Raw genomic sequence first — 72,089 nt, forward strand, 5'->3', positions numbered from 1 at the left:
TTAAAATTATAAAAGTAGAAAGATGTGATAAAATGCAAAGTTTTGAGTAGATAAGTAAAAAAATTCGATAAGTAAATAAAAAATTTTTTAAACGATTTTTGAGTTTTTATAAGTAAGTGTATTTCTAGCCTAATTGTTCAAAATTATTTTCTATAGGTAGTTAGTTTAAATATTTATTATTTCAAAAGTAGTCGAAGCTACGCACAAAACAAATTTATTTATTTATGAATTTTATTTGGTTCAAGCAGCTGATTAAAAGTTTTTAGTCAGCATTAAAGTTAGTAGTTTGATTTGACAAACTTACAAAAAAACATTTTAAGCATTATACTACAAATTTTAAAGTTTATTTTGTAAACTTAAAGTTTCAAATATTTTTTACTTAGTACATATAATACTTTATCATAACAAGACTATAAAATTTAAAAAAATATATAAATTATGCTTTATAACATAATTTTCTATTTACAAAATCTATTCGAACACATGTTTTTAAGCTTTAAAATTAATAGGCAAAACACGTAAAACCAAAACATTTATAAAATTAATTTTCTCAGTTTTATAGTTTAAGTACTTGATAAACTTTAAAGGTGTTATGTTTTTTTTTTGTTCAAAAATAACATTTATAAAACGAATTTGTTTGTTTAATAGTTTAACTTTTAAATTAAATTTAAAGGTATAATAAAACTTTTTTTTTAAGTACTAATTACTCACCACAACCCCGACATCGTTGAAAGTAAGAATTGGTTCAATGTACTTGTCATTTTTAACGGTAACTTTCCCGGTTTCTTGATCCAAGTTGAGGTATTTAACCAGATTCATGTACTCGGTCTTGTTTTTGGTTTCCCAGCAATACCAAACTTTACCCGCCAAACCCGTGTCAGCATCATTGGTCTGTGTTGAATTTTACTTTGTTTTGAAAACAAACTAAAAGTCTAGAGACTGAAAATAAGTTAAACAAAAAGCTGTATAAATCACAATTAAAACTTATACGTTTTCAGTATTAATGTAATCGCTATTAAAAATTAGTTTCTATAAGATATCTTCACTTTAAGATTTTTTTACTTTATCTTACTATACTCACAGTAGCTATAAGATAATATCGACAAATCCAAGTACATTAAATATTTTTATGAATCTAGCATCACACTAAAGTACAAAAACTGACATTTATTTCAACTACAGTTTTGTTTTCCACCATGTACTGCCAATGAGTAGTTCCATTTTTCGATGGGTTGGTGAACACGGGGTGATTGTCATTGTAATCGTCCACGTGAATTATGAACCGCTGGATGGAGTAATACTTGTCTGAGTCCACTCCGTTGGACGCTTTTATCAAAAGCTGGTAAAAAAAATTGAGATGTATTTTTTAAAAGTTTTTAGCAATTGTTAATAAAATGAGAAATTAAGTAACTCTTTTATTGTTGTTTTTGTTAGTAGTTAGACTTAAACAACTATTTTTTAAATGAGGTCCTTTACACAAGTAAGCTTTGATAAGTTAAAAAAAAAGTAAGTAAAACGTAAATGGTAAAGTACAGACAATAATAAAGTACAGTTAATTTAAACAATCTTTTAGCTAGCAGGCTGTAAAATCAAACAAATACTTTTTGATTAACACACGAAATTATATTTAAACAAACGGTATATTTGTTGTTTTTTTCATGGTCAAGATGCTTCAAAACTCTCACTTCACCTATTATTGAGACACTAAACATGTCTGTTTTGTTAATAAGCTCATAGAATATCTGAAAAAAATAGTTTTAAGACTGTTATAGTCAAATATTGATGTTTATTTTAATTTGTTTCAACTGTTTGATAGCTATTATTAGATAGCAATAGCTAATAATTTTTTATTATATATGTTGTAAAACAAATAACCACCAGACTAGTCTAACACTCGATTTAAAGAGTTTTATGTAAGAAGTCTTATTAGACTTTAAGTTTAAATACTAAAAAAGTTCTTTGATCGATTAGATAAGTTACTATTGAATATTTTTACATTGAAAATTAACTTAGATATAATTTTATAGTAGTACATAATTCATTAAGTAAACTCAATATTACATCTTAATACAACAAACCTTGTGTTTGTAATTAGCGCCGTTCACATATTGAGCGTACGAGAAGCCAACAAGCTGAGGATAATCATCATCTTCACCAACGAAGCGAGTAGTAGTTGGATTTTTAAAAACCGGAACGCTTTCCTCCGGGTTGAAAGTTCTGACTGTGACGTTTTTAGTCACACATCTGCAAGTAAAAGATGCTGTTAGATTTTTTTTTACGAAAATAAATTCAAGCAAACATAATAAAAAAGTTAAAAACTTTTAACTTTAGTTTTAGTTACTAAAAAATAAATTAGTATGTGTACATTTAAGATCAGAAATAAAATACTAACGGTGCGTAGGGCTTCAAAAGTGACCCGGTTTGTTTTACTCTGTGAATTTATTTATAGATAAACTTAGGTATTTTTTTTCTACTGATAATACTTTAAGAATAGTTCAACGATGACTGTGTAGAAATATCTTTTAAGAGGGAAAAATTAACATGTTAAAAATAATAATATGTACTGGATTTTTTCTAATTAAAAAAAAACTTTTGTTCTATTATAAAGCTCTTTACTAAAATCCATTTAAAAATATTTCAAATTGGTTTAAACTCACTAGACTTTGCTTATTTCTAAATTCTTTATGCGTTTAAGTGATCCCACAAAAACTACCAACCACAGTTTAAACAAGGTGCAGACTTGTATTTTAAAACAACTACCTTTCTTCTAATGGAAAACCATACTCACATTCTGTTATCATTCAAAAGTGTTCCTAAACGCTAGCAAAAAAAACTCACATGTTGTCTCCGTACCAGAACCATCCTCTTTCAAAGCAGATTTTGAATCCAAGCTTGAAAGTCTGAGCTCCAGCGTACTCGAAGCTGCTCCTCGTCCTTACCGAGAAGCTCTTCCTTTTCTTGGAGTCCTGCCCACCGATAACCATCAGCGGGACATTTTTCGGCGAGGACGTCAGCTTGTACCAGGTGATGTTGCTGATCAAGTTTTCGTCTTTCGTCGATGAGATGTGGAAGATTTCTGCGGACGAGTTTATCGTGCTCGGGATGTAAACTGTTTGTTTAAAGTCGTTCACAAAAACCATAAGTTAGTGTGAATAAAGGTAAATTTATTGTGATAAGTTTCAAGAACATTTTTGTTTCATAGCTATACTTGTTAAACTTCGGTTGAATGTCGATCAAAGCAACCATGTATTAGTTTAAATAAAGGATGGTTATTTTTTTAACAAACTTGAAAAAAAAAATCAGTTTTAGCTCAAAATTATGTTTATTTAAAGTACGGTCTGATTAGCTATTAAGGATTAAGGATAAACTATATACCAAAAATTTAACTAACAAATTCCTTCGTTGTCATATCCAAAGACGGGTTTGAATTCAAAATCGTGTTTTTTCGCGCCATAATGCCACTTTTTGACGAGGCGAACTTTTATGACTGTCCTGTGGATCCACAACGGACCGTTATCAAATATAAACACGCGTCCTCTGTTTTTAAACAAAGTGTTGATACACGCTTTTTTATGATACTTAGTTAGGGGAATCAACACTAAAAATTCCTTAAACAGATACGGTAATGTAATATACTTTTAGTTTGATTTAAAAAGTTAGAACCGCTAAATATAAGGGATTAAAACTACTTAAAACTGGCATAAAAAACCAAGTAAAAAACTTTTTTTTATAGTGTAACTTATATAATTCTACATTGTAATTTGCATACTGAAATTTTTATTAACTCAACAAACTAACGAAATCATCAGTCTCTTATCACCCTCCAGCTCTTTTCTCATCACCACTTGCCCGCTGGTTTCGTTCAAATCCACCAAACCCCACAAGTCGTTGTTGTACTTCGGCAGCACGTACCTCAGCTTGTTGTAGGGAAACTTTTCCTTGTCCTCGGCTTTCAAAGTTGCTAGAACGTCGCCCGCCGTAGAGTTCGTCCATTCTATTTGCTTCACGGTTTTTCTCATCTTTCAAAAAACAAGTTTTTTAGCTCTTAGCGAGAACAATAATCTCATTAATATGAATGTTATTTGTGGACTTGTTGAAATTGTTGAACAGATGTCTTAAAAGTCCTTTTTTTATTGTTTACATATGCACTAAAGCTATTAACCTATGATATGTTTATGGTCAGCACTCTTATAAATATTTTAATGTTGAAAAATGTTTTAAAACTTTTAAACTGCTTGTTTGAGTTATAACTTAAAAGTAAAAAACTTAGTTTTTAAAAACGTCTTACGTAAAGTATTATTTTTTTAGTTGACGATGTTTATACAAATAGTATACAAAACAAGCCTTTTTTATTTTTTACCGGGTGTTCCTCATAATAAACTGTTTAAGTCATCTTATAAAAAATGGATAAGCTGTTCTATTTGAAGTATTATAAAACTCACTCTATAAAAAGGATGACCCCTGTTCGTTTGAACAAAAGTGTTTACTCTACAAGAAGCTGAAAGCCCGCTCTTAGTGTGGAAATTTATCTTCAAATGCACGTGGTTTATATGTGCGTCATCTAGAAGTTTTCATTTAATTAGATTTTGAATTAATTTATCCAAAAATATTTAGTTTTGACATACTTTCATGTATAGTCATTTGCGAACTTGAATAATTAATTTTTTTTATAATATAAAGAAAATAGTAAATTTAAAATCAAACGATTAAAGCAAAATTGTAAATCGATAATTGTTTTTAAGATTTTAATTAACTTCATGAATATAAAAAATGCATGTGCTTTCTCATATGACTACCATTATTTAAACGTATAAATTTCATTGGCTAAGATGTTTACAGTTAACTAAAGTATATTACGTTGCATTTCGTTAAAACTTTTGTTTTATAAGCTTTTTTTTATAAGTTTACCAATTACTAGAAAAGTAAAACTTACTAAGGACTTTTGTATTTTTGACATTGAAAACATTTCTACCGACTTTTGTAATTGTATATACGTCATGGTTTTCGTAATACTTACTGTATATCACTGAAAAGTCCACATCCTCAATGGCTAAAAACATTCTTGGAAAATACTTTGTTTTGTTCATTACTAACATTCATTATGTTTTTTAAATGTACTTTTGAATTTTAATTTTTTATAGATTAAAATATTAGAGTTGAATAGAGACTTAATACCTTAGTCTGTTAACATATAAAAAGAGGTTAATATTAAGATTTTAGACAATAAAGTCATTTGCTACGAAAAACTAATTTAAATGTTACATGTTTACGTAAACACTCACATGAATTTGTCAAAAAATATTTTTGTTTTAAAGTTAGCACTAACAAACAATTAATATTATAACCTTTAAATAAAAAAAATACTTATTGATATTTCGAAGTTTGTATGTTTAGAACAAACAAAAATAAAACGACACCCCGTCTAATTTACACGCACAAAACTTGATACTTACTATAAACGGTCATGTTGAAGTCGTTGGTTCCAACGGGGTCGGTGGGGTAGAGCTCCATGTAGCTGTCGCAGTTCCTCACTCGCAACGTGTCCCAGTAAGACGGCGTGCTCCTCGTGTTGTGCAGCTTCAACGTCAGCCGGTACTTGCTCGTGTAGATCTGTTAAATTTGTTTCTTAAAAAAGAAATGGGGTTTTGATTTGCTTTTTGGTGCAAGCTACCGGTTCTACGCACGTCACATTGACATTTAGTGAACAAACTGTTGAAATGACTAAAAGCGCTGCGTAATTGCGCAAACATGTTAGTTGAGAAATTTTTTCTGCCAACGAAACTATACTTTACATGTTTGCTAACAATATTTTAGCAAGGTGAAAGTAACTTACTTAACATAGTTGTTGGAAAATTACCTGCTTTGTTTTAGAGTCTCATCTGTATCAATCATATGCTCGGCTGTTTTATTAGATTTTTACTTAACAACTTGTAGCTGCTAAAAACCGGAGGCAAGGAAAAAATATTGGATTGATAGATGATTTATGTTTTAAGTGTTTTTCGTTAAACATTTTTTAAACATAAGTAAAACCATCTGAAATATGCATGTAACGGAGACGAATTTTTTAAAGCAAATCTAAAATAAGTACTTATTTTTAAAACTAAATGTTAAATTTTAATCACTTGTTTGTACTAGTTATGGTATTAAAAAAGTAGGTAAAGTTCTTAAGGCCAGACATGTTAAAAAGCTCTGCTTTGTTTACTCGAGCGTGAAATTATTAACTTAAAACAAACCAAATTTTATACGCTTCATTGCTGAATTACCATAGTAATAATTAGCATTTTAACAAGTCTGCTTAAGGCTATCAAAGTATATTGATTATTTTCTCTAGTTAAGACTTAAGACGCATGTAACTCAAGTAGCAAGCTCAAAAAGTAAGAAAGCTAATTATAAACTGAAAAGCTAGCCTCTTGCGTGTTTGAACGTATAAAAACAACAAGTTAAGATTAAAAACTAGCCTTAGTGTAAAAATAAAACAAAAATTATTTCTATTATGTTATTTTGTACTTCAAAAACCGAAACCGAAACCGAAACTAACATTCGCAGCTATGAGGCACGCTTTTTTGGCGGAACACTTTTGGTAGTTGCGGTAAGTGTGGTCGACCGACACGACGGACCACTCATCGAACTCGTCTTTGCCGGCAGTCTCGTTCAGGTTGATCAGTCTCAATGCCCTGCTTTTCACTATCTTTCTCTTCAGCTCGTAGTGCTGCTCGAAGCTCAACACTCTGATCTTCTCGGTGACGTTGAACAGCTCGAATATCCGGCCGAAGTGAAATCCTGGTAAGTTTGGTACAAGTTTGTTTGTTTGAAGGAGTGTTTAAAAGCTTCACGTAACTTGTAGTTTCAAAATTGGCTACACAAACTGCATCAGAAATAGTTAAAGTTTTTTTGTTTTCCGCATAGTTTTTAAAGCACAGGTTGCAAGAGTTTCAACTAAAGTAACTTAATAAAATTAAAAGAGGCGAATCAGTAGCTAAAAACATTTGTTAAAAAAGCTAATTGTGCGTTATAATACATTTCCTAAAACTTTTACGCAGTTGTGTTATAACATTGTAAAATATGTACAAAAGTTTCAATCATAGTAATCCCATTACGCAGATGCATTTTATAGTAACAAAATAATTTCTACAAGTGATCAACATTATATATTCATTAATTATTTTGATAGGTGCAAAACTCTAACTATCTAATTGTCGTGTGCAGAAAATGCTTCCTTTAACCGTTTGTTTTAATTTTTAATACATCTAAACATTAAACAAACTAAAAATAAAATTTTAAATTTTTTAAGCAATGTACTTATGTAATTTCTGTTGAATTTCGAATGTGCATTGTTTTCTATGACGTCAAAGTTTTCTACCAAATTTTTTAAACAAAACATCTCTTACCTTTGTTCATGTTGTCCCAATCAATGCGTGCTTCGTACGTCAAATTCTTCAGATCGTTCAAAGTTCCATTCTGTACCATCTCATCATACAAACTGGTGGTGAAGTGTTTTGTGTACCATCCCAGTGTACAAGGTGTTAACAAAAGTAACACAAACAGAAAATGTGCAGTTGACATTTTTAGCAGACTAAGCTTTGTATTAATATCTACGATACAATATTCAATTTTCAAGTAAAATTCTAAAAGTAGTCTTATGATAAACTGAGTAACAAGATAAGATTTTAAACATACACTCGTAAATGTTTTAATATGTGAAAAGTTTCTAGTCTAGTTTTAAAAGTGTAAACTATTTGTAAAATCTTTTGATAGTGTTTTTGCGTTGAAGGCTAAAGATTAGCTTATCTGCAATATAATGTCATACAATAAGTAAAAAACAATATTCAAATTTTGGCTATAAAAAACCATCACAAAAAGCTCTATGTTTGCCGTACTTCTTTTATAGAAACTAATAAAGATAAGCTTAAGATATAATCATTTTTTTAAAATAAACAAAATTTTAACTAGTCTTGAGTTTAGAAAAGTATTTGAAATATTTTATACTCTATCTGATTATACACAGTTTCTTCAAATGTTTAGTATAAAGTGTTTACTATATAATTATTTTCAATTTTAAAATCATTATTTAAACATTTAAAAACTACAAAAAATAAGTATCATTGTAATATATGAAGTTTTTTAATAGCTAATTCAATTTTAAAACCTTTAAGCATTTTAACCTTGTTTAGTCGTATATAAAATATCCCAAAGCAGTTACTAAACAAACGAAATAAACTTTTAATCTTAACAGTAAACCGACCTTTCATAAACTATTTTATTAGATTAATTGTGGTAGAAAATTTTTAGTTTATATATTATTTTATAATCCTATTTCGTAAACAACAATAAATTTTGTTTATTTTTCAAATATTTGTTGTTTCATAGAAAAAATTGTCACATTATAAACCATCGTTATGAAACTTTATTGCTTGAGTTATAGTTTAGCGCAAACTATACTTCAATTCGTTAAACATAATTAAAAGAAGTTTTGTGATAACCATTTAAAAGAAACTATAGAATTCAGCGTAGCTTATTTTTTTGTACAAAAACAAACTCTTACATTATAGTTTGATTTTGCGTAAAAGTGATTGTTACAAGCTAAGCATAAAAAAATTAAACTAGTTTCGTACGTTAGCAATTTTTACTTTAAAACAATTAACTGTGAAGTGATTTATTTCTAAGAAAAATTAGTCGTTATGTACTAATAATTTTAGACTTTTGAAACCAACTTGTTATGGATTAAAAAAGCTAATAACATTAAATAAACTCATATATATATACTAAAAAATTGAAATAAAAACAGTAAGCATAGGTTGTGCTCTATTACTTTTTAAACTGCTTTAAACATTATTGAATAAAAAATTTTAGTATTCATGAAAAAGTTATAAGCATTTGAAACTTAACAAAAAAATAAACTATTAAAAGCTTTACAACAATAACAAAAGTATTAAACATACTTTAAATAATTTTTTTATATCTGCTTTAGCTTTATGCGTCTATTGAATTGTAACATCAAGTTTGTAAAACCTTTTTAATTTGAAAATTTTGATCGAGGTACGTTAAGTTATTAACTTATGTGTCGAAAACTGTTTTAAAGCAACTAACTGAATTATTTTTCTTATAAGAATGAAACAAAGGTCTTTAATAAATCGTGTTTATCACATTTTTCAAACTAACTAAATGTTTTTAACTAACTTCCTAATTTTTGTGCGGACTTTTTTTTACTTCAAATAAGCTAGAAAAATTTACAACAAAAATTAAATACAAAAACAGTAAAAATTATGGATATAAACCAGTTTAAGTAAACACTTATTTTATAATAAACTGCTATGATTTTATAATACATTAGAGCCATGGGCAAAGAACAAGCTAAAGTATGAATATTGTAACTTATTTGATAATTTGTTATTTGAGATTTTTTACAGATTTGCATTTACAATTCTACATAGAAGCTTCACGCCATGCACTTTTGTACGTTAACCTAACTAAAAAGATTTTGAAAGAGTTATTGAGTTTAGTTAGAGTCTAAACATTATCTATTTTAACTAAAACTTTTTAAATAGTTCTACACTTCAATCTCAATACTTTCGTATTGCAAACTGTGCAGTATTTTTAATAGGGTGTCAATGAATATAGTGAAAGTAAAAAGAAAAGTTATGGTTTTTAACATCCAAAAAGATTAAACAAAAACCATCAGATAGAAATGTTTTTTTTTTGTTTTAAAACAGTTAATTTTATGCTTAAAAACAGCAAACTAAAAATTTTAGTTTTTTTTTTTGTGAAGTAAAATGTTATGCTGCAAAAAAAAACAAATTTAGATAATTTGGCTTTATTCGTAGGACTTAGCAGTTGGCAAAAAAAAAACCAGTTAGTGTCAGTCAGTTAAACTTGTCCTATAGTTTTTGAATGGTTATTTTTAAACCTACTTGATTTTTAATAGTTGTGTTTGGTATTAATTCTTTCTTAAATATTAATTAAAATTTATTTACCTTTTGATTAAAAAGGAATATTTTGAAACTCGAACGTTTATTTTTTCTTGAAATCATACCTCACTAAAACCTTAACTAAAACTGAAAATATGAAAAAAAAAGTATAACTTGTTTTTTGTTATAATTAGCAGTTTGTTGATAACTTTAGTTGCATTTTATATGACGTTTAGTTATATTGTAGTTTTAAGGGGGAAAAAAAAAACTTTGAATTTTAATTTGTGTGTTGCGTTAAGCATAGACTTAGTTAGGACTAATTATTATTTCTTTACTTTTAACAAAGTTAATGTTCTTATTAACTCAGCAGTAAATAAGGTGAGTTTTAGTATAATTTGGTAACACGCAACTGAAAGCTAAAATTTGTTTATTAAAAGTTTTGTTTCTAGTTATAGAACTATTAACTGTAATATGATTAATAAAATACACAATTGAAATATTTGTTATCATTTCTGCTGTCAAAATTTAATAAATGTCAATGTTTAAACTCTATAAAGTCAAGCTTAAAAATATATAAACTGAATTATTTATTAAAATAAAACACATTTAAATTAATGAAAATACAAACTCGTAAAACTAATTACTAAGATAAACTTTTGTTTGAAATTTTACAACTTATTTCAATCGAGTTATATTTTGTGGTTTGTATTGAATTAGGAGCCAAAATATTAAGTTGAATGGTTGTCGCGTATTTTTATCAAAACATATCTCTCATTCGCTTTTACCAGCAGCTCTTTAGTGACGCGTAGCAACCGCGCGTTGCTAAGGTGAAAACTAGCAAGAATGTATAATTTGTAAAGTAACAAAATACATAAAACTAAATAAATAGTTTACATTGAGATTTTGTTGATCTATTCTTTTTTGGCTTAGCAAAAACAATGAGTGAAGTAGCAAACAATGCTTCAAATTTAGAAGTGGACCAAAGCAATGCTAAACAAGAAGTTCCTAATGAAACTGAAGTTGTACTAGGCTAGTAAACAATATATAAAATGCATAAGATTAAATCTTTTACAGTTTTGTATTTGTTCCAAACCGTTATTATTCAAAAATACGGAATCAAATTTTTAAACAACCTTTATTTAATAACATTTATTGAAAATAAGTTTGTATGTTCATTAACATCAAATAAGTCACCATTTATTTTCTAAAAAAAAAAATTACAAGTAATTAAAATTAAGCCTTAATATGAATACTTTTTTCAAAGCTTAGAATATTTATCTATAAATTTTTATATAAAAAGTACAAATATTTACAAGTATGCAATGAGATTTCAAGTAAATAATTTAATACTGAAAGTAATGTTCATAGATGTAAAAATATGAAACAATATTTGTATGAAAAAACTCAAATGTTTGTATGATGCATAATATATGCCTAAAAAATGAACAATTAGTCTAACAGATATAAAACAAAAGGATGTTTAATAATTTAAATTGTAGGAGATTAGACATTTTAAAATCAAAAAAAAAGAAAATTAGTTCTATTTAATTTTTTTATTAAAACAAAACTTTTTATGTTTATCAAACTAAGTTATTACAAGTTTACTTTCTTTAAAGTTAATCTTAAGATTTTTAACTGTTTATAACCTTGTGAACTTAACTTTACTCATGTTTAAAAATCATCAGCTAAAATATATATCAATATTAAGTTTCGATATAATTTAAAGATTTTTATTAAAATAACAAAACCGCTTTAATTTCCATACAAAATTAAAAAGTTTTGTATGCTTAACATCTTGATATTTTTACAACTTTTACAAACTAACATTGAGTTTTTTCTAAACTAAGTCAACCACGTTAACTTAAAAGAAAAAGGTTTGTTGACTTTCTTTTCATTTTATTGGTATAGCAAGTTTAGAAAACAACATTAGAGTCTAATAATTTATTTAATTTACAGCAAAACGTTGTACATTGCATATTATTCTCTATTCAAAATAAATTTGAGAATTTCAACCTTTAAAATTTAGAAAAATTCTACAAAATGTTATATAAAACTATAAGAAAACTTTAGTTTGTTTGCTACTTTTTTATTATCTTTTAAGTAGGCTAACATCTTACATTATTATATTATAAGTCATTATCTTTTGAGGTTACAAAATACTTAAAATGTGATAATTCAAGTAAATATATAAAAAATTAAGGGGCCACTTCTCATAAGTAACTTGAGATAGGAAAATATAAAAAATGTTTCTGAGGGTATAATTAATAAAATTATTTTGGTAGAAAAGAAGTGTTTGTTTTTAGAAAAACAAGCAAAATTCTTACAGAAAGCCATTTTTTGTACCATTAAAAGTTCTTTTAATTATACCTTATAAAACTATTTAAGTTTGAAAAAAAATGAAGTTATGTTTTAATTAATTACTAAGAGTAAAATAAAATACTATTTATCAATATGATTAATTTACAATAGTTCAGATATTGATACAATTTAAAATGATTAGTTTTGAATTTCTTTTCACTCCTGTTATTTTATTCAATGCTTGAACTATGTTTCCAAAAGCGCAACTAAACATCACTGTTATTTTAAACGAACAAGAAAACGAACAAGAAAAACGAAATAAAACTGCTCAGTAAACATCATTAAACGTACTTTTTTTGTTTGCATCCAAACATTCTGTGCTTGCATACAATAATTTGACAAGGTATTTTCAAACAAGCCAAAAGCTGATAGAACTGAACTGATAATTTAACGCAACCTGACTTTTATCAAAGAAAATCAAACTTTTATTATAAAATAAAAAATTTAAATAGAAATTAAACAAAACAAACTCACACAGAAGTCAAAACCGAAGCTGAAGATGCGAACAAGCTGCGGAACGACGCGGGAAACGTAAAAGACGAAGATGATGACGACGATGAAGAAGACGTTGATGACGACGATGAAGAAGAAGCGGTGGCCGAGGAAGAAGAAGAAAAGGAAGAAGCGGAAGAGGAAAAGGTGAAGGAGGAGGGCAAGGCGGGCTTGCTGGCGGTCGTGGAAGAGCAGGCTTACCTGGTTGAAGTCGGTCAGGAGGAGAGGGAAGAAGAGGAAGAGGGTGATGAGGAAGAGGAGGACGAGGTGGAGAGCGAGCCGCGGTTTCCCAGGATCGATCGCGAGCAGCTCGTGAGGGAGTACAACAAGGCGGTTGCGGAGAGGGAAGCTCTCACTAAGAGGTTTCAAATTTTTAATGTTGTGCTGAAAAACTACAAAAGTTATCTGATCATGTTGTAACAGTAAACAGATGCACGCTTTAGTATGCAAGCTGATATGATTAAACTAGTTCTTCAAAAGCATTTATCTAAAGCGTTTTAATTTTTTCTATATCTTCTGTATCCACGCACCCCTTGGGGGTGCGAGATGGTTTTTAATTTTTGTATGATAAATAAGGAGATTTTAAAGGTTAGTTTAGAATTATAATTTCAGTAAAGCTTTCTTAGAGTTTTACACCTGTGAATTTTAATCATCTATTCTTTAACTATTTTATTTTCTTAACTGGCCATTAATTGTTTAAAACAGTTTATGAGCTAGCATCTATTTTAATTGAAATACTTAGATAAAAATTAGTATCTTCAGCAGGTTTTTTATTAGCTGTTAAGAACAGGTTCTGTTAAGAACAGGTTATTTACAATGTAATCTTTTATTAAGCTTAGTTGTTCAGAAAGTGGTGCTTAAAGATTTAACATCAGTAAATTGTAAAGTTCACAGCAATTACTTTTTTATATTTATTTTTTTATATTAATATCAATTATATTTTTGTTAATATAGTACTTTATCATAAAAATAAAAATACGAACTATTAATTAATGAAATCAATGATTTTATAATAAAATTATTAATAAATAATTGTAGCTTATAGTGTTAGGGGTGCGAGATCAAAATAAGAGACTTTAGGGGTGTGGGGCATCAAAAAGGTTGGGAACCACTGCATTACACAGTAATAACAGCGCGCAGCTTATGTATTATAACTTCATGCGTTTATACTATCACATTAGCAGCTAAACTTGTAACTGTGTTTCTTATTTTGAGGATCTAAATAAGTTTCAGTGAAGGGTTTATTTAACTGAAGACTCCTTCTGGACTTCTAGAATAACTCGATTTTTTTTAACTTTCATTGAAAATTTTTTTACTAAAATTTCAGCGTTGTTCATAAATTGAAACAGCTTAAGAGCTCAATTTAGTAATAAGTTTGTCCTCACACTGTTTTAACTCTTGCAAGACATTCTAACATTTACTATTAAAAATAAGAGAAATAAAACATCCCCTTTAACACAGAAACAATAGTGCGCAGCACAAGATATGCGAGCTGATGAAGCGACGCAAGCAGGGCGCGGAGGCAGAGCTGCAGGAGGCGCAGGTGGCGCAACTGAGGGGCGACCAGGAGCAGGAGCAGACGTACGTAAAGGCGCTGATGCGGCTGGAGAAGCTGATGCAGCAGCAGGAGGAGGAGAGGATCGAGAACGGGTCGATCGTGGAAGAGTACAAGGAGATGGTGGCTGAGAAGGAAGAGCAGGTGGCGAAGGACGTGCAGGATGCGCAGAAGGTGAAGAGGAAGGCGGTGCTGAAGGCGGCGTTTTTAAACGGCAGGGTCATCACCAGCCAGATGCTCAGCCAGCTGGAAGCCAACGAGGCGAGCAAGAGCGCAGTGGTTTCCGTGGTCAGGCTGGAGAACATCAAGCTGAAGAATCATGTACTTTTTATTTGTGCTTTGTTTTTTTTATTACATGCTGAAGTAAGGTATCAGCTGACAAATAATATAATCGATGAAGTGTTATGTTTTGAAAGTCAAGCTTAAAACTTTACCACAACTATAACTCGTTTTAGTCTACACAAACAATAACTATTAAAAGCTTTGTTTCTAAAAAAATCAATGAGCTACAATACAATACGATCCTTAAAAATAACAACACGTTTGTTTGTAGGTAGAAAAACTCACTGAAAAGCTTCGTAAGAAGGAAGAGTTGGCCGAAGGTCTCCACCTGATTGACTTCGAGCAGCTGAAAATTGAAAACCAAACTTACAATGAAAAAATTGAAGAAAGAAACGAGGAGTTGCTGAAGCTGCGTAAAAAAATCACAGAGACTGTTCAGGTTGGACAACACTTAACTTTATATTACATTTTTTTTAATAAGTTTAACTTGCATGAAATATACAAGCATAACAAAATATGTAAAACTTCAAGTGTGTCAAATCAAGTTGATGGTTTTTTAATTTAGTGCTTAATGAATAAACACTATTAACTTACACCTTTTAGTAAAAAGTAAAAAATTTAAAACTTTTTCGTTTTGACAGGTTAGTTTGAATAAACTAAGTTATGTTAATTCTTTTTAACAACTGAGTTTTCTTCCTACAGGTGCTGACCCACATGAAGGAGAAGCTGGAGTTCATTGAGGAGGAGAACCTCGAGACGAAGCGAACTTTGAAGGTTGTGGAGAAGCAGCTCTCAATTAAGCGTGACGTCATAAACGCGACGAAGAGGGCGCGGGAAGACTTGAGGATGGCAAACCGCAAGTTGAACCTGAAAATGGGACTTTTGGGAATGGACGACCTGCTTGAGGACTACGAGGTTTCTTATTGTTTTAATTATTTTTACTATTAAACCTAGCTGGTTATTTAATCAAATTTCGACACAAAATAGTTTTTCATAAAGTAAAAGGTAGAACTTTTTTAACACACTTGAGTTTGAAGCTCACTGAAACTTACTGAAATGAACTTATTATATCAATTTAAGGTGTCCTACGATGAAGATGCAGAGATCCAGCAGAAAATCGGAGATCTGAAGGTGAGACACGCCGAACTGCAGGTTAACATCAGAAAGGTGAAGACGAAGATCAGACAAGCGGAGAAAGTTTAAAATTAACAAAGTACCTCTAATGTTGAAAGTGAATAAAAACAAATTTGTTACTTTTGCATTAAAGTGTTTTTTTGCAAGTGAGAACTCTTTTTGTCTAAAAACGTTTTTTTATTTTTAAGTAAGTTTTTTTATTAAAATGATAAACTGTGATAACTATTTTTTTTTCTCTGATTAGTGCGCCGTGTTATCACTACTTACTATGATAATTTTTATTATTTTTCTGCTGATTCCAATTCATTTAATAAGTTTTTATGTAGATTTTTAAAAGTTATTAGACTTTTTTTTTATAGTCTAGACCAGTGGTTGTCAAAATAATCAAAATATTTGTACACCAAGCTGCAAAAAATAAAATCGGTGTTATAAGGACTAATTTTAATAAGCGCCGCTAGTGGTAGGACTACGTAAACACTTTTATTAGCATTATTAGTATTTACATGCAAACCATTTTACAACTGAAGCTGAAACTTTTTATTTGATCCTCTTTTTAATTGACCTCTTTTTTGTTTTACCTTATTTTCACAATAATGTTTTAGTTATATGGCTTTGTCTTACATACTTATTAATTGAACACTTCTCCGCAATTACTACAAAATCCCCATTTCAGCATTATTTAAATACTTTATTAAATATTAACTACATACTTAATCTAACTCTATGTTTTTTTTTGTAATCTCAAAATTTCGTGCACCCCTAAATGAGTTTCGTGTACCCTAAATCTCGTGCACCCCAAAAAAAATTTCGTTTTCACTAGTGTGCACCAGTTTACACATTGACGACCACTGATCTAGATAGTAGTTTTAATTACCATAAATACATACCTAACTTAAATTATTGAAACTTTTTTTATCATGCTGTGAACTTTTAGATTTAAAAAAACATGGTTAATCAATATTTTTATACTGATCTAAATTTTAGTAGCTGTAAAAATAATACCGAAAATGGTAAACCGAAAACTTTTTACAGAATTATAAAGCAAAATGTAAGATATTTTGAATGGATTTTTAGAAAAAAATTCCATATTAATTTTATTCGTTTAATTAATGTTGAGCAAATGATGTGTATACTTTACATAAGACATTACCTTCAAAACAGTCTATTTAAAAGTTTTTTTATTAGCAAACAGTGCTTACCAAACAAAAATTTTTCATTTGTTATAAAAATTTTATATTTTGAACTTTTTTACAATCATATTACGTTTTTCAAGTTTATAACAAGTACTTTTTTGTTTTTATATAATTTTTTGTAAGTTTTGTTTATAAAAGTAAGCAGAAGTTTATATAAATCTTGAACTATTCCGAAATATATAAATCTCTTTAACTTAATAGTAATTATTATAGTTTTTATGTGAAGAATATTTATTTCAAACTGTTTCAAACTGCATTGTAGAACTGCTAAAGTCTTAATAAGTGTAAACACTTACAAAAACTTCATGTATTTTCACATTTAGTTAAAGAAATATCTCTAATTGTGCTTATTTTGAATCTTTTTTTAACATATTTTGTGTTTTTGACAAAAATAATTTCTTAATTGTTTAATTTTTATAAAATATAAATGTAGTCTTACAAAAATCAGGTATAACATCTTATTTAATTTTTTACAAAGTGAATTTATATTGTTCAATAAAAATCACTGCATGTTTGTATTAGTTTTTGAAACATTTATTATTACATAAATTTATTTCAATAGTCCTAACATAATTAAATAACAAAACTAGTAATTAATTACACTGTTATTGTTATGAAGTTAAAACTTTTAGATAATAAAAAAATTAGTTTTGTTTCATGTTTTACCACTACAACAAATTTCTAGCACAGTTTTTTTTAATTCTTTGATAAAATCAGATAAAAATTGATACGATATATTAGTCAACTACTTAAATCTAAAATGATGGAAGATAAATTATGATACAAAAAAACTTTTAAAAAGAATTTTTTTTAAAGGCTCACAAAGTTCAAAACAATTAAGCTAAAATTTTTAAAACTTATTTCAATAATAATCCTCTTAACAATTATCGCTACAAACATTAGATATCTCAAATGTACTTGTAATCATTTTTTTTACGGCGATTTACTACTTTGTTCCCCTGGTAGTAAAATTCCCTAAGGGGGCAATATTGATGGCTTTGTGAAAACCCTGAGTTAGGCAGATATTTATTAGAAAATTTAATATTTTTTCAATAGAATTTTATCATAAAAGTTAGATTACACAGTTTGTTTGAAACTTATACCTGTCATTACAGGGATTTCGTGAAACATCTAGAAGCTTTAGCAGTCCAAAAAAAAAAAAACATTCAGTTGAAAAACCAAACTTATGATGTGTACAATTTAATTAACATTTTTTACCGTTTTTTTAAACGAGTAAACTACTTTTTAATTACTTTATAAATAATCAGTTTGTATAAAATAAATAGAAAAATAGCTTTCTAAAATAATTAATTTCTTAAAATAACTTGTCACGGTGAAGCATACTGTATATGTCAGACTGTTCAAAGTAATAAAGTATTTTAATCAGTGTTTATTATTTATTACAAGGCGGCTACTATCAAACGTTGGGTACAATACAAACTTCACAAACAAAAACAATAAAATTTAACAAAAATAGTAAATTCGTTAAAATTTCGCGTAAACTTAAAATTTAGAAATGTAAGTAAATCTTTATAAAATCAAAAAGTGTACTCAAGATACGCTTAGTGGTCTTATAAACTCATAACACTAAGTAGCTTAAATCTACCTAAAATTAATAGATAATGCATAAACCTATATAAGTCAAAAACCCATAAGAATATAATTTAAAACATTTCAAATATTTCTAATAAGCTAATTTATTTCAAGTTAACAAAATTATTAATAAGTGTTATAAACTAATTATCAAAAATTCAATGATAGTTTTTATTTTCTAGCTTTCTTTTTACTTTTCACCAAACCATTTTTATGTTCTTTGGACTTTCTTTTTGTTTTTAACAAACTCTTTCTTGTATTTGATAATTCCATTTTAGGTATCTATGAAGGCAATTAATAACGGTTAAAAAAAATGTTTTAAAGTCAATAAGTTTATTTTGTAATTAAACAATAAAAAAGACTAGCTTTTATGCATTTAACAAGTTTTAACTTCATCGTAGTACTTATTTCTTAGTGTACAACTATTTAGTTCACACAGTTCAATTTTCGACAACTTAAATTCTTAAAAAAATGTTCGAAGGGCTACAACTTATAGCTTATCATTTTAAATTTAAGTCTGTTAAGATTAAAAAGTTGATATTCATGACCTTTAAAACCACCATAAATTTACTAAGAACAAACAGAACAAGTGTATACACCAGCCGCATCAGACTTATCTTCTGGTTCATTTTCAATTCCGGGTAAACTACCTATCTTGATATCAAGAGTCTCCCTGCACACAGGGCAAGGAAGCCCATCTTTACTATTCATCTAAAAGCATTTTTGTGTTAATTATTTTTTAATTCCTATAAACCTAAAATTACAGACAAGGAAAAGCATTTAAGTATTTAAGTCTTTTTTTAAGTTAAAAGTAGTAAATTACCACTCTAGATTTAAAAAAAAGACTTCAATATTTAAATCTAACCATCAATCTAACAATCTAATCAAACTAAATAATATACAGAGCAATAAAATAAATACCCGGTCGGATTCAGATATTAAGAAAAAAAAAGATCTGGCCAAATTCAATTTTAAAGTTTAAAGAAATTTTTGAATTTATATTTTTAAACTTCAGTACAATTCGATTTAATATATATATTTCATCATTATTTGTTTTAGAAACTAAGTTATTTTAATAACTACTTTTTTTAGTAGCCTGAACTTAAGTTTCCGTTTTCATAAGCTTCTTAAGAGAATAAAAAACCGAAATTTGAATTTAAAAATATAAATGAATGAAAAAAAGTTTCTTATCAAATTTAAGAAAAACCCAAGAAGTCAAACTATATTGTTCAATAACAATCGTACTTTACTTAGAAACCTTTAAGAACAATATAGTTGCAAATTAACACCAACATGAACCAACCTGTTCTTTTATCCTGCTGCGAACATCAGACGGTAGTGACGTCATATCAGCGCTCTCACCAGGCGGCTCATACGTCACCGCGTACTTGTTGATGCAGTAGTTGTGAAAGTGGTGGAAGCATGGCGTCTTCATGAAATCGTCGCCAGCCTTAAATAGTAAATAATAATTATAATTTGTACTAACTAGCGCAGATGGTGTATGTTATATCATATTTTTTTAGTTGTATAATTTATTCTTATTTATTTCTATTCGAAGGCGGTTAAAGATAAAAGTGTGTTTAATCTTTTAAATTTCTTTAAAATACCTCAAGATGAGTTGTATTTATTTACATTATAATACTAGCGTTTATATTTTCTACAGATGTGTACTATTTATAGTATATTTTAAAAATAAAATCAAACATTATTTTAAGTTTTTATAAAAATTTCATGTTAAAATTTTTTGAAAAACCTTCAAAAAAGTAAAAACCTTAAAAAAGAAAATACTAAGTTTTTGGCTCAAAAGTGCGTACTCAATAGGACGTGTCAAAAAACGTTTTAATAAAAAGGCGATCATACTTTTCTTTTATCTTAGATAACTTTTTACTCGAAATAAAGTCTTTATAAAGTTTCACAATCAACAAAACGATTTTGGCTGAGTTTAAAAAACTTAATCTACAAAAATAATATTGGTTTTTCACTGCAGGCAAATTGTAGCTCTTAGTGTTTTTCCAAACACATATTTAAATAAATGTAAATTTTTTTTGGTAAAAATCGACTGAGAGGCCATCATCTAAACTGCACTTTGTTCTTAAATACAAAAAGCAGGTTTTAGCAATTTTATTTTTATTTAATATACAGTTTTTACATGTTGTTTTTGAAGTTTCTGGGTTTCTCAAAATCTTCTTATGCTTTACAAATATTAGTATACAGTAATAATATTTTTCTGTAACTTAATAGTAAATGTTAGTGTATTTGTTAAAAAATAAAACTGAATTATACTTATGGGAAAATGAAGAAGCTCTTAAGCCAGTAATAAAACACTGACTCTAGAAAAATTTCACAACATACCAGCTATACTAAACCTAAAAAGCTAAAAAAGAGAGCTAACATCATAAACTTCAAACTAAACCTCAATTTTTACGAGGCATATGGGGCAAGGGTCGGATGGAAAGTTGTTTTCAGTCAAGTAGTCGGCGACAGTTTGGATTATGTCGAACAGGATCCCGTCGCTCTCATCCTCATTGACTCTTTGATCGATCAGCTTCCTCACCTCGGTCAACCGTCCGTCGGAAAATCCCCTCGATCTCGCGAACTCCACCACGAGTTCGGTGTGCGGTGCCTGAAATTTTAACTCGTCAAAACAATTTAGTCACAGCGTTTTGCAAAATATCAATCGGCTGCAAGCTCACACAACAGAGTGATAAAAAATTATGCTTTAGACCAGGAGTCGGCAGGCAGCTGGTGCCAAATGTAAAGTTTACAGAGTCTTCGCGGGCCGCAGTTTTAGTCTTAGTGACATTTGATTAACCCTTTGGTTTTAGTCAAACTAAAGAAAATTTTCATTTTGTTCACTTTATTTTTTTAAATGACTTTTAACTACAAATAGAATGTCTATATAAATTATAAATTTATTAGAATTAAATTTACATTGAGCGTTAATAAACTTTATTAAGCACTTCATAACTTAAGTTTAATTTTTTTGTAATTCTACTTACAACCCTACGAAAACCAAGCTTGAAAAACATTTATAGGTCGCTTTTATACATTTTATATATTGTTAACCCTTTTTACATATTTCTAAAAATATTTAATTTTAAAAATATTTTTTGCATTTTAGATAGTTTACACTAATTGAAAAGATCAGTAATTAGTTATCTGAATAAAAACAATTCCTATTTGTGTTGGAGAATGCCAAAACAAGTTATTTAGCGTAATTAATTCTCGAATACTTAAATATTATTGTTTATTGAACAATAAAAATACGCTCTAAAGTTTTAGTCTAAGGAACTGGTGTACCAAAACCTTTCATTTATCGAGTCATACACCAGAAAAGTTTAACGTTATGCCCAGGTCAATATTTTATTAGTATTTAATTAGTCTTTTACATAGTTGCCACTTTGAAAGCAAAAATGTCTGAGTTATTTTATATCAGCCTAAGTTTATTAATAGTTGAAAAGCTAAAAACTTGCTGTTAATCAAGCTTAAATACCTAATTAAAATATCATTATTATAAAATTATAAAATATACAATATGCAAGAAGATAAGATAAAAAAATTACAATTAGTAAACTACACTACTGTCATAAAAACTAATCTTAGAATCGAAAGATTTATACTAAGTGTTTAAAATAAGTGTTTACCAAACACCTGAGTTTAAAAAAATGTTTTAAACAGGTTTAAGCTAGTCTGAGTTTTTTAAATTTTTTAATTAGCCTGTTTGTTTGGAATAGCAGTTTAAAATATAGTTCAATAAATAAGGAAGTCACGAAGTTTATTAACAGTAAATTACATATATTGAAAAAAAAAGTCAGCTTGAATGGACATGAATAATTAAGTTTTTTAAATTTTAAACAAAAGTATAAAATTTATTAAGTCCTTAATGAACTAAAAAAAGAATTTTTGATAGCAATTCTTAATTTGCAATAAAAATATTGCATTTAAAAAGAGTCAAAAGAAAACATTAAAAAAATAAATTGTGTCAAAACCAAAATAGATAAACTTTATTTCTTATTATTATGTTATTTTAAATGACTTTTTGCAAAAAAAAACTTAAACATAAAAAATATTTCAAAATTATACCTAAACTGTAAAGAAATTACATTTTAGTTAATTACTGTGCATTACTTTTGTACAAAATGGAAAACATGTGTACTTAGTTTATTTACGAATAACGTTTTATATAACTAACTTACTAAATCCAAGCACTCTTTACACTCTTTTTTTTAGCTAATTACTTGCTGTTGTAAAAAAAAAATTATTATGAAACTAAGAAAAAAACCCTGCAAGAATGCTTATCTGTCTGTTTCACATTTTTAAGTTATATCAGTAAAGTCTTTTAATCATTTTAAAATGTTATACAGGATTTCAAACAAAATTATTGGAAAGAAGTTTAACTTTAAATGTATTTTTACTCAGGAGGCCACATTAACATGCTCGCGGCCCACAAAATTTTCTTTCGCAAGCCACATTCGAATTAAAAAAAACGTGCTCACGGGCCGAAGATTTGCCCATAGCGGGCAACAGTTTGCCAAGCCCTGCTTTAGACAACTATATAGCATTAAAAAATCTTAATCAGTTTTAGAAGTAGTAAGTACATTTACATGTATTTTATTTTGTTTGAAACAAAAACAATACTTATGTCAAAACTAATTGCAATATTGCAGTGCTTTGCTTTAAAAGCTCATAAAACAACTAGTAAAAGTTTATGAACTTTAGACAATTTTATTGTTAAAAACAGTCATAAAAAACTTTTTTTACAGTAGTTGTACTTAGAAAATAGAGGTTATTACAAACAAAAGTAAGAAAACTATAAAAGTTTAAAACCAATTAAATATATTGCATTAAAAAAAGTTTAGTAATTTATATCTAACAATTAGAAAACTTAACATTAAACCACAAAACATGGTTAAACAAAATGATTGTACCAATTCTTATCAATCAGTATAAAAGTGAATAAACATAGCGAGTCTTACATTTATTTTGAAAACAAATTTGAGGTCAAGGGTAACGTGTTGAAGATCCTTATTATTGGCAGTTAATGGAGTAATTGATTTCTCTATTGTCTTTATTTGTCCTCTGAAAACATTTAATAAAGTATTTAATAGTTGAAACTACTGACTAGTGACAAACTAAGAATTATTTTTATTTATATATATGTTAATGATTTCTATAGCTTACAAATCTTACATAAAAAAACAGTTTAAAAAAAATACTTTTTAAAATTTTAAGATTTTTTAAGAATTTATAATAATATATATATGTATATATATATATATATAAATTAACAATAAACAAATAAACGTATAATATATTAATTACTTCCTGTGGTACTTCAAAACTATCTCATCTTCATAAATTGCTTTTAAAGTTTCAACTTCACTATTGGCCCAAAAATTGTATTCACTGAAACAAAAAAAATAACTTTCTACAAAACTTTTAAATGTTTTGTATGAAGTTAAGATAAAGTATAATAAAAAAGACTAAAAAATTTATTGATATTTAATACAGATCAGGCTATTTAAAGAAATAATTGCATTTTTTTGCTAGTAGTAGTTTTAATTGTTCTACAATTACAAAATAATTTGTAAAAAAAAAGATAAAGTATAAAAAGTAACTAAATATGTTTATTGATGTTTAAAACCAATAAAACTTTTTAATGAATTTTAAACTAATTTGAAGAAAGTTAAGATATAAGGTTATCACTTGAATTAATTTAAATTGTAATTTAAAAAACCAACCTCATGATTCAGACTTTTTTTTTGTTGGCAGTAAAACTAATGTTTAAAAAATTTAATCCTGCAAAATTGTAGTTAGATGTAGAAAAATCTAATTAATATATGTCTTATAAATTTTTACAACAAAACTTGTTATTTTATTGTGTTCTACAAGATTTATTTTTGTTATCAAAGTTGGTACTATAAACTTTTAGTTGAGCAATCCAAAAAAATAGTCTTTAATATTTAATATACTAAAACTTTTCTGCTGTAATTAATTCCAATAAAGTTTTGCAATAACTCAAAAAAAATAGTTAGTGTAGTACATAAAAGAAATACTCATGTACATTATGCATATAATTAAAAAGACAACAAATCAAAATAAAACATTATGCTTAAATTTTTTTTTTCTCTAAAAATATCTGCTTTAAATCTCCATTTATTCCACAACCTATCAAAAAAGTAAATACTTTTATAAGTAAAATATTTTGAAAAAAAGAAATTAAGTATTTACCAATAATTTTTATCAATGGATTTTTCATTAGAAAACCAAAAAACTAACTAGATAAAAAAATAAAATCTGTTTATATATCAAAAGCATAAAATATAAACAACTATTACGGCATATTGTAGACCAAGCTTATTCAAATAAAATATTTCTGTTTTAAAAATCAAAACAACTTCAGTTTTTTATAGACCTGTCAAAAAAAGTTACACTTTTTTTTGAAAGGTCAAACATATTATTTTTAGAATAAGAAACCATTTTAACAAAAAAAAAAGAATGATTATGTCCAACTAAATTAAAAAAAAATTAAAATACAATTCCTGACTATGGCAGTATATGTTGTGTTAGATTAAAATTCAAGTTCACTTGTAAATGTAAACAGAGCATTAAACTTACTTAATAATAAATAAAGTGGTGGTAATCATATTTATTAGTGTTAACTTGTTTTCACAGGAAACTCTGCAGACTTCTCAACTAATTTTTAGCCTAATCAGGGAACTTTTACTAACTATCCAAAAATACAATTAAATACACTCCTTAATTCTTATATATTAAAATTAACTTGCTTGGTATTTTTGATAGGGTTATAATTTTTTTTTTTTGGAATATTTTCTTTATTTTTTCTTTATTTAGTTTTGAAATAACTGCATTTTAAGCATTTTAACATAGTTTATTAAGTTGTCAGTGGGCGGTAAAGGTGACAGGACATGTTAATTAAATAATAAAAAATGTAACCAAGTTTACTTATTTTTAGGTTTTAAATAAGTAAGTTAAGTTCTTTTTATGAAGTTGGAATACTTTGTGTACTTTTTGTAGACAATCCTTTGAGCTTCCTGTTTTTTAAACTCAATAATATAACAAAAAAAAATTCTGTATTTTTTATTTAAACAAAAATGTTGTGAATTAAAAAAAATAAGCACATTTTTAATGTTTTGTGTAAAGCAAAACCAGCTTAGTAAAATATGTTTAAGCATATTGTTAAAAAATTATATAAGTGCTTTTTATAATTGTAAAACACTGTAAACTAATAAAATATGATGAATTTGAATAGCAGCTGATTAGAAAAAAAGAAATTACACAGAAATAGAGTTAAAATAATACACTTTATAAACTTTTTGAGTAAACTGTAAGTTATAAAATTATGAGCATATTAGTTTGCAATTTTTTAATCTTTTCATAATTGTTTGAGCAACGAAACCATTGAAAAAAAACAGAACACAAGTTGTATTGAATGTTGTTTTACAAATGAATGTGTTGCAAAATTGAATATTTTATTTTAAACACGCTTTTATATAACGTCATGAATATTTGTAAAGTTTTGAGTCTGCTAACTTTACTTTTAAATCAATTTGCTTACAGCAGTGTTAAGACTAAACAAAAAACTTTGTTTAAACTTACCTTTTTTTCTATACAAATGTTTTACATGTATTTATTTATATACCATTTGCATTTTTGAACAGATTACTTACTTAGTATATATTTTATTTCACAAAGCTTTTCAAAACTATACTAGTTCCATTTTCAAGTGGTAAATCTATTGCTTGTAATATTACTTATTTTTAGTGATATCTACTTACTCATTTGCTGAAAAAAACATTTGTAATTATGTAAAGTATAATTATTTATTTATTAGGGTTGCCACAAAACCTTGAATTTAACAATTTAGGCTTAAAAAACATAGAATTGAATAAAAAAAACTTAAATCTTTAAACAAACACTACTTGGTAAAATCAAGAACTTTAAACATTTTTACATCTTAAGTAGTAACATTTTGATTTAATACATGAAATTTATTATATAGATAAAAAATTTAGTCATCATTAATTTTTTTTATTATTAAACAATACATTTTAAGTAGCTTTACAGTATTTTTTCATTTTTGTTGTACTAACTTACACATTTTTTAACCTTAAGCTTAACTTTAAACAAAAACTAGACCTAAAAACGTGTACTTTCAAAAACCTGGAGGAAATTTTGAAAACCTTGAAGAAACCAGCGGCAACCCTAATTAATATAATTACTTAACTTTAAATAATACTGTTTTTAACTATACTTAAGTTTGAAGTTTCATAAAAAATGTACAGTTAAACATTATGCTCAGTTTAAAAAAAAAATTCTTAATACTTTGAAAAAAATATGGAAATTTCTTTTTAAATCTAAATAAAAAGTGCGGGAACCTGTTTTCTAAGTGGGACCAACTTTCAAGTGTAAAAAGTAATTCTAATAAAAACTTGCTTCACATTTAGAACAAGTAAATAACTGTAGTCTAGAATGTTAATAACTATTCTATTTGTAGTAAAGCTGCAATGTTTTGCTTGTTTAATAGTAGAGCATAACTTTGATATATTGACAAACACTTGCAATTTGGATTGAACATTTATGCGGATTGGTTAGGGTTTTATTTCACAAACAAGCTAATTTCTAGACAAAGCATAAAATTCTTGAAAAGCGCGCTGTACATAAAAAAGAGTTATTTGTTTTATATAAGGTTTTGCTAAGTACTCACAATGTGAAACTGCTGCACTTCAAACAGCATTTACATTTATCTGTTTATGTATTGTTACTATATGATAAATATTAAACTGTGCATGGCGAACACGTTAAAAAGTTTTGCTGTGTTTACTAGAGCATTAAATTACTACTTTACAACAAATCAAAGTTTTTACGCTTCATTGCTGAATTACCATAGTAACTAAAAGCATTTTAACAAGTCTGGCTGTATGGTATACCATACTTGTATTTTTTTATTCTTTTATCCATTTAAGCACATAAACTGTTGAATAATTTTTTTACTTGTAATTTAGAAAATATACAAAACATGTTATAATCAATCTCTTAAAATTATTTAGACTCACTTTTCAATGCTATGTTTAGCCAAGTTTTTATAACTTAGTGAAGACGCAAGATGCAGTAGCAACTAAAACGAAAGGAGGCTTTGAGTTTTATTTTCAGTTGGAATTAATTTTGCACTTTGGAAATATCTCAAAAATACTTTAAAATATTTTTTGCTGGCTTTATGAATCATTAGTAGAGACTATTTTTGTATTTTAAAAAACAACTTTTATGTAAACTATATACGACCCGAAAATGCGACCTTAACCTTTAGCTGAAAGTTTTTTTACTTATAGCAATTATCACAAAATCATTGTGCAGAATTTAATATTCAAAAAGCAACATAGCTTTTTTAAATATTTAAATTCTTAACAATACTTTTTGAGATAGTTGCTAGATGTAAGACAATTTTAGTTGCCACATTGTAGAATAGTTGAAAATAAATTCTAATAATAAATATTCTATCTATTTGTAAATGATCACAAAATATTTTAAATATTTCCAACTATTTTATTACAAAAATTTTTGCATAATAAACGGAATAAAAAGGTTACAACATAACAAAGACACAAAAAACACAGTAAATAATAATAAGGAAACAAAATATCAATTTAGAGGTCAGTAAAGTTAATGTGAAACAGGTGTAACAAGGTACAAGTTAGTGATAAGCAGTCCACAAAAGTCTTTACAGCAATGAGTTTCCTGACAAAATTATTTATTCGCTTAAACTTTAGTATGAGTCAGTTCGACTCAAGTTAACCGTTTTAAATCGCAAACTGGAAAAATTAGAGTCTAGTAAATGTTAAATTATAATTGTTTATACATTTAAATTGTTCTCTTAAAGACAAACCTAATTTAAATCAAATTCTTTGTCTGTTGATCAACTGCTTCGGACTACTTTTCTACGGAATTTTGATCTCCTTTGTGAGTAACACAAACCTGCCTGCATAAACATTACTATTTAATTGTTTTAGATAACATTTTGTAATTAAAGTTTTTTCTATCATTAATTTTATTTAAAAAAAAAGTGATTTTTGGTTTCTAGTTAAAGCATGTATTACAATCAAAAAGATCCAATTTAAGACGGATTGTACAAGTTGTAGCATAATTGACGTTTTTAATATACCACTATCATTACTAAACTTTCGTTTTAATGTGCTATTTATCACAACTTAGTAAATTCCTGTACATGATATTAATCATAAACTGTAAAGCTTTCTGCGTTTAAGTAGTTTAACTTTTTCTACAAGTCTAATTCGTCTCAACATTGATATTAATCTATTTTTTTGGACATTCAAACCACTTTATAGCTTATTAATATCGAGGTAAATCATAGACAGGTTTAAAAGTTTTAGGGACTATTTGAATAAAATATATTACTTCTGCAATCTCTACTGAATATTTATAGGTAACAAAAATATAAATTTTTCTGTAAACAAATAAAAATGTTGTTTTGTCTCAAAATGATACGTAATTCTACTTAATTTCTTAGATATTAAAGATTTAGATTTTATTAAATAGATAAAAATGTTGCTGTGTGGCAAAATAAAACGTAATTCTAGTTAAAAAGCCTGAAATTTATTTATTTTTATATATGACTAAATGTAAATATAAAATAGGATCATTAAAAATTAGTATATAAGTCAGTAAACTTCTAAAAATTAACACAATACAAGTTTATTTGATAAGTTTACATTTCTTCATTATTTTCACGTTGTTCCCTTTGATTGTCTCTATTATGTTGTGTTGGTTGCAAATAACTATCGAAGTTCCGGCTGAAAATTGCAGGATCACGTTTGATTCTAGTTGCAAAAGCATCCAAAGTTCTGTACAGTATATTATCTTTTGAAGTCGTAAGAAGATTTAGAGGAATAGTATTTCAGTTAAACGGTTGTATTAAATACATTATAGGTAAGACTTAAAAAGTCAAGCAATACCTACTTACTGTAAATATATTAAAAAATGTATTTTATAACTTAGACTTTATGAATTTAGTTGACTAGTTTGTAGTAAGATTTTAAAAACTATATTTTTCAACCTCTAAAAATCCATTAAAAAAATGGTAACTTTTAACAATAAATTAAATAGTAAAAACAACTTATAAATAATGAGAGTTCGTATATTTAGTATCATAATAGAAAGAATTTGAAAGCTTCGTATACCAAACAAATAGTTTAAAAAAAATTGCGTTTTCAAAATACACATATATAAACACGCCGTCCTGGACTTTGGTAGTAAAATTTGTCTGCACCATCAGCTCCAATTCTTCTATAACTGCGATTCCAACCATCTTCCACATCAGGTATAGGATTTGTAAATAGATTTTATTGTCTTGGTAGCAGATAATTGTCAAAGTTCTTTCTGAAAATTGCAGGATTCCGACCGATCCTAGTTGCCAAAACATCTGAATTGCTGTTCAGTATGTTGTTTTTAAAGTTAGTTATTCATTGTTTAACAAAAATTGTTTATAATAAATAGAGCAAAGTTGTCGAGTTTTAACTTTTTTAAAGATTAAGACTAATAAAGTACATGTGTTTAGAAAAAGCAGTTGTTAAATAAAAGCATAAAATGTATTAATGTCAATAAAGACCCATTATAAATTCTTACTACTTAAAAACTATAATTTAAATTTACATTAATTTTTTTCAGCATATTTATAGCCCTGTAATCTTTTTTCAAAATCACAAACAGTATTTTACTTTCAAAAAGTCAAGTTACTTTATTTCAATTATTTTAACGAAAAAGTTTATCAGCAGTTAACAGGTGTTTATTACACTTTCAAGGCAACACATGCTTCTAAATACGACGCCCTAGACTTTGTAAAATAAGATTAAAAATAAGCACAATTAAAGACACTTCTTTAACTAAATGTGAAAATACATGAAGTTTTTGTAAGTGTTTACACTTATTAAGACTTTAACAGTTTTACAATGCAGTTTGAAACAGTTATTTCACAATAAATATTCTTCACATAAAAACTATAATAATTACTGTTAGGTTAAAGAGCTATATATAGTGCGGAATAGTTGAAGATTTATATCAACTTTTGCTTACTTTTATAGACAAAACTTACAAAAAAATTATATAAAAACAAAAAAGTACTTGTAATAAACTTGAAAAACGTAATATGATTGTAAAAAAGTTCATACATGTAAAATTTTAATAAAAATAAAAATAACTTGTTTGGTTTGCACTGTTTGCTAATAAAAAATATTTAAATAAACTGTTTTGAAGGAAATGGTCTTATGTAAAGTATACACATCATTTTCTCAACATTATTTAAACAAATGAAATTAATATAGAAAGATTTTTTTTCTAAAAATCCTTTCAAATTACGTTACATTTTGCTTCATAAATCTTTAAAAAGTTTTCGGTATTATTTTTACAGCAACTAAACTTTGCGATCAGTATAAAAATATTTATCAACCACCGTGTTTTTTTTAAATCTAAAAATTCACAGCATGAAAAAAAAGATTCAATAATTTAAGTTAGGTATGTATTTATGGTAAGTAAAACTAATATCTAGATCAGTGGTCGTCAATGTGTAAACTGGTGCACACTAGTGAACACGAAACTTTTTTTGGGGTGCACGAGATTTTTAGGGTACACGAAACTCATTTAAGGGTGCACGAAATTTTGAGATTACAAAAAAAAAACATAGAGTTAGATTAAGTATGTAGTTAATATTTAATAAAGTATTTAAAGAATGCTGAACTGGGGATTTAGTAGTAATTGCGGAGAAGTGTTCAATTAATAAGTAGGTAAGAAAAAGCCATATAACTAAAATATTATTGTGAAAATAAGGTAAAACAAACAAAGAGGTTAATTAAAAATAGGATCAAATAAAAATTTTCAGTTTCAGTTGTTAAATGGTTTGCATGTAAACTGAGTTATGACTTTTAAGGAGAAATGCGCTAATAAAAGTGTATACGTAGTCTTACCACTAGCGGCGCTTATTAAAATTAGATCTTGGAGTGCACTGATTTTATTTTTTGCAGCTTGGTGTACACATAATTTAATTAGCTTGACGACCAGTGATCTAGATTATAAAAAAAGTCTAAACTATTTAAAAAATCAACATAAAAATTATTAAATGAATTGAAATCAGCAGAAAAATAATAAAAATTATCATAGTAAGTAGTGATAACACGGCGCACTAATCAGAGAAAAAAACATAGTTATCACAGTTTATCATTTTAATAAAAAAAATTACTTAATAAAAATAAAATTTTTAGACAAAAACAGTTCTCACTTGCAAAAATAAACTTTAATGCAAAAGTAACAAATTTGTTTTTATACACTTTCAACATTAAAAGTACTTTGTTAATTTTAAACTTTCTCCGCTTGTCTGATCTTCGTCTTCACCTTTCTGATGTTAACCTGCAGTTCGGCGTGTCTCACCTTCAGATCTCCGATCTTCTGCTGGATCTCTGCATCTTCATCGTAGGACACCTTAAATTGATACAATAAGTTCATTTCAGTAAGTTTCAGTGAGCTTCAAACTCAAGTGTGTTTAAATAGTTCTACCTTTTACTTTATGAAAAACTATTTTGTGTCGAACTTTGATTACATAACTAGCTAGGTTTAATAGTAAAAATAATTAAAACAACAAGAAACCTCGTAGTCCTCCAGCAAGTCGTCCATTCCCAAAAGTCCCATTTTCAGGTTCAACTTGCGGTTTGCCATCCTCAAGTCTTCCCGCGCCCTGAAAGATCCATGGAAAGAAATGATTTAGAATGTTGTAGATTTTTATCTATTAAATCACTTATTCTACATTAAATCTTATTACACTGTTGACTCTTAAAATTTACATTTTACAAAGCTTATTAATAACGTACAAGCTTTTGATTATAATTTAATATTATAGTTGTTCAATATCTAAAGCAAACTTAAAACGTAATACTATAAATTAAGATAGTTTAAGATAAAAATTTAGGGATTTAAAACTAAAGTTAAAGATAAAACTAAAACCAAGATTGATATAAAAATGTTAAAGGTTTCCATAATTAATTTTTAACAAAACAATTTGGTCTATCTTTGTCTAATGCAGGGGTCGGCAGCTTTATATAACTCGGGCCGCAATAATTCGAAAAAAATCTTTGAGGACTGCACTTTTTCGACCCCTGGTCTAGGGATTACTATAAATAAATTAAAGGTATTAATACTTTTTAATAACTGTATTAAAATTTGAGAGTTCTAGTAACTAAAAAAAAAGTTTTCGGTTAAGTAAGCAGTATTATTCAAGTGTAATTTTAAATAATAAATGTTATGCTAGTTTAGTATTGACATTGTTCATTAATGATACAAAAAATCATAGCATACATTTTGATCAATATTATAAAACATATTAAGTAGTAGCTGGAGTAACTATTAAGTGATTTTATTAAAATACTATTGATTCCGGCGATACAATGCTTAAAATATCTTGTCTTGACACTTTAGCGCTAGAAATTTGTATTATTAAGTTTTAGAAGTGATATTCATAACATTTTTGGTACTATTATAAAGTGCTATGAAGGTTTTCTAAGTAGCGGAACTGTCAACTTAAAAGTAGTTTTCTACGTTTATGTAAGAATTAACAAAATTTTCTAAATACATTAACTAATAATCAGGCTTATCAAAGAATGATTGGAGGAGAAAAAGCTGACAATCACGAATTTCCATTTGCTGCGGCTATTCTTGGCAATGATGGAGATTGGAATTTTTGTGGAGGTTCAATTATCAGTGATAGATACATTCTGACTAGAGCGCATTGTGTTATACATTTTCTAAAGTTAGAAAATTTTAACTTAATTAAATTTAATTTTTGCAATTTAAAATTAAGATGAACTTTTGTTTAGTGTTTGATCTAAACTTGGTTACTTTGACTAAGTTTAACTATGTTATTACAATTTTTCGTTTTATTTATATTCTTTTAACTTGTAATATACTAATAATACTTACTATTTCAAAATTCTTAACTTTTAGAAGTTTTATAACCCGCCTTCGAGTTAGAATCGGCTCAAACAATAAATATTCTGGAGGAACAATGTTAAATGTGAAAGAAGTTATTATTCACTCAAAATATCGCATTTCTGGGTAATACTCATATTCATATATAAAAGATATACAAAATAAATTAATCAATATATTTTTTTATAAAACTAAATTTCACCCTTTAAGAGATGTTCAAAAAGATCTTGGTTAATTTATCTTGTATATTTGTCTCCTAATTTTTTAAAAAAGTTAAGAACTATTATTGTTCAACTTAGATCCTCAAATACAAATATTTATGAAATATTTTATAACTAAGTTTAAACAAAACTTTTAGTGCTCTTCACGGGTACGATATTGCATTGATAAAAACTAAAGAAAAAATTTTGTTTGACGAACGAGTTTATGTTGTATGTCTTGCGGAACATGACTTTGATTTATCAAAATATTATAAAGACAATTACTGCGTTACAGTCGGTAGGGGATTAAAAAGTTAGTTTTATTCTTGCCTTACCACTAATTCAAACAAGTCGGACAAAAAACGCACTCTTGCAACAACAGTTTTAACTTTCCTATATTAAGTTTTTACTCAGATCAAAAAACCAGCGAGACGTATGACGAGCTTCTAAAGCTTGAAGTGCCGATAATTGCCAAGAATGACTGCATGGCGTGGTTTGAAGAAAGAGGCTACGACTACGGTCTATTACCCACTCAAGTTTGCGTCGGAAATGAAGTCAACAAAAGCCCTTGTAATGTGAGATTTAATATTTTTTCAATTAAAGTTTTTGAATAAATTAAGCTTGTTTTTCTCCATTTTCAGGGCGACTCGGGTGGCTTTTTGGTACGTCCGGTTGGAGATCACTACGTGCAAGTGGGAATAGCCTCATGGTTGACCCATGGTTGTTGGAAAATCCCGTGGCCTAACATGTACGCAAGCACTAATGATTTAATTGAGTGGATTGAAGAAAGTACGCGTTTTTATTGGCATGTTTTTTATTGTTGTAATTTTTCTAAACCACTAAACTGTACTTTAAATCAATTTAAAATCTTTTATTTTACAATAACGTTTTTTTAGATTATACCAAGTTTAGACTTATCACACATATTTAAACATTTTTTATTACTTATAATTAAGTATTGTTTTCTTGTTTAAGTACTTTTGAAATTTTCTAAATAAAGATAGTTAACTTTAAAATATTATGAAAAGCATAGCTGCTAAACAAGCTTATATAGATAATTTTTTAGAAGCTAACCAGAAAACTGATGGAATTAACGGTGGTGGTTTAATTCCCGAAAATGATAGTTTCGTCCCCGAAAATGACGACTTTGTTCCCGAAAATGACAATTTTAATCCCGGAAATGAATAAACATATGATGCAGATGGTATAAACATTTTATTTTATTAACGAACAGTTAAAATAAAAAAAAACAAATTGTATTATGATAACTTTTTAAGAGTTGAAAATTCATTTATCATAATGAATAGATTACTGTTTTAGTGTATTGTTTAACTTTAATTACATTTTAGTATACAATAATTACACTAATTAGTAAATTGTATTGTTATAACAAAACTTGCTTTGTTAGACTAAAATACAAAATTTTTTATTTGTTCTTTTACAAATCAGCCGTAGGTATAAGGCTTTGGAATTGTTTCATTCTTATCATTCTACAAATGAGGTAAAGCAAAAATACATCATTAAATTAATAACATCTAAACCCGTATCTCTGACCATATACACTTAAAATTTTTATTCTTTATGGCTATCCTTAACTAACTTTACCCAAATTATAAAAATAGGTCAAAAACAAAACTATAACTTAACTTAAAATATACAAAGTAAAATATCAGCCAATTAAAAAGCCAATTATACAGCTGATAATTTCGATGTAGTTTTTACAATCTTAGTAAAATTGCTAACTCAAGACAAAAACATGACTACTTAAAATCTAACTAGCAGGCAATACTTCATGTTGTTAAAACTTAAAACGTTTTCCTTCGTTAAAAAAGCTCGGTATATAATAAGTATCTATAACCTCTTTTGTCTCTGTATATTTGTACTCGTTAGTAAAGTTATAAAAACTAAAGTTACTTAAGCTTTACAGTACATAGTAAGTAATAACAAGTATTTAATATTTACAAAGTCAACAGATTAGTGATAACAGTTTAAAAAGTCAACTTCTGGACAGACTGCATCATTTACACCAACTTCATGGACTTGATGCAACAGAAAGGGATGGTTGAAAAATAATCTGTTAAAAAAGCCCTCAAAAAAGGCAGAAACCCCATACTTGAAAAAATATGCGATGTCGAGGATGCTAAAATGGGAGTGAGGGATGCTGCGACTTTGGAAAAGTGAGTTTTAATAATTTAGTGTTCGTAGTTTCTAAACAATGACATCTAATGTTGATTATAAAAATTAATTACATTTAAACTCTAATGATGAAACAGCGTAGGCTTAATTAACTTACGACCCGTCGCTTATCTAAGATAAATAATGAAATTTGAAAGTTATAGAAATAAAAAGATTATTTAGAACTGTGTCATTATTGTCTTTTAACACTCATTTGAGTACCACTATCAATTATTGATAGACTATTTATTTTTAGTGTGTTGAATAAAAACAGTTTGTAATATAACATTTCAAAATCACGCGTTTAGCACAACTTTTTTTGTAACTCAGGCAAATCAAGTTTGAAGGAAAAACTTTGGTAACACTAACCCGCCGGCTATTACAAGTTTAATTAACTGTAATCCCTTCAATAAGTAGAATAGTTTTTTTTTTGTGTATATATATTTAAAAATCATTTATAAGTCTCTGGTTTAATAATAAAACTATATAACAATAGGTAATAATTTGTTTTTAACGGAAAATGCTACAATAATCTAAGTCAACATTTTAAACTATCATAAATTAAACGTTTTATATTTCTGTTTTGAAAACACTAAAAAAATAGTTAAAGTGATCAATAGAAAATTTTGGATATGTTGCTGTTTTTTTAAAATCTTGGATTAAAGTTCTCTAAAACTTATGAATAAAGATTAGGAAAAAATATTCATGAGTAAATTAATTAACAGATTATACATGTTTCCTACTTAAAACAAAGAACCTTGAATTTTCATCAAACTGTGTTTATTATTACATTAAGTTCAAGTTTTGTATTTAAAAAAAGATGATATAACGTAGTAGATTATTAATCTATCATCATTTGCTTTATATGCTTTTAAGAAACTTCTACACGAGTCGCCAGCTTGTTATAAGTCATTGACCGATTTTCATAGAAAAACTTTCACTGTATAAAAAGTTGTAGTAATAAACCTAGAAATAAAATTCCAAACATGTAATAAAATAAGCAATAGTTGATCATTAATAATGAGTAGTAAAGTATAGCAGTGTATAGTAAAGTAAAGTAGTAAATCTTTAGCCCATTTTTAAATTTATTCAAACTACCACGTCAATTTATCATATGGCTTGGTGATTGCTTTAACAACTAATTAGAATTAAGCTTTTCTTCAACCTGACTTCAAATGTCCAAATTAAGTTAGCAGAATCAAATGTCATATCAAAGATTGCAAAAAGTAAAGTTAAAAGTTTGAAGTTTTAGCTGACTTAGATAATTTTGACTTACTCGACATTAAACTTTTGTTTTATGCTTGCCTTTTTTAAACGCAAGTTATAAACTTTAAACACTTTTTTGTTTGTTTTATCTTTTAAACCTTCATTATTTGCTTTATAACTAGTCAAAAACTTAAGATTTTCGTTTTGTGTTAATGTTATTAGACAAATTTGTCATGAAAAAACTATATTTATTCCAAGAATCTATTTTTTTCTAAAACTATTTATGCCGCAAATTAACTGTAAACCAGTCCAATCTTAAAAATATTACATTTACTAAGTGTAACAACAAAAGTCAAAAAAAAAAAAATATATATAATTTATTGAAATGGCGAATTTAAGAATTCTGGTACATATGTTTCATAAAGCTTTAATTTTTCATAAAGCTTTAATCATCAGCCAGTTAAATTCAAAATAAAAAGCACTGTACTAAACAAAGATACAAAAGTTATGCAAAAAAACAAAAAACAGTATGACGTAATATTGTACATTACAAATATTCAGTACAAAAATCGATCTACCATCTAACTAATCAAACAACTAAATTTAACAAAAACAACAGTTAATTGACTATAAAATACTTCAAAATTTGTTGTATTTTAAGAGAAGCTTTTTCATATGTCGACAAGACGATATAAATTCGCTCCTTTTATTTAAACAACCTTTCTTTTTTAACGCATACATAACGGCTGTTGATTCTTTTAAGCACAGCCTACAAACAGGGTTGTTACCATCTGCTATTGGCTGTGCTCTTTTTATCACCTCCCAAGTTAATTTAAAATCAATGTTTTTGCGCTTAGTGCTTAAAAGAATCAACAGCCGTTATGTATGGGTTAAAAAAGGAAGGTTGTTTAAATAAGAGGAGCGAATTTATATCGTCTTGTCGACATATGAAATAGCTTCTCTTAAAATACAACAAATTTTGAAGTATTTTATAGTCAATTAACTGTTGTTTTTGTTAATTTTAGTTGTTTGATTAGTTAGATGGTAGATCGATTTTTGTACTGAATATTTGTAATGTACAATATTACGTCATACTGTTTTTTGTTTTTTTGCATAACTTTTGTATCTTTGTTTAGTACAGTGCTTTTTATTTTGAATTTAACTGGCTGATGATTAAAGCTTTATGAAAAATTAAAGCTTTATGAAACATATGTACCAGAATTTTTAAAATCGCCATTTCAATGAATTATTTAAAAGCCATTCAAGTGGGCTCAGTAGAAGGTGTTTAAGTTTGAACATTAACCTTATTTTATATTTATGCTCCAAATTTTTGTCGAGCACAGTAAACAAAAACACGTTCATAAAAAATGTCAGATTTTAAAAAGTTTGATATCAAGCACTCGACTAAGAACATTCCATGGGGTAAACAAGATGTGTATAAGGAAGCATTAATACAGAAGACTCAACACTTAGTAAGACGGATGCGGTGGAAAGCAAAGTTCTTCGAAGAAGAAGATCAAGTGGCTGCAGAAGAACACGAAACATACGGGTTCAAAACAACACGCACACCTAAGCCAATACAACATCTACAGGCATTTGAAGAAGACCTAATCAAAATGGTGCAAGACGTGGAGTTCAGAACAAGTAGAAGCCATTTCCAAAATGAACTTTTAAAGATTGTGCAGGATATAAGTAAGTGCAAAAATTTGATTGTGCCTTCTGATAAAACTTCTAATTTTTACGAAATTTTAGTAAGTGACTATAAAAAATTATTAAAAGACAATATTACTAAAGATTACGAAAAATGTACTGATAAAACTTAAAATGATATTAATGTAGAAGCTAAAAATTTAACTAAAAACTTAAAAATACACGATAGGATTAAAAAATTGCCTTTAAAAAACGCATACATAACGGTCAAAAACCATAAAGATAACTTTTTGACACATCCCAAATGTAGATTAATTAATACTTCTAAGTCCGATGTAGGTCGCATAGTTAAGGTTAAGATTGGCTGCATTAATAAGGTTGTGCGTTTAAAATCTAAACTTATGCAGTGGACTGATACAGACCAAGTCTTAAATTGGTTCACTGGTTTGGAAAAACAAACGTACAGCTTTTTTAAGTTTGATGTAGTCGATTTTTATCCTTCTATCAGCGAAGAATTGGTAATAAAATCACTAAAATTTGCTGGTATTTATACTAGCGTACCTACTGAAGACTTAAGTCTAATAAAAAACGCATGTAAATCAGTACTTTATGAACAAGGAAACCTGTGGAAAAAGAAGAGAGCAAATAACACCAGCTCTCTTTTTGATGTAGCGCAGGGATCGTTCATGGGTGCAGAGTTATGTGAATTAGTAGGTCTTTTTTTGTTAGATGGGTTGAAGAATATCTTTGGTTTAGAAAGAGTTGGGTTGTACAGGGACGATGGTCTAGCTGTACTGCCCAATTCTTCTGGCTTTATAGTTGAAAGGCTAAAAAAACAAACCTTGCCTTCTTCAAGTCTATGGGGTTAAGAGTCACTATTGAATCACCAATATTGACGACTGACTACCTGGATGTGAAGCTCAACTTGTATGATCTCTCCTATATGCCTTATAAAAAGCAAAATGCAAAAATTATGTATATAAGTAAATGTTCTAGCCACCCAAAAAATATTATAAACCAAATACCAAAAATAATTAATCAACGTTTAAATAAAAGATCAAGCAACGAAGAAAACTTTTTAAAGACAAAGCAAGATTACGAACTAATAATGAAAAAATGCGGTTACAATGATAAACTTAGTTTTAAAACAACGACGCAAAAAAAACAAAACGACCAATAAAAGTAAAAGAAAGCGAAATATAATTTGGTATAATCCCCCATTCTGTACTTCAGTTAAAACAAACATCGGCAGAGAATTTATAAATCTAGTAAAAAAACATTTCAACAAAAATAACCCATTATCAAAGATATTTAACAAACATAATATGCGAATCAGTTATTCATGTATGGCGAATTTGGAGAGATTAATTAAGTCACATAATCAAAGGATTTTAAACAAAAGTAATTTAATCAAAAATCAGTGTAATTGCGCCGGTGGCTGTAAATATAATTTGAAAGGGAGCAATTGCCGGTCAGAGAACATTATTTACAAGGCAACAGTTAACTCTGACCTTGAAAAGAAGTTCTACATCGGCTTATGCTCCACTCAATTCAGATTTCGGTATGCCAACCATAAAAAATCCTTTAAAGGTGGTGTATACGAAAATGAAACTGAGCTTTCGAAGTATGTTTGCGGCCTTAAGCGCAAAAACATTGATTTTAAATTAACTTGGGAGGTGATAAAAAGAGCACAGCCAATAGCAGATGGTAACAACCCTGTTTGTAGGCTGTGCTTTAAAGAATCAACAGCCGTTATGTATGCGTTAAAAAAGGAAGGTTGTTAAAATAAAAGGAGCGAATTTATATCGTCTTGTCGACATATGAAAAAGCTTCTCTTAAAATACAACAAATTTTGAAGTATTCTATAGTCAATTAACTGTTGTTTTTGTTAATTTTAGTTGTTTGATTAGTTAGATGGTAGATCGATTTTTGTACTGAATATTTGTAATGTACAATATTACGTCATACTGTTTTTTGTTTTTTTGCATAACTTTTGTATCTTTGTTTAGTACAGTGCTTTTTATTTTGATCTTAATTGGCTGATGATTAAAGCTTTATGAAAAATTAAAGCTTTATTAAACATATGAACCAGAATTTTTTAAATTGCCATTTCAATAAATTATTTAAAAGCCCTTCAAGTGGGCTCAGTAGAAGGTGTTTAAGTTTGAACATTAAAAAGCCGTTTTGCATGATTTTTGAGAGTTTCAAAATTACGTCATAATCTTTTATGAAAAAAGAATTTAACTTTCAATAGTGATTTTGTTTTGTGCTTTATTTTAAACTTGTTTTGAAGCTGATGAGTGAATAGTCACGAAACTCGAGTCCTTTGAGTTTTGCATCTTTAAATAAACCTTTTTAGTAATAAAGCCCTCAAGGTGGGCTCAGTGTGAAAAATTTTATTTATTAAGTTAAATAACTTAATCATATATATATAGGTATAGGTAATCCTATATATATAATTAGTATATATATATATACATAATTTAAATAAACGTGATAAGAATTACAGAAAATATTAAAAAAATTTCATGCAATTATACGAGAAAAACTAAACTACTAAAGTTTTTTTTATTCTTAAATCAATATTTCACTTTTTGATAACATTTCTTGGCACATCAGATATAAGTTTATTCGCAATAAAATGTTGTTTAGGTATATTTTAAGAACACTAAAATATATTTTTATATGAAAAACAAAAGATATTATAAGTGGATCATAATATAAATCATGTTTTACAGGTAGAATATAACATAAATATATTTTACTTTTATCTTTACAACAGAAATACAAAAATTCAAATTCAATCAGCAGACAATTTATATTGACATTTTTCACAATTTTAACTGCTAATTCCTTTAATAAATTGTAAGAGTAAGAAATAGTTTACTTATTTTTCTTCATTTTCTTTTTTTTTTGTTAAGTTAATTCTTTCTATATTGACAACATTATTATTCTTTTAAACTTTTTGTAATTGTGTATATTTTGGTCACTTACATTTTATACTTTAAAAATTAAATATTTATTTACTTTTCAACACCAGTACAAACTTATTAAAGCATGATTGTAATGCATGATAGATTTTACTTATAGATATTTACAACTTGAACAGTATTGTCATATTTTTAATTCGTTATGTGCATATTAAAAGTTTTAAAAATACTATGTAGTCTTTCAGTCCATTATCTTGTTTAAAGCAACCAATGTTAATTTAAAGTAAGAAATCGCTTAAAATTAGTATTTCATATTATCATTTAATTTTTTTTTAGATCACATATCTGAAACTATATTTCTAATATAATATAGAGAAAAAAATTATAAAAATTATAACTTAATAATTATACCTAATAAAATTCTAGATAAGTACAATAATTTTTAATTTATTTAATTAAAATTTTTACTCTATGATGTTAGTATATTTAGTATTAGGTTTTACTTTTTTTATGTAAATGTCCACTATTATACTGAGAAGTAAAAAAATGAAGCAAATTAGTTATCTAAATATGAAATAAACTATAACTATCAATAAAACTAACATTGTTAAAAATTTTTTAAACAAAAAATACTATTGAGTAAAGTTATCAAAGTTCGAGAAAAGAAAAACTTTTGGTTTTAGTCATTTTTAAAAGCCTTTTATTATTCTGATTTAATGTCTATAATATAATACGAACTAAAAAATATATTTTTTTATATTAATAATGAAAGTTGTATAAATATTATACAACTTTGTCGTTTGTTAAAACTAAGCTCGTAGCTTGGTATGTTTCTGTAAAACTTTAGCAACATACACTGTGTTTAAAAAAAATTTCTTAATGCTGTAGCTTAGTATAACTCTGTTTTTTTATAGTGTATATATAAACTTGAACAGATAACTTAAACGTAAATGTAACTTTAAAGTTTTAAAACTTTTAGTGCAGTTAACAAAATAAATTGATTTTAAACTGATAAATTTATTGGAGTTTCTAACTATTTTTTTTATTAATAAAAACCTAAAAAAACTTATTTTTTATAATTTCGAAGACTTTTGAAATAAAGACTAAGGTACAAAAATTTGTTTCTAAACTACTTAATAAATTGGTACATAAAACCATGTAAAAAAACACCTTCTGCGACATTTTGTTTAATTGTTAACTGTTCAATTTCACGCATAGTTTCGAATCGTACCTGATGTTTAAAAAAATAAAAGTTTTTTTAACCCTATGAAACCTTAAAAAGTAGGTGTAAGGCGTCAAATGTTATTTATCAAACTAGTATAGAAAATTTTGATCATACCAGATGTTTTATAAAGTTAAGAAAAAAATTATAGGACCGTATGACCGGCAGAGGGCGCTTGATTACTTTTTAGTAGTTGGGTTAATTGTAAAGGGTTAGATCTACTCTCAGCGGTCAACTGTTTGGATGTTGCTTTTGTGAGCCTTTTTGCATTTGTTCAAAATTAGTATGGGACAGAGAATAAGTGTTAGAATTGGACGACTAAAATTAGAGTGTAAAATCAGAAAGAGTTTCCGTATTACCTTAGCTGTCTAATCGCCAGCTCCAACACTTGCCTAAACAACCTAAGTAATACCTATTTTCCTTTTACTGGATAAAAGATTGATTGTGCGAGTAGTAAATTGTGGTAGATAACTAAAGACTTGATCTGTCATTCATTTTAACTTAACGTTTTACGTACTAAAAAATAATGTAAAGTAGAAAGTTATGTCGTTTGCAGTCAAAGTTTGATTAATATATACAAAAATTTAAGTAATCTATGAACATTAAAATATAAATAATATAATTCACTAGAAACACTTCTCAATAGTTAAAAATAAATAGTTCCCGAATTGTAAAACGTTCAAATGTTTTGTTTAAAACTTTTAGTACGGCCGGAAAACTTCGAATATGTATAACTAACATACCCTTGATAACTAACTCGCAATTGGTAACTACTACCTGGAGAATTTGCATACTTTTTGACCTGGTGCATAGTATACTATGAGACACACTAATAGCGACTAAATTATTATATAACTTAAACATACTAGCCTACGGTAGCATACAAAAAAGTATTGATAAAGAAGTTACTTTGCTAAACAAACATTGTTGAAGTAAAATAAGATAAATATCAACAACAAGGAAGCAATCCGTTTGTTATAACTCCAAGACTATTTTTAAAATATATTATATAGTTTTCTTTTTTTTAAGTATAATAATCAAAGTGCTTTAAGCATAATAACTTTAAATGAAACTATTAAATTGTACATATTTATTTGAAAAGTTTTATTTCAATTTAAGAAAAAAATATTTGTAGAAACTTTACTAATGACTTAACACTTTTTTGAGTTGCCTTACGTTTATATATGTATTTCCTAAACTCGGTAGATTTAAGCAAATATAAGGGTACCGTCGGAAGTACATGATTCTTAAGAAATTTTTTAAATATTTTTCATTTTTTGACGATGAAACTATAAAAAACTTTTTTTTTAATTATCCATGATGTCTTCAAAATCACGAAGTCTATAATTGTTCATCAAAGCTGCTCGCAACACTTAAGAATGTAAAACTAAACAGATCACAGACGTCTGCAACATTAAAAAGACTACAACTATCCCATCATAGCTGTTCGCAACATTACAGAATCTACAACTATTACATCACAGCTATCCACAACGTTACGGAGACGACGACCATAACATAACATTTGTCTGTAACCCTATGAAGTAAAAAACTATAGCATAACAGTTTTTTTACCACTTCACAGAATCTCTAACTATACCTACAAATGTGCGAAAGCTTACAGACTAACAACTATGACATCTCAGAAATTTTGCTAGTTTAAATAAAAACTTGCACAACGTTCAGCCTATTACTTGGCCAATTACTTTGCATACTATAAGGTACAGTATTAGGCCTACTAGTTTTGGCTAGACTATTACAACAAACCAACAAACGGTAGCATACTATCAAGTATTTGTAAAAAGAGTTGTTAGATTAACAAAAAGTTTAAAGAAAAAAATATATTACCAACTACAAGGAAGCAATTTTTTCCTTATTATCTCATTACTATTTATTGTATTTAACATGCTATTTGTTGAGTTTTTAAAGTATAATCCATCAAAATATCTATAGCATTGAAATTTAAAGTAAACTATTAAAATGTACTTTTTAATTTGTTGATTAAATTATTAAATTTGTTGAGTTTTTAAAGTATAATCAATCAAAATACATATAGCATTGAAATTTTAAGTAAATATTAAAATGTACATTTTAATTTGTAGATTAAATTATTGAATTTAAAAATCAACTTTTGGTATTACTCTATATAAGACTCATTACGTTTTGAGTTGCCTAACTTGAGTTTACATATGTATCTCCTCCAAATAGGCTGATCTCGGCAAATTTGAGGACATCGTCGAAAATTCATACCTTTTTCCAACATTTTTCGACTTTGTGCGACAACAAACAACAAAACTTACGTTTTCTCACCAGTTATCCAAGTTAATTTTTACTTAATAGTATTATATTTTCGCTTTCGAACTACACTTGAGCTTTTTTTTTTGTTTATTTTATTTATATTTATTCGATACTTGTAAAGTTTTTTTTGTAATAAATATAAGCAGGATTACATAATCTTTTATTAATATTTTATTACTTTTACTAAGTTTTATCTTTTGTTGTTTGTATTTTGTATGTTAACTTAACCAATACATCATACTTTCAAACAAAGAATTTTAGAAGTTTAAAGATTTATTTAAACATCTTTTATTGTTTTCATAATCGACAAAATTAAGAGTGTAATACAAAAATGTACATCTTATATTTTTATTTTTACAGCTGCAACAATTATCTTTTTAAGAAAAATGTTTTCTATATTTAATTTATGTAAAATCATTAAAATATTTTTTTAATTAGATTGGTTCTTAACGTAAAGCTAGACTAGAGCAATTTGGAAACTTAAGTTATTGCATAATCTCTCTAAAATAGTTTCTACAACATTTTTACAAATAGCTTTAAAAGTAGTAAAAGTCACTTTTCATTTTGATTTGGTTTTAGTACACACTAAATCAACGACCTTTCTAGTTTTGCGATACCTGCTGTAGATAAAAGTAGTGGTTTGTGTAACAAACTGTTGGGAATCAATAACACTGTGCGTGTGCTGTGCACTGTTTTAAAAAAAAAGTATTTTAACCGAGACACGTTCTAAATCCTACCGCGATCAAATTCCACCCAGTCAAATCCCAGAACCGCTTACCGAACGAGAGTAAGGGTTAGGGGTAACAGTGATAGTTAAATATAAATAATAAAAATGATAAAAATATATAAAATGAATTAGTAAATAAAGAAAATGTTACATAAAAAATTGGATGGTTTTTAAACGCGGGTGGATTTTGATAGCATACAATTTTAACGTTTAGACAAAGTAAAAACTTTTAAAATACTGAAAAACCGAATGTATGAAACTTTTGCTGATTTAGAAAATAAAGTTAAAAAGTCGCATTATATTTTAAAACAAAAACTAATCACATAAAATTTATCCTGTAGAAAATTTAAAAAACTAGATTCCATGAAACGAAATTGTGTTTTTTGTTGTCTAGAGAATAATATATATAGCCATAATTTTTAAGGATTTAAGGTAAGGAGAGCACTCAAACAACTTATTTTAAAACATGTTTTTAACTAATAAATAAACAATACAATTAATGTTTTTTTAATAAGAAATTTCATTATTAAATTAAAACTTAGTCTATAATGACAAAGCTGAAAAAGTCCGATCTCTTTGTATCTATAGAAAACAAGTTATAAGAGAAGTTTTAACTTTATTGTTTGAAAAATTAACTTTATAATGTTGTTAATAAAACTGAAGGATTAAATAAAGTTATGAAAACTAATAATTTGTAATAGGGGAAAACAAAGCTTTCCATTGTTGTTTTGAAAAGAAGTTTTGTGTGAATGTTGAAAGTGTTGAAAGTTTTTTTTGTATTTTTAAAAAATCAGTCAAATACTGTATTGTTCTTGTAATTGAATTGAAATAGTAGTTTCAAAAAATTGGAACAAATTCTAAACTAAACTTTATGTTTAATATCTTTTTGCAGTATTAATTTGCTACTTACATGCTAAAGGTATTTTAATTAATTTTACACTGGTTTTTGACTAATTTATAGTATTTTTCTTTTATTGTTAGTAAGATAGTTAAATAAATACAAATCCTAAGGTTTGTTTTACTTATTTTAATTCAGTTCATAAGTTATATGCTGGCCTAAAATATACTTTAAAAATCTTAAGTACAGATTTTTAAGACTAGTACCTGTTACTCATAGTAAAAGTGTTGTAGTTTATAAACACAACATCTACTAATTTTCTTTTAAAAGTTTTAATAAATGTTCTGTTACTTAATTTTTATAGTATTAAATTTAAACATCATCATGTAAAATAGTTATGACAATTATTAATTTTAAATTTTACTTAAGCTTAAATTTTTATTTTTCTAATAGTTTTAACTATTTTCAAAAATATTATACCCATTTTTGGAAGCTGTGGATTTATCTTTGATAATAAAATATTTATTTTAACTAATGCTTGTAGTGCTTTTTATCAAATTAAACTGAAAAACTTTGAAACATTCTAGAATATTCTTTTTTTCAAAAAGACAGGAGCACATTAGATGAATTTGACAAAGTATAAAAAATAATTGTAGCTTATTGTCAGATTATTTTTATGGTATGCTCAATCACTTGAAATCAAAACTTATATTAAGTGATAATATATCAGGAAAATTTAGTTGTGAGCAAATAATATTGTCAAACATATTTTTAAATTAGGTAATTAAAAAAAAATATTAAGCATTTATAACCTGGACTCTTTATTTTTTGGATATTTGTTTAATTAATTTTATAAAATAAACTTATTTTTTTGCTTTATTTAGGTTTAATGTTTGGTTTACAAAAAAAAAAGAAGTCAAGTTTTTCATTCTTAAGTATTAGACTATATAAACTTATAAAATTGACCTATAAGAACCTTACTACTGCTTTTAGCATCAGAGTTGCCAAATACCTGTAATTTAACAATTTAGTCAAAAATCAAAGAAATGCCTGGAGCTTAAGAATTATAAAGTTACTATTATAAGCATTACTATTATCAATCAGGAATAATTTCTAAAACTAACTAACTTTTTTAATTGTGGAAAAAGAGATTATATCTTTTTAGCTTAACTATGAAAACACAAATAAGTCCTAACTGCTCTTCTACAAATTAAGCTGAATGATTAATTTGTTTAGCCAAAAATTGAAAAGATAATAGTAACGGTTTAACTATTATTTTACAGTTTGATAGAGTTGCCACTCTTTATGGCAATAAAACTAGCCTGAGTGATCAAGTAATAAATTCTATCTAGCCTGGGTTAACCTGATTTAACTCTTTTTCAAACTAGCTAAGTTATCCGGACTATCATGAGTGTTTTACATTTCAATCCTGTTTCTGTTACTAGAAAACTAATAATTATTAACTGTTAGAATTGAATTAGAATATATATATAATAAATATGAGAGTTCATGATATTTAAAAGATACATTATTTAATTTAGTAGTGCAAGCTCAAAAACAAAACATTAATTTCACAACAAAACTTACAAAATATATCTTACTTAATTACAACAACTTTTTCATTCTATTAAAAAATTGACTTTAATACAGTCAGGGTTGCCACTCATTTTTTTCTAAAATTTTTCCAGGTTTTCCAATTTTTTTCTCCACGTTTTTGAAAGTAGACATTTTTGGTCTATTTTCAATTTAAAGTTTAGTTTAAGGTTAGAAACTGTGTTAAATTGTATAAAACCATCGGAAAGGTACTATAAAGATACTATACTTCAAATGTGTTTTTTTATGAAAAAAAGTTATTAGGACAAAAAAAATTTATCTATATGATAGATTTTTTGTGTCAAATCTAAATTTTACTACTTTATATGTTAAAATTGTCAAAAATTCCAGGATTTTTTGGCTAAATTGTTAACCTCGAGATTTTCAGGTAAAGTGACTTTTCAAAACACATTTAGAAATATCATGAGGTGATAATTATTAATAGATAACATGAGTTTTTACTGACCATTTATGATCCAAATAGCATATATGTCAAGTTATGAAATGGTTAGAGGGATTCTGATCGTCTATAACCTATGTAGTTGTTAAATGATAAAAGTAAAAATAAAAATATGTAACTATTTGAAAATAAGCACTTAGTTTTTTTTTAAATTTTGCGTGAGTTAATTTAAATTTTTTTTTTCTTTAAGTTATACCTCAGGGTCAATTATTTTAGCAATCTAAAATTAGTAAAATAGCAAGATAGAGAGTAAAAACTTTATGACTGCCCAAACTTTTAAAATCGCCCCCCTTTCGCCCCTTTACTAATTATCGCCCCCCCCCCCCCCCCCCCGACTTACTAAAATCGCCCCCAGTGGGGCGTAATTGTCCGCTTTGGGAAACCCTGATCTGGTACAATATTAGGGTTTCTTTAATTGTTTGTTGTTTATAAAAATAGTTTTTCATAGTTACAGTATACAAAAATAATTTTTCAAAGTTTTCTTTTCCTAGTTTCTCATTTTGAAAAATTTATATCCAGCTTAACTTACTTATCTCAAATATAAGTGTTCTATAATTCTTAATTAAAAGTATAAAATTCAGTATTTTAGTAAACTAACAATTTTTTGTTTCAGTTTTATTTAAATTTTGACTAAAAGTATCTAATTTACGGTATTTAACTTTTTTTAGTTGCTAGTATACTTTTTGTTTTCTAGAGAATTGAAAATGTTTGTTTTTTAATAAAAAATAGATCTCTTTGAAGTGTTTGTAACAGACTGAGACTAATTTTTTTTCGATATTTCTAACTTATATTTTTCAGATTTAAATTGTAACCGAAGATCCTTTAAATTAAAGGGTGAAATTTAGTATTGCAAATATAAATGCTGAATAATTAATCTTGTATAAAGATTTTTTTTGTAAAATTATTTAATTTTAATTAGAAAGTAAAACCTATCATTTTTTTTTCTGTAATTTAGAAAATTTTTTGTTATAGAGAAAGTTTGAAGTAACAGTAACCTTTAAATTTTTTGGGTAGCTGTCAAATTTGCACTAAGATAAAATTGGACTAAGACACTTTTGCACGAGCAGAATTCTTTGCAAGGAGAAATTTTTGTACGAGTCAAATTTTTGTTTTGTTTAATTAATTTCTCTTTTATACTATTACTGTTACCCCTAACCCTTACCCTCGGTATGTACCTTTTTCTAATTTTAATCTCACTGTTATCCCTAACCCTTGCCGTCAGTCAGTAATTTTTCTATTTTTCATGTTTTATATTTATCTGTTAGTTTATTTTTGTATTTTTTTTACTTGTTTATTTTTTGTTTTACTATTGTTCAAAAATGATCTTCCGTGCAAAATTGACAAAATTTATTCTGGGTGCAAAATTGTCTTCGTGTAATTTTGTGTCCTCGTGCAAAAGTATCTTTGTGCAGTTTTGTGCACTTTGTTTTCATGCAATTTTGTCTTCGTGAAATTTTTACCCGTTCCCAATATTTTTATACTTTTAAAAACATTTTTTTCCTTAATTTTTTACTAAAAATGGAAAAAAAAAACGCGTACTCAAAAAACATACAATAGATGAACCTGCAAAGAAATTATTTTTTATATCAAGTTTGTTTTATACAATTTAAATTAAATTAGAATTTAAAATTCTTATCAAATCTGTTAACATAATATTTAAATTAAATTTGAATTCAAAGTACGACATTTAAAATTTTAACCGTTATGAGAGGTAAATTTTCTAAAAATTATTTGGTTTCATTCCATAAACTAAAAAGTGCCTTATAGGTCTTATCTATAGATATTATGATTGTAAAAAACTTGAAAACTTTATTTATACAAAAAATTAGGCTATAATCATTATCAAGATCTAAATTTTAGTAATTTTGAAAACTTAGTTAAACTAATTATCTGAACATTGTAATTTACCAAAAAAGTACAACAGTGTTTAGCTAAAAAGATTATGGTTTAATAAAAAATTATTAAATAACATTACTTTAAATAGGCAGTTTACAAAAAACCAAGCTTAAGATGAAAATAACTATTACGAAATCAACAATAATGTAAAATCACTTCTTTTATAATTACTTAAATAAACTATACAAATTGCAATAGAAATATATCATTTTGTAATAAAGTGTAGTTTTATTCAGGCAAATAAGTAAAACTCTTAATTACAAATGGGTTCAGGTGCATCAAAAATAAAGTATGAGGATGGTAGTGTACAAGAAAACACTTTTCATCATGATTGTGATATGCTTCTAAATAAAAATGATCAGGATGTAACATTTTATTATACTGACGACTTACTGGTCAAGGTTAACAAAGAAAAGCTTCTTGGCCAGTCTGCTTATTTTAGATCCATTTTAAAAACTTGTTACAAAGACCAACGCGCTGACTTGATCGACACCAGCTTTCCAGGGAGCCACCAAGTGTTTAAAAATGTCATGAACTTTATCAACACTGGCAGCATTACGATTGATATGAACACTGTGCTTGAAACTTGGCGCCTTGCCACCTATTTGCAAATAGATTGCTTGCTAGAAATATGTCTCGACCACTTTACGTTGAACCTCAATCGTCGGACTTTGGAATCGCAGTTAAATTTCATGAAAAACTGCTCATACTTGGACAGGGAATTCCAAGAAAGAGCGCTGATGTTTGAAAAAAGCGGCAGCCCAGCGTTTTCAGGGTTGTATTTTTTGCAAAGCATAGAAAAAAGGGGAAAAGTTGTAGGGAAAAATTTGAAACAACTCAGCCAGGAATCTGTTTACGAGCTTGCACAGCTTAAAGAAGTAATGCACTATTCGCTGCATTATTTTAACAACAGGCTTTGTTCGCCTGTTCGAATTCGCTCGCAATTGTATTTGTTACAATACAATCTTGTCTCAGGGCATATAAACACATGCGAACTTTTGCACTATCGCTTTGACCGCGAAAATGTGTTAGTGAGTTCTGTTAGAAATAAGCTGTTTGTAATTAGCAAAGCGAAGAACAAGTTAAATGAAACTAGGTTTTCTTTATCAGCGTTTAACAGAGCATGCCTTAAAGAAAACTTGAAAACGAGTGAAAGGAAAAATTTTAAAGTACTTCTGTATGGTAATAATCATGATAACTCAAAATTGTGGTTTTCCCATTGCTACGGCGATAAACTTTACATATTTTATAGCTACAACGAAAATCCAAGTACGTCAAGTACATATTTGTTAGATGAGTTGTACTTGATAGTTGTTTGTGTTAAATCATTAAAACTTTTAAGCCGCCAAAAACTATTTTCTGAAAATTTCAGACAAAACAATAAGATGCAGCTAATAAGCTTTGAAATGATGTTCTTCCATCAAAAACAGGAAAAATTGTTTATCAAAACTCCTGAAGTAAGTTTTTACAAAGAGGATCCGTGGAAAAATGTGTTAGTATTTGATATGAAAAACAATTATTTTTATTTTATTGCCAACTTCCTACCATTTTATGATTCTTCTTGTTTGAATTTAAAATTCACAAGTAAAAACGATAGAGTTTATGGGATCCGTCAACTTAGTTTGAGAAGTACATTGTTTAACAAGACCAAGTATTCAACGGAAATTTTGACTTTTCATTTAGAAGGCGACAAACTGGTTGAAGACGGAATAAAGTGGAGAAATTATCAAGATGCTTTACAAGAAACTACATCTATATGCATTGTGTAGAATTTTCAAAAACTGTCTAATGACTTTAAAATTTATAAATGAATATATAGTTAAAAATACATAGTATTAAATGTATGATTAATATAAAATAAACAAAAGACTAGCAATTTAAATTCTTACAATTTTCTAATTTTTATTTATAAAAGTTTAATAGATATTGCAAAGGTTTTGTATAAAAAGTAGACTGTTAAAGTTTTTTCTAAATTAATTGTTAGTTTTTTTTATATTACGGAAGAATCTTTCTTATGATATACAATTGTAGAAGTGGTAAAAAGTATAATTGCTAGGTTAAAAGGTATTGTTAATTAAAAATAAATTTCTCACAATTCTTATAGAAAAGTATACAAAATGACTAAAGATGAAGAAGCAGCACATTAACTCAAAGGTATGAGCGCAATCGCTGCTTTCTATGAAATTTCTTTGAAATTCTTTAAATCTTAGAAAGATAAGTTTTATCAAGGTATTCTATTTAAAGCTTATAATAACTCGATAAAGTCAACACATATCTTTTTTAAAAATCAGTAAACTTATACTTGAACTTAGGCAACTAGAAAAAGGCTGAACAATAGCTTTTAGATTTTAATTAGCAAAAACACAAAACAAAATATGGCACTATATGTAATAGATAAAAAATCATTTTTTTAGATTATTGTTTACCTCTTACTATTTTTTAAGCATATGAGTTTTTTTTAACTGAAATTTATGTTTGCCAACTTAATAATTTAGCAGTACTTTTTTTGGAACTATATCACTAAATATTTTATTTGGAGTTTACTACTAGACAACATATAATAAGTAGTTAAGAGCTATATTTAAAAAGCTCGAAAGTGATCTACACAATAAAATTCACTCCTTGAAAAATTTTAAAGTTTTTTTTTTACACTTTGTGAAGCTGTGGCGACTTTTTGTTTTTAGATCAGTTGCCTAGCTTTTAAGACATCACTTAGAATTGTTTTTAAAGTCACTTTCAGTTAGTTTTAATTTTATTAATGACATTATTTGCAAAATTCAGGCCGTATCAAAATATCTGACCGTATTTTAAGAAGAACACTTATTTATAAAATTTTTAAATAAAACTGGACAAACAGATTTTGAGTGTGCATTTGAAATTACCCTAAAACAAAACAAGTTTAGGTAAAACTTTTTATTGGTATTTTCTAACACAATTTTTGCACATATAGTTATAAGAAATAAAATATATACTTTAGGTACTTTTTAAAAATAGCTATACAACTTTATGTCAATACATAAACTAACTATAAAGTCACAAACAAAAATTAAATGAGAACTAAAGTTTGGTAAAGTTCTAGCAAGTATAATTTTAAAAAAACTAACAATATTCTATTTAAGTAGTTCACTACACATTTTATAGAGCATAACTTAAAAAAAAAACAATTTGTGTACTTTATATTATTATTGTACATATAGGACCAAAAACTATGGTGACCCTGCTATATAATGCACACTTCTTTTTTTTTTTTGAAAGTAGAAAAACTTGAAAAACATTACTTAAAAACATTTTTATTTTTAACTTAATTGTGTTCATTTATTGGTTTTGTTCACAATAGTAAATTTAAAATAAACAAATACCTTTTGCCATATTTATTGATTTAGTTTCAAAAATTTAATGTTTTAACTTGAATCTACAGCAAGAACACGACACTTTAGAAAAGCAACTTGTTTTAATTTATGAAAGACAATACAATGTTACTTGAAGTAGACAAAAATACTGATTTTAACAGGTTAGCGCGTATTATAAAATATTGCCAGTAAAAAATAAATAAGTTTAGTATTTAAACAGTAATGTTTTTAATGTTAACCCACTTCAATTGCATCATTTGCATTTTCGATAGAATTCATATGGCAACAGTTTCTGATATCTGTTTATAATAAATAATATTTCATATTAATATCATATTTGTTTATATATGTTTATAATGAATTAGATTAGTGTACCACATACTGTCTTAATTCAATTATTCTTTTTGAAGAAGTATTATGTTAATAAAATCATTAAATAAATAAATAATTCAAAGCTGTGACTTTTTAAAGATATTTTTAAAAATTTCAATTAGTGGTTTGTACTAGCAATGTATAATTAAAAACCTTATTTAAATAAACAAATAATTTTTGTAAACTTCGAACATAGTTATAAAATAAACTAATAGCTTTAATTTAAGGCTTTTAAATTATAAATAATGTTTTATAACTAATAAATAAGTTCTAATTCTGATTTTAGATGGCCGAAAATATAAATCATTGTTTTGATAATAGTAGTTAATATAGTGATTTGAAAGTTTGTAAATAATTTCTCAGTAATTTATTCATCAATTTTGATGAAAACATTTACTAAAAGAGTCAATCTACGAATAGTACCATTTTAAATGTATATATACATATATATATTTAAGTTTCTAAGTTTGATTTGTCGTTATTAAAAATAATTTACACAGTAAATGAAGTAATTTCAAACTTTAAAATTTGATATTTTAAGTTTTAGTTTTTCATGTCGTTAATAAGTTTTATATATGTTTAAAATTATTTATGTTGTTTAGTTGTTTTAAAGTTTAGTTTGTAGTAAAGCTTTTATTTTACGATAATCAAAGCTGTTAATATAGCAATAGTTTTAAAACTCTTTTTTTATAACGCAACTAAACTTTCCAAAAATTATAACTTTTAAATTAGTTTATTAAAATAAGTTTTTAAAGTAACACTAATAACTTTCTACATCTAGGTTTTTGCTATAACTTGAAGTAGTATATAATTTATTTAAGCTAAAATTGAGACTTTTCATTATATAACTTAGCCATAATAATTAAGATAGAAATAAAGGTTATTCTTAAACAAACAATTGTATTTATAACAAGTTTAATGATAAAGCACTGTTTTCTTCACATTTTGGTTTAATTTCTTGTTAGATTTCAAATTCATAGTCATTTTAAAAATTAGAGTAATTTGTAACTTCAAAAGTTTTAAGGTTTTTAGTTGTTTAACGTACTAATTTTAAGTACAAAAATTCGTGAAAAAGGTTATTAAGTTGAGTAGGGTTTCTTTTGTCAATTTTTTTTTATTTAAAGTATGATTTAAATAATATTTCTGCATAAAAGTTCAGTTAATCTAAATTACAATGATTTTAGTAAAACTGTTAATCATTGTTAATTATTTTATAATAAATATATTTTTTTTTACTATTTTTTCAGTATTAGTTACAAAAAGAATAACCTTTTAACGCAACCGTGTTCAAGTAAAACTGCCTTAAGTTCAGGAGAAAGTAATGTAAAAACTTAATGAACTTTATAAAGTTTTTAGCAAAAAAAACAGTAGCTTATAATTTAGTTTGCAAAAATTCCTTTAAAAAAAGTAATAAGAAAATTATTGTTTAATATTTATCTTTAACAACTCAAAACTTTATTTTATCGCCAAATAAAATGTAAAAGCAAACTAAAAATAAAATGCATGACTTTAAAGATCACATGTTAAATAGTTATAAAAATCATAAGTCTTTAAAAGTTCACAGGTTTATAGTAGCAATATTAAAATAAAAAGGCATACAACAATATTAAATGCAGCTTTAATTTTAATGGTCAAAAAATTATGAAAACTGTTTTTAGTATAAGTTTTTGACTGTGTACTTTCTACTTAATAGAACTCAAATTATCTTAAATTTATTTAACTTAAATTATCTTTAAAAATTGGTAGCTTTAAACTATAAATTTACTTTTTTTGTTTTGATTATTTACACATGAGTGCAAGTTTTATTTCAAGTTTAGCCTAATGTCTTTTAGTATTTTTATGTAAAAATTTTTACAGATTTTATTCAATTGATCATCTCGTTTGAGTTTTTGTCAAGCGAGTAAAACATTGTTTTGTTTAATATTATAAAAAATTTGAATTAAGATTACGATTAAAGTTTTTTTATGTTTATAACAATATTTAGTTTAGAAATATTACTAATAATAGGTATAAATATACTAAAATAAATACGTTTTGTTATATCTGAATAAAAAATAAAAGAAATGATTGATTGTTTTTATCATTTGTTATTTAGGTTGTATTACAATATTTATGTACGTATTTTTTTGTAAATTCTAAAAATCTTAAAAAATTTTATAAACCATAGTTAATTGATAAAATACCTTATTTTGAAATAAATTTATTTTTTATTATTTAGGTTTAAGTTTGTTAAACTACAAAAAAAGGTTTTAAAATATTTTTTCTCACTTACATATTTAGAAACTGAAAAATTAATTTATAAGATTTTTTTTTGTTAATAGAATATTCTTAATAACTATTAAACTATTCAGCTGAGACTCTACTTTGTTTATTGTTGTTTTAAAACTGAAAGTTATAATTGTCTTTTTCTTATAGTTTATTTAATGGTATGCAACTTACAAAAACGTATGTTTATTAAAACTAGTAGAATATGTTTAGGTTTTAGCTTTAAAAGTTATTTTATTATATAGACATATTTAAGGTTATCTATTCAAGATACTTATATTGTTTAGCGTATTTAAACTCGTTATAGAAAATTCTGAACATTCTGTTTAAAACCGTAATAAAAAAATTAGATTAAAACAATAAAAAAAATTATCTAATGAATAATTTTTTAAGTTAACTTAAAATAACTTGTTTTTTAATATAACGATGTATTTTTTGTTGTGTCACCTAGGTTGTCTTTTGATATAAAGTATATTTTTAGCATTTAACAAAAAATTGGATTTTTTTCTTTTGAACATTTGACGAGATGAAAAATGACTATTTGTAGTAACTGAGTATATAATGAAGTCTAAAATTAATATAATATTTTAATGTTACTTTAATTAAACTTTGCTTGAAACTACTAAGCGAATTTTAAACACATATTCATTTTTAGTATTATGTAGTTTATACCTTTCTAAAGTTATTAGATTACATTTTTCAAAATAAATTTTATAATAGAATAATATTTTATTGTAAAAATTAAACAAAAACTGAAAAATTAAAGATATTTTTTTTTTGTGAAAACTTATTTGAGTAATTTATTAAAAAACAGATTTTTTTCAGCTGTATTTTTGGTTTTGGTTTGTCTAGTTTTAAGCAGTGTGACATTTAACTAAAAAGTTTTTTTAGTGTTTAAAAAATGTTTGAAGCCTAGATAACAATAGTTTTACATTAAACTTTAGTTATAGTTACAGTTAAATAAACTCGAATTTATAGCCTTATACGAAACGGCATTTACGTTTAATATGAAAAAAGCTTAAGTATGTCGATAGAAGTAATGTTAATATTTAAATGAAAGTCAAAAATTGAAAGATAATTATCTAGTATTTGAACATTAACAATAAAAAATTTAATATTTATCTCTAATAAATAATATGAAATCATTTTACATTAAAGTGTAAAATCAACTAAAAATCAAAAAGCATGACTTTAAATATCAGTTTTAAAATTTAATAACAATTTAATGATTCAAAAGTTCATAAGTTTTATAGTAGTATTTAAGTTTTATTCAAAAACACATACAGCAATGTGACTTTTAGCAATTTTTTAATAGCTCTATATTTAATGATTTAAAACTGTGATACTTTTAGATTAAAACTTTTACTAGTAAGTGATAATCTAACTTTTTTATACAACAATTTATTTTTATACTAAGTTTTTGCTCTCTAGTGTGTTTAATGATTATCACGTTATCTATTTACAAAGTCTTTTTTGGTACGTTTGTGTACTAAATGTACAAAACTATATTTATATTTAGTTGTGTCTAAATAAACAATTTGAAAATTAAAAATATCATTGTTTAGTAAAAAAAATTAAGACTGTTGTAATTTAATCAAGCTTTTAAACAAATACTCCAACATTTTTTTTATCAAAGCATGACTATGATTTTACTGCATTTCACAAGAAACACACTGCAATTTAAACATTTTTAAATACAGTAAAAACTTGCATTTAATGCTTATTGATCTGCAATACGTTTGTGATAAAATGCAGTGAAAATATATTAAAGTTTTGGTAAAAAGCTTTAAAGTATTTATTTAAGAAATGGGTAAAATATTTTGTTAATTCTCATATAAGTTATGTTATATATATTACAACACTTTTCAAATTGCTTTTTTACAAACCCTAGTTCTCTTAGGGTCTTAAATTATTGATTAAATTTTATTCTATAAAAAGTTAACTTTTAATTCTTCAAAAGACGGAGTTTAAAATTCTTAGTTCTATATTTGTTTTGTTTTCAAACTACGAAGTTTTGAAATAAAAAGTGATAGTTTTAAAACTTTTTATTAAAAAGGTGCAAGATTTTGTTGATTGTTTTTTTAAAATGTATGTTTAAACATTTAAATAGTTTTTTTAATATATCAAACTTAGAAGTTGTTTTTTTTTTTAATTAAGCATTTCAAATACTTTCTATATAAACTTAAGAACTTTCTATATAATGTGGTTTTAATAAAAGTGATAAGTTCTAAATAAATTAATACCTTTAAAAAAATTAAACGTATTTAAGTGAAAGCTTAATCATCTGGTTTTGTGTATAAATGTTATTGTTTTTTATTTGATTTTTATAGAATTTTTATCATAAAAAGTGTTTATTTTTAGTTTTAGCTACAAGTTAAGCTTGTTCTAATAATTTATTTTGAGTTATATAATAAAAACGCAACTTTATTTTATGTAATTAATCAAGTATAAAGTTTATTGGATAGTTTAGTAATGTTTTTTTTTCAGGTTTTTTTCAACTGCTTAGCGTTTTTTAAACACATTGACACTTTTAACAAGTAGTTTGGTTTTACTAATGTTTATAAATTGATATATATGTCAAAGTTTACAGTTTTTCCAATGTTCATTGTTTCAAGTTTTTTCTAAACGTTAACACGTTTAGGGAACATTAAGAAAATAGAACTTTGTCAAAATAGAAATAATTACTTAAGCTTACAATAGTTAATACAAGATAAAAACGTAATCAGTTCATAACTTTTGAAACATTTTACATAAATTTTAAGTTCTTTAAACAAAAAATATATTCTAAATGCTTTACGGACAGTTATGTTTATTTTTATACTAAACAATTATTATATTGTCTAACAAATTTAAAGCGAAACAATATTTAATTAGCACAGTTTTGACATTTATTGTAAAAGTATTAAAAAAAATAAGTTTTAAAAGTAAACTACTTAAATTTGTAGTAAAACATATGAACAAAAAACTTAATGTTGAGTGTTAAGTGTTGTATTTAAGTAAAAAGTAGGTGAAAAACTTCATTACAATAAAGATACTTTTTTAAATACTAAGGTTTTATTTTCTAGCACAGTTTATATTTATTACGTTGATTTATTTAGACATATTTTTAGTATGTAGTACTAAATATAGTAAAATGGACTAATATTATGTTTTATGTATGAATTAAGAATTTATAGCTGTTATCATTTTATTTGAGTTATTTTGTCCGACCATATTTATGAATATTGTTCTTACATATTCTTCGAATGTAAAATAATTCGTTGTTAGTTGATAAAGTTTTCAATTTATTAAACTTTTAGAAAGTTTTTATTTTCGTTTTATATCTCAAATTAAAGTGTTCAAAAAAAAAAAATCTGCTTTTAAAATATAAATACTTTATGCTAAATACATAGTTGATTATAGATAACGGTATTCTTTGTAAAAAATAAAATACTAATCTGCAGATAATTACTGATTTGATTAATTTTTATCAACATCTGCTCCAACGAAAATGGAAGATTCCCTAATAATAGGGTTATGGATTTCTCTTGTTCTGTTCATTTTTTTTATTTTAATCCTTGTTGTGGTATGCATCAATCTAAAAAAAGACAGTTAGTTGAATTCTTAAGACTGTTATTATAATATGTTTTAACTAAAGTTATTTTTTTATAAACTTAACTTATGTTTATAACCTTTTGAATTTACCATTAGTAGTACTAAATATGCTTTTATTCTTTTAGTTAATTTGAAACTTTAACATGCGTACTTTATTTATAAATTATAAATGAAGACCTTATTACAGCTAAAAGTATTACTTCAATTTATTAAAATGCATTAACTTAAGTATTCTAAAACAAATTATACCAATTACATTTATTTTTATTACATATTAGCTTGAAGTTAAGCTGTTTTCATGTCCAAATTTTTATTTTTAATGCAGACCATAAACATATCATTAAACTTTTAAGGTATATGCTCATAAAAGTACTGTTTAATTGTGTCTATTAATTTGTCGGTCATAGTTTTCTAGTACATTGATCTTTAAATGCATTTGTTGTTTTATTTTTGTCTAATATGTTTTATTTAACATTGCAGATGCCACACATTATTCTCATGACTCTCAAGATTTTTCTAGCACCCATGTTAGTATGGTTGATAGATCATCAGAGAGTGACGAAACAATTCTTACTGAACAACCCGAAATTGAAGAAGTTTAATTAGACAAAACGATTTTTTCCTTTATTTTACTATACTAATTGAAAAAATCTCTTGAAAAACTAATGCAAAAAAAAATAAAATAACCAAAACTTGTTTTAGTTTGTATATAGTAAGCTATATGTTGAGCTTTGAAGTAAAATACAAAACTAAAATAAAAGTTAATTTAATAAAATTGTTTTAATTGTTATAAAAAAGAATATTCAGGTATATTGTAATAATTAATCTAAAAAATTACTTTGTTGACCAATAAAAGTTTGCGTTGTTTTTAAAATTAAGTAAATACAGCTTGCTCGCTGAACTAGATTTAGGAATTTATTAGTTTTAACCAAGTATATCATAAATATTAGTTTTTGTTTATATTTTTACTATTTTACTAACTTTGATAATTTGCAATGTAACATAAACAAAATAAAAACTTTTTTGTTTTTAACTTTCCATATATTGAAGCTATAAAAGAAATAAAATAAAATAATTTTTTCGATCATTTGTTTTTACCCACAAAAATATTTTCACTTTACCTAACAATTTAGTTTTTAGTATTATTTTTAGTTATGTATACTACAAATTCATAAAAAAACAAAATTGACCTTTAAATGTTCAATTTAAAAAAAATCCTAAAAAGTTATATAATATAAAGCTTTATTTCTTAGTATAAATCTTTTAAAACCTATTTGTCTGCAAAAAGACACAATTAAAAGTTTGTAGCAAAGGTTTTATAAAATTAATATTAACAAATGTAAATTACATAAAAAAACTTGACTTGATAGTTATAAAATAAATAAACTAAATTTCGCTTACAACCACATACTTATGTTTTTTGTTTTATATATTTTCTAAGTTTTACCTATATTAACTAAGTTTTTGGTAGAAGATCGTTTAATGGTCCAAGCTATTTTGAACTTATCAATAAGCTAATTCAGTTGTGTATTTATCTAGATCTTAATTTTCAATCAGTGCTACGACTAGTTGTAAAATTTAAGTATTAAATAATAAGTTAACAAATAGTTGTAAAAGTTTTTGTTATCTTTTACAAAAGTCTTTTTTTTTTTAACTTTTTAAATACTTGATAGATTATTAACCCAGAATTTTCTTTTGTGTTCTAAGTATTAGTACAACAAGTTCTTCAGTTATAGTTTGGCTAAAAAAACTTGTAAAGTTGTTTTTTTATGTTACACAAATATAGCACATATATATATATATATATATATATATATATATATTACATATTACATATATTACATATTACGTGTGTTCCACTAGTACACCACTTAAAACCATATATAGCAACTATATAACAAGCCTTACTAACTAATTAAAAAGACACAATACCGAATTATCGAACTATATATGGTAGTTAAAAGACGCAAAAAAAGAATATAATTTAAAATGGAAAATACTCTGCAGAACCAAAACAAAACCGAAAAACAACAAAACATGTCATTTCTATTGCTTGGAAAAGTACGAAGTTTTAAAAATTAAAAAAGATTTATCATTAAATAAAAGAAAAGAAAGGCAACAACCTTGCTTCCATAATCTAAGCATGTATTTAAAACAACAAAAACCACTAATTAATAACAAAATTAACAAAAAAAAAAAACCAAAAACAGGAACAAACAAAACAAAAAATAAGTTGACTTGTACATAAATTGTTTTCAAAAAAGGCTAACTAAAATTACAATTCAATTTTATTTAAAACGTCACAATGTGTTTTTTTGTGTGATTCTTTAAAAAAATTTGCTTTGTACTTTGTTTCGTTCTGAAAATATGTGCTAAACATTGAAACTAAGTAAACGATTTGAAAATTAGTTGTTTTTTATATTATAAATATATAAATAAAAATTCATTTATTTATTAAACGCTATTCTAGAGCTTTTTTTAGACTCCGTAGATCTCTTCTTAAATTTATTTGAGAGCAGTGAAACGCCGTTAGTCGGAATAAAGTTTTGACACAAAAACATCTGTGGTATATTTATTAAAATATGATTAAAATACGAAGTCTCGTAAAGCATATATTTTTAGTTTTTTTTTTTAATCTTCTGATATATTTTGAAAGCAAACACAAATGTTTTTTATAGTATGGTTGTTTTTTTTCTTTCTAATTATGTATTTCAAACATTTTTGCCAACTAGTTTATTTTTTATTTGCACCTAATTTTAGTTTTTGAATATAACTTAATAGAAATAAGTATTTTGTTTTATAAATAAAAAATGTATGTTGAACGCTTGAGTATCTATTAAAAAAGCTCGAATTAGAATTATGCCTAGTTATTAGTTACCTGGCTAATTTTAATTATTTTATAAAAATTAAATGTCTAATAGTTTTGCAAACTGGCTCTTTAAACTGAAATAATTCATGGCTATGAATTTAATTAAAATAAAGTTCAAAATGTTTGATCGTAAGCTTACGTGTTTCTAATTTAACTTTGTTATTGTCGTTTTTCAGACAATTGTTAACTTTTAAATAAATTTAAATAGTTATTTTGTTGAACCATTAGTAGCTTAAAAGGGACATAAAAAACATCAAAATTATAAGTTAAAGCATGTTTTCATCTACCTTTATGACGGATCAATTTAGACGTTTATTTTATCAAATAAGCTTCCAAACTTTTAACAGGTACAACTGATACACACTTTTTTTCTCTATAACAACATGACGGTGTAAGTTCCTTCAAGTTTTTATCATATTTATCGAACTCAAATATAATTTATTTAGTTTGTTTAATACTTTAGATTAATTAATAATTGTAAGTTTTTTTGTTAATTAGCTAACAAGAAAGCTGAAACGTCGTACATGATAAAATTAAAATGTACTTTAAATATTTCTTTAGTTAAAATTTTATAAAACAACGAAATTTATAAATTCATTTTTAATATTTTATAAAAACCTTTTTGTGTTGCAACTCTATTAATTAAGTAACTATATTTAGAGTTGTGTTTTTTTAAAAAAAATATAATTATTTGAGTAGTGTATTGGACAAAACAATAGAAAAATATAAGTATTTACTAAAATTCGTACTTGTTTTTTCATTTACTCAAACTGAACCTGTTTAACTATACATTTTTATAGTTTAAATTATGATTTCAAAATAGTATTAAAAACTTAGATTTAAAACATTATAAATTCTTATGTATAATTTTTGTATGACGTTAGACACTTGGTATTGAAATATAAGTAATAACTAAGCTTCAAGCTCTAAATTTATGAAATTTAAGCAATCGAACACAGTATAATACAAGAAAAGTTTATTTAAAATTATTTTTAGCTTTATTCAAAATTGCACTAAAAGCTAGTATAGTTTTAAAATGTATAGTAACAGAGGTTATTTTGTGTTGCTATCTATTTTAAGTTATTTTCTACAACTAGTTACGCATATTTGAGTTTACTTTTTTTTCTCATAATAAGAGGAAACTTTGTATATAATTTGTACTGGACAAGACCTTTAAAGGTTACCGTGGTGTACGATTCGATAACCGAAAGAATCTTCGTGCACAATATCCTAGAAATATTTATTTTGAGTGTTTTTTTTATCCTTCAATAAACTAACTATAAACTATATACCATGAGTTGCACCTTAGTACAAATAAATATTTTCAAAAACTAAGTTATAGTTTAAAAATTGAATTTGAATGACAAACTGCAAATAACTTTTTCTACGTAGTTTTATTAAAAAATGAACTAGTTGTTTTGTTTTCTTTTTTTGATATTGCTCAAGTCAGTTAAACCAGATATCATACTTTTTAAAAATACACAAGCACAAACAAACTACTTGTGAGGTATAATTAAGTGACCATGCTTGCTGATGGGCTAGATTAAATAATGTTTAGTTTTACTCAAAAATCCTTAACTTTTCTGAAGATTTAAAAAAAAAGAGTCTTAAAGCGGTTTCAGTCATGCTCTAAAATGCTAGAGTATAGTTGCAGTGAAAATGAATTACAATAACACTCATAATTTTTGATTATTATAAACCTATATGTTATGATGGGCTCGGGTATCTGTATGAGGAACAGAATATTTTAGGTTCCACTTCCGCGCGGTCAGTTATTTTATTTTTATATACTGCTTCTGCTCACTGCTGATCAGTGAATTCCGGGTTCGACTGCATGCGTGGCAAAGCTCCGTTTAAGTTAAGTCTTGAAAAATAGTTCTAAGTAAATATTTGCTCATAATTTCCTTATTTTAACTTGAACCAAATTTCTAGTAAGTTATTCATACTTGATATGTCATACAATAAAACCTCATTTTTCTAGTTTTATTAACAAATCCAATAATTTCAAACTCCCATATCATCAAAGATACTCACGCTAAGGCGATGATATTTGTTGTAAAGTTTTCGTCTTGACAAGCACAATAAGTATAAAAAGCGCATGGGAACGAGGAAATGGGGTTGTAGTTATGACAAAAAGGGGTTGTTTGGTAACTTGGATGTTAAGTTGAACATAGGTTGGAAATTAGCATAAAAACTAAATATATCGAAAGTATTATCAAAGTTGTTCGACTGAAAAAGAACGCATCTTTTGAACTATACTTTTTTGAAATCATAAAAGAAATAATAAAGTTATAACCGTTTGAAAATTGAGTTCTTAATAACTTATTTATTTTCGATTATTAAATATTGATTTTTTTTCATAAAGCTTTTTAAAGCACATAAGGCAAATCTACATTTAAGTTTAAAAAAATCGTTGAGATCTGACAAAAAAAATTATAATAGTTTAATTTTTTTTTAAATTTGTTCTAACTCACTTGCTTTTAATTCTCGCCATTTAAAAAAATACGATTTTTTTTTCAAATGACCGCCTTGCCTCACGAAAAAGGCGACATTTTTCAGCGCAGTAGGTCCGGTTCCCACCGAGGGCTGAAATTTTGTTCTCAATTAGAGCTGTTTGATACTTATTAAATGTAAACTATATATTGTCAAATCAAGTGGCCGCGTGGGCTCATGGTAACGTTAATTGTTAATTATCAGTAGTTTAAGGTTCGGGTCCTAACGTGGTCGTATTTTTTTATTCGTTACTACAGCTATTTCATTCATACTTTTTTAAAACTACACAAGCATAAACAAACTACTTTTGATGTATGTTTAAGTGACCACGCTTGCTGATAGGCATCTGTATGAGGAGTAGAAAATTTTGGGTTCTACTTCTGCGCGGTCCGGTATTCTATTCTTAAATACCGCTTCTGCTCACTGCTGATCAGTTGATTCCATGTTCAAGTGCGTGCGTGGCAAAGCTCCGTCTAAGTATTGAAAAGGTTATCTAATTACATTCTAAATACTACGTTACTTGTATGAAATATTTAGTATAAATAACTAGTTTCTATTATTTTTATTTTAAAGTTAAAAAAGTAAATTGTAAACAAAAAATGTTAATATTATTATTATCATTATTATTATTAAAGTTTATTGTCAAGCGAAGGACCTAGGCATTAAAACCCAAGCCACTTAAACTGAAAGAAATTAACATAAAAAAACAAATTACAGTGATTAAATAAACTTAAACATAAAACTTATACAAGGCACAAACTAAATAAACTAAAACTTTCACATCCAAAATATTCAACAATTCCAAAGTCACTAATCTCCAATTGTACATTCCAAAGCAACAAATCCCTGAAACAAGCATATCCTGTCAGAACTCTTCAGAACCTAGCTCAAAACTCTAGGAGCCATCTTGAAGACTTTTGCACTTTCAGAACAGCATTTATTTTCAACTTTAGACAGAATTCTTCATCTTGCAGAACGTTGAAACAACTCAACGCCATTCGTAATATTTTCAAAGTTTCACTACGGCAAATTCAGTCAAAAATCACTTCAAACATGTAGCAGCAACAATTCACAAATCTAGCTTAGGAATCAATTGAGTATCCAATAATTTCAAAATCTAAAGCCCGAGCACATTGACAATAGACTGTCCAAAAAATCAAAATTGAAAAGTACTTAAGATCTATAAGGGGAAGGTGTAGCTTACAGATTAAACTACCAATAAACTACATACCACACACCAAATTAATGGTTAAAGAGATGAATAAAACTAATTACTTATAAATTTTACTGGTAAATATTTTATTTAAATCAAATTTTTTCAAATTCTAATCGAAAATGTTCAAGATTTTTGCACGATACTAGTTCATTTGGAAGTTCGTTCAACATTTTTACCGATCGATAAAAAAAAGATTTTTGCCAACTAACATTGTTGAAATGATATTTGCATGTATATTTTCTATTAATACCTCTGAGTGAGTAATTATTTTTATAAGGTTTAAAGAAAGTTTGAGAATCAATAGTAGTTTTATTGTTAATCAGTTTAAAAAAAATAATAAGATCAAATTCAAGTCTTCTGTACTCTAAAGTTTCTATATTAAGCTTTGTTAGTCTGTCTATGTAAGACGTATATGAAATGTTGCACCGATTAAAGATTGATCTGGTAAATTTTCTTTGAATAGATTCTAGTTGGTTGATGTCTTTTATAGAACATGGAGACCATAAAGGTGTGTTGTATTCCATCTTAGGACGGATGTAAACTAGGTACAATTTTTTAAGAATTACCAAATCCGTAGATATAAAGCATTTTAGAATTTGAAAAGATAAAATTGATGCAATATGTAGAATATAGTTAATATGATGGTTCACATTTAAATTATTTTAAATAAAAATTCCAAAGTCTTTAAATACTTCAGTTTTAGGTAAGATTACATTGTTTATTTTAAAGTCAAACGTTGGAATAGTCGTACTTCTGTGAATATTCAAAACTTGACATTTGCTGGGATTTGGGTTTAATATACTTTCTTTTAACCAATGGTAGATTTTATCTAAATATTTTTGTAAAACTAAGTAAGATTGGCTAAATATTTTTGTGTCGTCTGCAAAAAGCTTAATTTTGCTATTAGAATCAACTTATGTGGCTATATTATTTATATAGATTGTAAATAAAAGTTGGCCAATAACCCCTCCTTGCGGAACTCCACTAAAAATTGGTAAGGATTCTGAGAACGTGTTACTGATAACTATTCTTTGTGTTCTTTTCTGAAGAAATTCTTTAAACCATTCAACTAGATTTTTATTAATTTTGTATTGAGATAAAGTTTTAATTAACTTAAAATGAGAGACAGAGTCAAACGCTTTCTGAATGTCTGTATAAATGACATTGATAGATTTATTGGTAAAAAAAGATATTAACCATGAATGAAGGCTATCCAATAATTGAATACAGGAGGTTCGTTTAGAAAGAAAACCAAATTGTTTAGGAGAAATAAGATTGTTCAAGAAAAGATGATTAAGTATTTTTAATGAAATTACATGTTCAAAAGATCTGCCAAAACTACTAGTTAGTGAAATTGGTCTGTAGTTCAATAAATTATTTTTGTTTTCTTTTTTGTATATTGGTACAATATAAGATATTTTCCATTGTATGAAAGATATAGCTAAAAAGCAATTGAAAATTAACGAGATTGGAAAAATGAGATAGCAAATAGTTCGTTTTAAAAAATACGGAGGTATATTTTCTGCTGTTCTGAGTATTTTATCTTTTAAATGATTTACAGACTCAATTATTTCATTATAAGTAATAAAAAAATTTTGCATTTCAAGACAACTTTTATCAATAAGTTTAAAATGTACATCTTCAAAATCTATACTAAATACTCTTTGTAATGATTTGTTAAAATAAGAGGCTTTATCAAAGTCAGAAGTTAATGGTAAGTTATTTTCATTAAGTAAAAGAGGAAAGGAAGGTGATAGATTTAGCTTTGATTTTACAAAAGAGTAAAAATTTTTTGAATTTGTATTTTGAAACAGCTTTTTTAATGTTGTATGTCGAAATTTTTTACAGCTTTTTCGTAATATGTTCTATAATATGTTAATAAACCTTACAAGTAGTTTGTGTCTGATTGAGTAGATTTAAATCAATATGCATGAAACAGCTGTAGCTAGGTATTTAAAAAACGTCCACGTCGGGACTCACGGAACTTCTGATCAGATCATAATTGCCGTTGTCCATTAGGCCACGTTGTAACTCAATCTGATAGTATTATTTTATCTTTAATAAATATCAAATAACTCTAATTAAGAATAAATGCCGGGTCTGGAACGCGGATCTACTGCGCCGAAAGTAGTCGCCCTATCCGTTAGGCCACGCTTTCACTTAAAATATGATATAACATAGTCTATTTTTGTGTACTATTGAATAGGCAACTATCAAACAGCTTTAAAAAGCAACAAAAACGTAGCAGAATAGACAAGTTAAAAATCTGAGAATTTAAAAACAAAATTATGTAGAAAAATATTTTTTATATATGCCAGAAAATGACAACAAGTGAACTGTAACACATGAAAAATTAAAATTTGATCACACTTTAACTTTTCTATTGTTGTCAGATCTTAATGATTTTTTCACTTTACATTACTACATAAATTATTTACAGTCTTTAAGAAATATTATATTTAAGTTTTTTTATTTTTTTAAAGAAAATGAGCAATTGTATGGATCAATTAACAAACATGCTTATCAAGATTTTTTTTTAACTCAACTAAGTTTTATATATGCTAAAATGCAATCCTCGAATTTATGAAAAGCACAACTTTGAAAAATGAATATAAAGATTTATACAAGACTACATCATCCATTTTATTTATTGATGAACCTCGTTTTTAAAAAAGGTTAGAAAAAAAGTTAAAATTACTAGTTGAAGAACATATTTATAACCTATAAAATTTGTATAAATAAACAGCGTATTAGTTGTAGTGACATAGGTATTCTTTTAATTTTTGTAATTACAATAGTCTTTGTTACAATTTTGATAAACTTTAATAAAATGATCTTTCAAGTTTTTTGTTCAAGTGTAGTTTAAAAGTCAAAGTTAAAATAATATTAGTTTTAGATAGGACTTTAAACTTTATTTTCATTGTAATGTTAGTTTTATTAGTTTACTAAAGAAAATCTTAATATAAAAGTAACTAACTATATTCTTTTCTTAAAATGTTGCAAGTGTATAAATTTATGTTAAATTCAATATACTTAAAATTTCTTCTCCCTTATTCTTAGTTCAGTGTTTTCAACACGTCATACCAAATATTTTTAAAATCATCATAATCACAAACATAAAACTTCTTACAAAACCTTTTTCAAAATAATATTTTTACACTTAAATGATTAAAACTAAGGTCATTTCAACCTTAGAGTAAAAAAATCTTAAAATTTACATATTCTATATCTACAAAAACTTAAATAGTTAGACTCTGACAAAATGTTTTGTTATCTTTGTTAAGAAAAAAGTAATAAATACAATTTTTTCTTTTTTTTGACTTTATGATAAACAAAATACAAAAGACAAAAATACATTTTACAAAAATTCCGTTGTATTCTTTTAGCCTTAAAACTATTTTAATTAAACTCAATTCATATGCTTTAATGCTAAAATACAATGTTAAAAAACAAATTATTAGATATTTTCAAATTTTGCCTTCATATTTATAAAATAAAAACATCTTTGAATTCTGAATATAAAAACAATGATGCAATACTACATCCATTTTGTTTTTAATGAAATTTCATTCAAAAGTATGGTTGGACAAAAAAGTTGAAAGTAAGATTAAAAGAGAAATGACAGAAAATTTACTAAGGTTATTGGTAAACTAGTGTTTCAGTTGTACTTATGTATATGTATTTGTATATTATGTATAGTTTTTATAATAAAAATCTTTTTGCATTTGATTTTGGTTATAGTACAGATAAAACATAACAGTGTAACTAAAAAACTATAGATTTAGTTTTAACTAAACAGTTATAAAGTAAATATTATAAATTTGCTTTTTAAGTATCTCTAATCAATCTTACTCAATTGTTTTTTTAGCAAGCAAATACTGTATCTTAAATCTGGAATTTTGCACTTAAAAGATTTATGCTAGATACTTCTATTTTGAAATATGTTAAAAGTCACCACAGTCACTAATTTTGTGATTGATAAAACCAGGGTTGCCAAAAATATGGAAAAATCCTGGAATTTGACGATTTAGGCTAAAAAACCTGGGAAACTGGGAATTTAAGAAATTTAAAAAAATGACCTGGATTTATAAACATTTTTCACATGTTCAGTAGAAAATCTTGATTTGATATAAAACATCTACCATATAGATAAAAAACTTTTGTCATCATCGAACATTTTTTATTCAATAACACATTGTGGTAGCTTTACAGTATCTTTTCAATGTTTTTGTGCTATTTAACACAGTGTTTACATTAATTTTTACATTAAACTAAAAGTAGACCCAAAAATTTTTACTTTTAAAAACCTGAAAAAAATTCTGAAAACATGGAGAAAATTTCCCCTAAACATTTGACAGTCCTGTAAAACAGGTGGGAGATTTAAAAAAATATTTTTTCATGCTGTTTTTATACTTGTAAGGTTAAAACAACTTTGATTTCTGAGTACAAAAAAAAATTCTAGTATACATTCATTTTATTCATTAAAGAAAACTGATTTTAAGCGGGTCACGACTATTCAAAATCGAACAATACAAATTTCAACAGTTCAAATATTATAAAAAAACTGAAAAGGCAACAATTAAAAAAGTAATGTATTTTTGTCAATTATTTAAAAAAATTGTGTAGGTCATATTAATATCTACATGCCATTTTTGTCTTCTTGCAAAATATTAATATTTTTTGAGATAAGGCTCAAATAAAGTTAAAAACATACTTATTTTATGTAATTTTAAAATATGTTGAAAAACGTTTAATATTTTGAAAAAAAATTAAAAGTGGCTTGTAGATACTAACAACAGGGTTGTCACTTTACCTTGAATTCTGGAAAAACCTTGAATTTGACAATTTAGGCAAAAAAAAAAAACTGGAAAAACCTGGAATTTAGGATACTTTGAAAAAAAAAAACCTAGAAAAACCTTGAATTTTGAACAAAAATCACTAAAATAAACTGGAAAAATCTGGAGTTTTAATAATTTTCTCATGTTAAATAGTAAAATTTTGATTTGACTTAAAATATCTATCATATAAATAAATAAAAAAGTTGTCATCATCAATTTTTTTTTAATAAAAGCATATTTAATGTAGCTTAAAAGTATCTTTTCAATGTTTTTTTTAACTATTTAACACAGTTTCTTACCTTAACCTTAACTGAGAACTAAAAATAGACCCAAAAATTTGTGCTTTTAAAAACCTGGAAGAAAGTTCAAAAACCTGGAA

At 26.1% G+C, this 72,089-nt stretch overlaps 2 protein-coding genes across 2 annotated transcripts; both read left to right on the forward strand.

Moving 5' to 3' along the window:
* The first annotated feature begins 10,807 nt into the window (after positions 1–10,807).
* On the forward strand, positions 10,808–16,021 carry LOC145836104 (cilia- and flagella-associated protein 184-like). Its single transcript, XM_082943910.1, has 6 exons — positions 10,808–10,934; positions 12,742–13,117; positions 14,217–14,631; positions 14,864–15,031; positions 15,295–15,507; positions 15,673–16,021. Exons 1-6 carry the CDS (start codon positions 10,844–10,846, stop codon positions 15,793–15,795), a joined length of 1,386 nt encoding a protein of 461 aa, XP_082800036.1. The 5' UTR covers positions 10,808–10,843; the 3' UTR covers positions 15,796–16,021.
* A 17,169-nt stretch (positions 16,022–33,190) lies between these two features.
* LOC145836443 (serine protease 38-like) lies at positions 33,191–34,906 on the forward strand. Its single transcript, XM_082944241.1, has 4 exons — positions 33,191–33,278; positions 34,133–34,293; positions 34,360–34,507; positions 34,785–34,906. Exons 1-4 carry the CDS (start codon positions 33,191–33,193, stop codon positions 34,904–34,906), a joined length of 519 nt encoding a protein of 172 aa, XP_082800367.1.
* The last annotated feature ends 37,183 nt before the right edge of the window (positions 34,907–72,089 follow it).

The sequence above is a fragment of the Thalia democratica genome, chromosome 5 (genome assembly GCF_965202585.1).
Source record: "Thalia democratica chromosome 5, ktThaDemo2.hap1.1, whole genome shotgun sequence".
Classification (NCBI taxonomy): domain Eukaryota; kingdom Metazoa; phylum Chordata; class Thaliacea; order Salpida; family Salpidae; genus Thalia; species Thalia democratica.

Coding starts and splice junctions, on each gene's coding strand:
- LOC145836104 (XM_082943910.1), top strand. CDS start 10,844: ATGAGTGAAGTAGCAAACAATGCTTCAAATTTAGAAGTGGACCAAAGC. Junction 13,118..14,216: donor AGGGAAGCTCTCACTAAGAG/GTTTCAAATTTT, acceptor CCTTTAACACAG/AAACAATAGTGCGCAGCACA. Junction 15,032..15,294: donor AAATCACAGAGACTGTTCAG/GTTGGACAACAC, acceptor TTCTTCCTACAG/GTGCTGACCCACATGAAGGA.
- LOC145836443 (XM_082944241.1), top strand. CDS start 33,191: ATGATTGGAGGAGAAAAAGCTGACAATCACGAATTTCCATTTGCTGCG. Junction 33,279..34,132: donor AGATTGGAATTTTTGTGGAG/GTTCAATTATCA, acceptor GTTTTTACTCAG/ATCAAAAAACCAGCGAGACG. Junction 34,294..34,359: donor TCAACAAAAGCCCTTGTAAT/GTGAGATTTAAT, acceptor CTCCATTTTCAG/GGCGACTCGGGTGGCTTTTT.